The 70201-nt window shown below is 52.4% G+C and overlaps 2 protein-coding genes across 5 annotated transcripts; both read right to left on the bottom strand.

Moving 5' to 3' along the window:
- Positions 1–9568: 9568 nt before the first annotated feature.
- On the bottom strand, positions 9569–26422 carry RBM38 (RNA binding motif protein 38). 4 transcript variants are annotated; one of them, XM_021669109.2, is made up of 5 exons: positions 26000–26236; positions 25314–25409; positions 25045–25168; positions 24490–24544; positions 9569–11402 (listed from the first exon to the last, which is right to left on the bottom strand). In XM_021669109.2, exons 1-5 carry the CDS (start codon positions 26234–26236, stop codon positions 11099–11101), a joined length of 816 nt encoding a protein of 271 aa, XP_021524784.1. In that variant the 3' UTR covers positions 9569–11098. The 4 variants fall into 4 exon arrangements, with proteins under 4 accessions (XP_021524784.1, XP_021524782.1, XP_021524781.1 ...); XM_021669107.2 differs by lacking the exon at positions 25314–25409 and having other exon boundaries at positions 9602–11402; positions 26000–26422; XM_021669106.2 differs by lacking the exon at positions 25314–25409 and having other exon boundaries at positions 9602–11402; positions 25045–25198.
- An 18235-nt stretch (positions 26423–44657) lies between these two features.
- RAE1 (ribonucleic acid export 1) lies at positions 44658–68218 on the bottom strand. Its single transcript, XM_012467509.2, has 12 exons — positions 68034–68218; positions 64990–65086; positions 64289–64393; positions 62400–62492; positions 57732–57818; positions 56265–56351; positions 56080–56151; positions 54679–54786; positions 49928–50034; positions 49769–49844; positions 49005–49199; positions 44658–45812 (listed from the first exon to the last, which is right to left on the bottom strand). Exons 2-12 carry the CDS (start codon positions 65077–65079, stop codon positions 45726–45728), a joined length of 1107 nt encoding a protein of 368 aa, XP_012322932.1. The 5' UTR covers positions 65080–65086; positions 68034–68218; the 3' UTR covers positions 44658–45725.
- Positions 68219–70201: the final 1983 nt, after the last annotated feature.

Genomic DNA, 70201 nt, shown 5'->3' with positions numbered 1-70201 from the left:
AAAACAAATGTGAATTCTTCATCCAACTGCAGATAGCGGAGTCTGCTTTCACTGCCAAAGACACTAAAGAGAAAAGCGAAGAAAAAATAGAAACATTTAAGAAAGAAAGGAAACTAAACACAGAGCTTCTTTTATTCTAAGGCCAGGCTTCACCTTAGTATCAGTCAGAAGTGCTTCAGAAAAATACCCATGCCAGCCCCTTCTCCCAAAGACTGGGTTCCGGGCGGGGCCCAGGCGGCATTGCTCTCAGTAGCTCCTGGAGCTCGGTTCTCAGGGGCAGCCAGGGCTGGGAGCCCTGATAACAGGGATTGCTCGGGGGTGGGGCTGCCAGAACTCTTCTCACTCTCATGGTCACGAAGATGCGCTGTGGCTTTGGGTGTGGTCTGAGAGTCTGGGTGAGGTTGGAGGCCGTGAGCGAGGGGCTGCCATTGGGATTGACACAAGTCCAGCGAGATCCCAAGATCCTCAGAACTGGGGGTGGGGAGGCGGGGAACCCGTCGAGTCTCCCCAGCAATTAACCGGCTCAACACGAAGGGCCCGGAAGCAGGAGAGGGCACTTTCTCAGGGCAGGGGTGACAGGACCATAGCGGCAGCACTGATCCTAATAAAGCCTGTCCAACCTTCAGCTTCCCCCTCAAACCTAGCCCTGAGTGCTTCTTCTACTTCGAGTTCTAGGAGGCACTATAAGGTATTATTATTTCCTTTCTATTAATGAGGAAACAGGATCAGAGAAGGTGAATGACTTACCCAAGGTCACACAGCTTGTCAGGAAAGAAACTCAGATTCACATTGAGGTCTGTCTGATTCCAAACACTTGGATTATTAACCCTTGCACTAGACCATCCCCTGAGGCAAAGCTAACTCTGCTGGAGTAGGGACCAAGGCTGAAAATATCTCTATCCTTCCATTCATCCCTCCATCTATCCCTTCCTTTATCCATCTTTCCTCCCTCCCTCCCTCCATTTCCCCATTCATCTTCCATCAATCCTCCCATTCACCCTCCCTCCCTCCATCCATTCCCCCATCCATTTATCCATTCATCTGTCCATCAATCGCCCATTAACCTTCCTTCATCCATCCATTTCCCCATCCATTTCTCCATTTGTGTGTCCATCTATCTCCCATTCACCCTCCTCCATCCATTTCTCCATTCGTGTGTCCATCTATCTCCCATTCACCCTCCTCCATCCATTTCTCCATTCCTGTGTCCATCTATCTCCCATTCACCTTCCTCCATCCATTTCTCCATTCGTGTGTCCATCTATCTCTCATTCACCCTCCTCCATCCATTTCTCCATTCGTGTGTCCATCTATCTCCCATTCACCCTCCTCCATCCATTTCTCCATTCATGTGCCCATCTATCTCCCATTCACCCTCCTCCATCCATTTCTCCATTCGTGTGTCCATCTATCTCCCATTCACCCTCCTCCCCCATCCATTTCTCCATTCATGTGTCCATCTATCTCCCATTCACCCTCCTCCATCCATTTCTCCATTCGTGTGTCCATCTATCTCTCATTCACCCTCCTCCATCCATTTCTCCATTCGTGTGTCCATCTATCTCCCATTCACCCTCCTCCATCCATTTCTCCATTCGTGTGTCCATCTATCTCCCATTCACCCTCCTCCATCCATTTCTCCGTTCGTGTGTCCATCTATCTCTCATTCACCCTCCTCCATCCATCCATTTATGCACCTCCCTATCCATTCCTCCACCCATCCTTTTTCCCTTTCATCAATCCCTTCCTCCCTCTCTCCCTCCCTTCCTCCCTCCCTCCCTCTGTCACATAATTGTATAACTGTTCTCTAGAAAGATGTCGAGGGGGATAAAACACGCATGTATCTGACACGGTTGCTGCCTCCTCCCCTACTTGACTCTCCCATGACTCCTAACCGACAAATTAAAAGGCCTGCCAGGCCTCAGTGAGAGGCACAGTAAGGATTGGTGGGGACTGTAGCAGACTGGAGAGCACGGGTGTGACTGCCGCCGTGAGGAGCTCTGGGCCCAGCGCTGTTAGAGAAGCTTCTGTTCATGGTGCCTTTTTTCTTTCCTCCACACTCCGTGGCCATCCCTCCGTGTTGGTAGATAGACTTCCACAGCATCATTCTTCGTGGCTCCGTGGTCTTTCTCCCTGTGGCCACACCATAATCCAGGTCACTCTCTCCTCCCATGGAGACCCTAGCTGCACGTTAGAAGGGCAGCTTTGGCATCAGATCCCCTGGGGTTTGGACCCCAGCTCTGCTGGCTGCTCACTCTGTGACCCTGGGCAATCTCCCTCACTGGCCTGAGCCTCAGTGTCTGCATCTGTAAAGTGGGTTATTGTGTGGATTCGACGAGCCTATGCAGGTGGGTGGTGGGCTCAGGGCCTGGCACAAGCCTGGTGTGGACAACTGCAGGCCTCTCTGCCCTGCCCACCCTGAGGATGAGGACCACAACTCCCCACACCCCTGGTTACCTTGCAGGCTTTTGCTAAACCTCAGCTTGAGATGCAGGACTGTGGCCTTCACGGGCCACGCCCTCCACCTAGGCCTGCGGGAGCCAAGCGGCCTTTGGTGACGTTCTGCTCTCCCGTGGCTCAGGAGGGCTGTGCTTGCCCACTGAACAGAGACTGTCCGCACCTGCACAGGGTGAGCCATCCCAGGGCACGCTGGCCGCGGGGAGCAGGGTGCTGCCGCTGCGTGGGACGGTGGGAAGCCCGGGCTCAGCCCATCCTCCAGGAACGAGGTTGTCAGGCCCAGAGAGGAGGAAGAGGCAGCCCACACTCCTGCCTAGGACGCTCTGAGGCCAGGCCCTTATCCAGAGACAGTTGCTTAGAAAGAAAAAAAATGAGAGAACAAGCATGGGATAGAGGTGACAGCTTAGACAGGAGGCCCCGAGGCGGCTCCGAGGGCCACGCTGAGTTATTTGAGTTAGGATTAAGGAACAAGGAGAGAGTGCCTCTCCCTCTCTCTCCCTCTCCCTCTCTCCCTCTCTCTCTCTCTCTCTCTTCCTCTCTCTCTCCCTCTCTCTCTCTCTCCCCCCATCTCTCTCTCTCTCTCTCTCTCTCTCTCTCTCTCCCCCTCTGGATCAGACAGGTGGCAGGGCCAGTTTGCCCTGGCCATAGAGGTTGCAGCAAGGAAGTGGGATTTAGTGGCGAGCCACAGAGAGCTGGCACTGTGTGACTGTGTGCGCGTGCCGGGAAACTGTGTTCTGAGTCACACGGTTGACGATGGAGTGGATTCCCACAGACAAGCGCCTGGACCCCAGCCCTACCCTGCCGAAGGCTCAGGCCCCGCAGAGAAACCAGAAAGTCGACAGAAGAGAGGAGCACAGACACCGCCCCCCAGGCCCCCGGAGCGCCTGGAGTGTGCACACACACATCCAGAGCGAGAGACCAAATGCCCAGCCCCGTTCGCTGGCTTTTCTTCCTCAGCTGCGAAAAACAGAGGCCGTGTCAAGAAAAAACAAAAGCCGCCTGTCCTCCTACGACCGTTCACCCCTGGTATCCTTCCTGCCGCTTCTGTTTACATGCATATGTAGATTATTTTAATAAATTAAAGGAAATAGTTACATTTCCCCCGACAATGTTAATTTTATAATTTAGAAAAAAAATCTTTATTTTAATTTCTCTAAAAACGCCCCCATCCCTGGGGCAGGGAACCAGCGGGAGGCGCCTGGGAACCCTCTGAGTTGTTTCTGCGGCACCAGGTTCAGCCGGGCTGCAGGCAGAGGGCCGAGGGCGGGTCACTCCACCATGATCTCCAGGCCACCGTGCACCCCGATGTGTACACCAGGGCTTGAGGCGGGAGCAGGCAGGGCAACAGGGCTGATAAGCAGAGCCGGGCACTTATCAGCCCCTGCGGGAGGCCCAGGAGGTATCTGGAAAGCCAGGTGCCCAGCCTAGGCTGTGCCCTGCGCAACACCCAGCCTCAGGGCATGCTGGGCAGCTGCCCCTGTTATTCTGGCAGCATCTGGAGGCCTCCCAACCTCCTGCCCGGGGGGCTCCTGGTTGGGTGTTTATGTCTCTGGGGAACAAACACCAGTGTGACTCAGCAGCCAGGGCAGGGACGGGGAGGACACCCGGCTGGCTTTGGGTGAGGAAGGTGGAGGATGGGTGTGGCAGCCAGAACCCAGTCCTTGGGGTACAGTGGTGTGTAGCTCCAGGTTCAGGATGCACGGGTCCAACCCCTGGCTTTGCCACTGCTCAGCTCTCTGACTGTGGATGGGCAGCTAAAGCTTCTCGGCCTTGGTTTTCCCATCTGTGAACTGGGCACAGTCAACTTCCCACAGGCTGCTGGGAGGGTTTAGGGAAATGGCAGGTGTAAGCCACGGCAGGTCTCCTATAAATGCCAGTTTTCATGCGTCCGGGGCCTTGAGGACAGTTCCAGAGGCGGGAGACTGAGCCAGGAGGGGTTGTCTCGTTGGACTGGCAGCACGTGTCCGTCATCCTCAGGCAGCACCCCGAAAAACAGCAGGTGGCCTCCCAGGAATCAGGGGTCTTCTTGCACCCACCCTCCATCACTCGGCTTCCCCTGCGGGCAGTGGGGGCTGAGGGCTCCCTGGGGGCACCTGCTCCACACTAGGGTTGCAAGGGGCACCTTACCTAACTCATCCCCTGCAATCCTGGCCACAGCCCTGGGAGGCAGGACCTTGGTTATTGACCCATTTCTAAGTGACATAACGGTGGCTCAGTCCCTCCCCTGAGGTGGCCCGAGCATCCAGCCCCTCCCATCGCACCTTGTTGGCTCTGCCAGCAGCCGGCCCAGGCTGGGGGTCTGCAGCCCACAGGAGACATGGGTGGGGCTTAGGGGACAGGACTGAGCCCTGGTCAGGGTGTTCCACTCAAGCTCCAGGGGCCACATAGCCAAAGCCAACAACACAGGCCTCGGAGGCAGACTGGTCAGGGCCCGAAGCGTGGATGGGTCAGCTACTCCTCAGCAGGCCATCTCCCCGCTCTGAGCCCCAGTCTTCCCCTCTGTAAAATGGGACCATGACTCCACTCCTTGTGGGAGGATGCTAAGGAGAAGGAACGGAGCCAGCACACTGGAGCACATCAGAGGGCACCTTTTGGTGGCCCCAGCCCCAGCTCCCCGTCAAGGACCACGAATGCGAAGGCACTGTGGGCCTCTGGTCCTGCAGGAACGTGAGCAGCCACGTCCGATGAGACTGTCCGCCAAACTCCCCACACTCACTGAGGCAGAAGCTCGAGCTGTCCTCCTGGAACTGCCCCTAAGGAACCAGGCGACCTCGGCCATGCTCAGTGCGCACTCTGAGCCTCGATTTCCCCCTGGGTGGAATGAGCATGAGGATAGACCCAGCTCACCCCACTGGTGTGAAGGTAAAGAGGTAAGACAGGCTTGGTCAATACCAGTCTCCCTAAAGCGCCTTGTGAATGGGACATTACTCTCACGGACTCAAAGCCTTACTGCTGGAAGGATCTGAGGCAGAAACTGCACACTGTCTGCACAAAGACATTCCTCGTTAGCAGAAGGCTTTCTGTGTTCCAGGTAGCTATGTGACCAGCTAAACACCCACATTCCCCACCCTCCCTTGTAGGTAAGTACGGCCATGTGACTAAGTCTGGCCAATGAAATGGAAGAAGAAAGTCGCATACAACTTATGGGAAGGCTCCTGGAGAAGTCCCAACTTGAGATACTCCAGCCTTCCCCTTCCTTTCTTCTGCTGCCTGGACTTGAACATGATGACAGGCGCTCCAGCAGCCATCTTGGTCCCTGAGATGGTCTTAAGAAAGGAAGCCATGCTTTGAAATGGTTCACTGGGATGATGGAAGAGGCCTAAGCCCCTGATGACTGTGGAGCTGTCATCCCAGCCCTGGACTGCCTGCTTCAGACTTCCTTTACGTGAGAAAAACAAATCAATGATAGGTAGCTAAGAACCGCCCTAATTTTGGATTTTCTATTGCATGTCACTGAACCTAATTCTAAGTAATGCCAGCCCTTTGAGGTTGTATATGTCAAGAGTCTCAGTTGCAAAGGAAAAAATCAAATCAAATAGGCTTAAGTAAAAGGGGGAATGTATTAGCTCTCAAATAAAAAAAGTCCAGGGTCTAGCTTCAGGCATAGCTGGATCAAGGGGCCCCAAAGATGTCCCCAAGACCCTATCTCTGCTCCTGTCTCCTCCTTGGCTCTCCTTTCTCCTGGGCTGGCTTCCTTCTCAGGCAGTCTCTCCATAAGCACAAACTCCTCTCTGCCCCAAGCTGCTCCAGGCTTATCTGCTCCCAGCTTGGCTTCCTCAACAGAGAGACAGCTTTCCTGCCCTAGGAGTTCCAGTGGATGCGCAGGGACCTACACAGGGTCACACACCTATCCCTGAACCATTGACGGGGTCCAGGGGAGTAGAAGATGCTGACTGAGCTGCAGAGCCAGGGGTGAGGGTGGCTTCTTTGAACCACCCAGCCTGAGGGTGGTGCAGGGGCAGCTCCTTAAGGAAACCCAGGTGCTGTCCCAGGAAAGGAGTGGACGCTGGGCAGGCAGGACCGGCGGGGCTACCCAGGGGTCAGCTCAATGCATGCAGGAGAGAAAGTGAGGTTCAGAGGATGGCAACCAGGCAAGCCCCCCATCAGGGCAGAGCAGGCAGAGCAGAGCAAACCAGGGCTGACATGGAGGTGACCTCACCATGGTGTGGCTTCTTGTGGGCCGCAGTGGCTGTGGCTCTCACAGCTTGTCCTAGTCCAGTCCCTCTGCGATTACGCCCTCAGAAGGGAGTGACAGCCCAATCGTCTCGGAGATGCCCTTTTTCCTCTCTGGGCCTCAGTTTGCTCAACCAGAAAGTGGGGTGAAAATGGGGCTCTGATCACTAAGGGAAGCGCCTCTCACCCACCACTGCCCCTCCCCTGCAGAAGTCTGCAAACCAATGCCATGGGATGGGGTGGGGTCTCAGGACCCTCTGGATCCTGCCTGCCTCTCCCGGTCCCCAGCTGGCTTACACAGCAGCCACATGCCCCAGAAGTCCCGCTCGGCCTCTGCTCCCCGGGCCCGGTCCTGCCTGCTTGGAGGGTAACAGCTCGGAGATGGCCCGACCTGTGGGCAAAGCCGGCTGGTGGGGTGACCCCGGCCGCACTGCTGAGGCTCTCTGGGCCTCATCATCTCCTTGAAGCGGGGAAAGCAGGAACTTATCCAGGCCTTATAGGACTTGGGCACCCCACTCCTGGGGGCAGTGAGTGCCCGGCCCATGCTGCCATCACTGTGGTCCCTCGTGGCCATCCCAGCTTGGTGTGCAAACTCCAAAGGCAGCGGTTTCAGGAGGTGATCCCAGGAAGCACAGCAGGGGATGAAGGACGCGAGACAGCAAAGAGAAGGGGGAGCCATGGACTCAGGGCACCCCAGAGTGACCACCGAGGGCGGCGAGGGAGGGTCGTCTATCCCCTAACTCCCTTGCAGCCTGCTGAGGGCTGCCCCAGGGTGTCAGCACCCCGGCCTTCCTGCTTGCCTGTGCACTGGCAGGGCCCATGCCAATGTCCAGACAGAAAACCTCTCAGGCTGGAGGGCTGGCAGTGAGAAGCCTTCCCTTTTGCCGAAGGACACTGGCGGCCAGTATCTGCCACCAAGCCAGGTGAGCGGCCAGGCCTGGCACCTCCCTCACCTCCCATCCCTTCTCTCTCTGAGCCCTCGGGCCTGGACCTGCTCCACCTCCCTCTCCCCCAAGTCACTGAACCCTCAAAACCATGGCTGCTGCCCCGAGCCAAACGATGGGGGTGGCTCCTGTACTGTCACTCAACACGTGTGTGCGTGTCTGGGTACACATGTATGTATCTCTGTGTGGGTATATGGGGGTGTGCAGGTGTCTGTCTCCACATGTATATGTGTGTGTGCACATCTGTGTGAGCCTTGGAAGGGTAACTGTGTGCAAGCATGTTTCCGTGTGCACATGTGCATGTGCTGTGAGCCAGGGTGTGTACATGTGTAAGTGTGATGGTGTGTCTGAGAATGTCCGAGTGTGTCTCTCTGTGTGCGTGTATCCCTCAATACCACAGGAGTGTCTGTGTATGGCACATACATGTTTATCTGTGGATGCGTGTCTGTGTGTAGATGTATATGCAGTTGTATCAGTGTGTGTGTCTATGAGTGTGTATGGGGCAGAGATGTGTGTTAACGTGTATATATATACACAAACATACCTGTGCATGCATGTGTGTGTGCATATCTGGCCCTCTGGGCACCAGAGGAACACAGCGGGTAGGACAGAAGGTTCCTGCCTTGGGAGGACACGCATGACCCTCTTGCACAGTGAGGCTCAAGGCCGGGGCCGGTCTGGCTGGGCTGAGCCTGCATGTCTGGGCACACCCCGCCACCTCCATCAGGCCTGCACCCTTTAGCTCCAGGCAGGCCCCTCTCACCACATTTCCTGGCCGCCCAGGCGACGTGGGCTCCAGCCCTAAGCATCATGGTCCACCGGTGTGGGATACCTGGAGGGTAACTGACCATCCATGAAAGTGCATAGCACACCATGTGGCCCAGAGTCAGTGGCCACAGGGGCAGTGCTGGGGTTCATAGGACCCTCACGGCCAGGGCTGGTGGCCACGCTCTGCATCCCTGCTGCCCTCAGCCAGCCCCTGCTTCCCACTCAGCTCAGGTGACTTAGAATTTCTCTCTCCTGGCTTCATCACCATCCAGTCTTCAACCCTGGGATCCAGGAGATGTTTTCAAGGCCTGTCCCCAAGGCTGCCAGCAGCTGATAGTGACAGGAAGCAAGCAGGCCACCAGTGGCCTTTGCGATAACCCTGGCAGTACCCGCAGCCCCCCTCCACGGCCCCCCAAGTTCTTATCAGTTGCAGCAAGTCTCCTCCTCTGGGCTGGAAGCCCCATACTGACCTCCCTGAACCCTTAAGTGTTTGCAAACTGAGACAGCAGGAGGGAGGGGCCTGGGAAGAAGTGTAGCCCCTACAGGATCTCCATCTCCCTGCCCCGGAAACCTGTCAGTCTCCACCCCGTGACATTGTGGTGTCTCCCCCAGCAGATGATAAACCCCAAAGGGCAGCCCTGTCTGCTCTATCCCTAGCGCTTTGTGTGTGACCCAGCACACATTTCCTGGGATGACTCAATGAGTGAGCAATTGAAGGAAGGAGTTAATATCCTCACTAGCCCCCACACCTCCTTGGTGAAGGGGTGTGATTTCCCCAGTGCTGAGTCTAGATGCTGGGCCTCTCCAGCCCCAGATCAAGGCTTCCCTCCCTTCCTAACTCTACCCTAAGGGCAGCCGTACTTGACAGCTGCCATCGTCCCCTCAAGAGCCCATATTCATGGTCCTCTGGTGGCAACTCCCCTTCTCTTGGGGAACTGTCCTATTCCACAGGGATCTACCTGGTGAGGCTGCCAATCAATCCCACGTCCAGGCCCCTCCCCAGCCACAGCTCCAAGTAACCCAAGCGCAGTCCTCTCCGGGTCTGAGGCTGACAGTGGATGACGTGCGGTGGATGGGACGCCAGGCCTCCCCTGCATTAGCGGGTGGGAAGAGGAGCTGCGTCTGTTCTGCTGCGGAGGCTCAGCAGCTGGTGCAGGCCAGGCGCTCTGGCACAGCTGCCCATGAAATTCTGGGCTCCTGAGCCAGGAAGCAGGGCATGGGTGATACCCACAGGCACCAGGGGAGCTCTGTGTTTCGAGAGAAAAATTACAGACTGACTTTTTCTTTAAAGAAAACAAGTTTTATTTTTATCATCAGAACATTCTAATAAAAATATTATTATGAGATTAGCTACCTTTATTCTCTGGGCCTTGACTCTGTCCCAGGCCTGCCCTGGAGCGCCTGCACGCTCAGCTCCCTGAGGTAGGTCCGGAGGGAGACCCCCCCCTGCCCCGCTGCCCCCTGCCCTTGGCCAGGATACCTCTCACCTCACGCCCCTCCTTGGATCCTCACAGCCCTGGATGCCCCATAGCAGCCCTGCCATGGCTGGCAGAATGGCCTTCTCCCTCCACTAACCCAAAGACAGGCAGGAACGGTATTGGGCTGGCACACAGCAGTTGGTACGGGGGGAGAGGGAAGAGATGCCCCCTCCTGCATTCAACCACCCAGCAGGCTGAGCTCAGGGCCCTGCACCAAGCTGGCACCACCGTGGTCCAGACCCTGAGTAGCCTGAACCTGTGGGTCACTCCCTTTCCCTTCCATAGTGGTTGGGGAGCTGGTGGGGGGAGGAGCATCAGTGTTGCAGTGAGGGGGTCCTGAGACAACTCACTGTGCCCCCCAAGCAGGCGGCATCAGACTGGCCCGGGGGGGGGCCCACGGGGGGCCTGCAGGGCCCCTGTCTGCAGTGCCTGCCCCACCGAGAGGCTCCTGGCCCGCGAGCCGGCAGACACTTTATTACACAGAAACACTCCGTCGTCCCCGTGGGCGGAACCAACAAAAGCAAGTCTCTCCAAGTCAAAAATAGGTTTTGGATTCTTGGTGGTGGCAGGATCCGCTGAAAAAATAGACTGAACTTCTGAATTTATCTAAGTAGCAAAACAATTACAAGAAAAAAGTTGCGACTTCAGTGCTTTGACTGAAAGGGGCCTTTGGCCAGCAGCCCGACACCAGCGGCCCCTGCGCACCCGGGAGCTCCTCAGGCTTGAGGAAGCCGCCCACGCACCCTGATGGAGAAAATGGGACTCCAGCAGGAGGCTGTGTCCCCCACCTGGGGCCGCACTCACAGCTTGCGAGGATCAACTTACAATCAACAGTCCATTCACTTCTTGCTCTCAGGTCCCCTGGAGTCAGGCATCTCTGCAGGGTCCCGGGCAGCCAGGGGCTGCAGAGGGTCCGTGACACCCCGGCCAGGTACCACGGTGGAGACAAGCCTGAGGGCACCTGGAGTGTGAAGAGGCAGGAGAAGGTGCAAGGAGAGGCTGCCGTGGTGTGCAAGGAACGTCGGGTTGCGTCTTTAAATAGCTCTCGGTCATTCTTCTTCAAGTCCTCCCTCAAGACACCATGGGACCTAGATTTAAAGAGAAGCCGTCTCTCCGTGGTCCCAGGGGGCGGGCAGAGCGCCCGGGCGGTCTTCAGAGGCACAGGTACTGGTGGCACCTCACTGAAGCTCAGCCAGGCTGCCGCCGGCCCATCGTGACCTGGCAGCTCTGTCTGCTGTGAAGGTGACAATGCCACAGTCCTCGGGGCAGGAACGCCCCTCACTGCATCCTGTCAGGCTGCAGCTGTGGCGCCTGGTACTGCACGAAGGTGGTGCCCGCGGGGGCTGCAGCCGAGAGGGCCTGGGGCACAGCGGCCGGGTAGCTGTAGCCCATGAAGCTGGCAGCTGTAGCTGGCGAGGCGGCGTATGGGTACTGTTCGTAGGCAGCCGGTGGGTACTGGGCATAGGCCGGGCTGGCAGGCGTGTACTCAATGTAGGGCGAGGACAGTGACGGGACGGGGGCGGCCGGGATCACCACGCTGGGCTGCACAATGGCTGGCGGGTAGATGTAGTGCGGGGTCAGCCTGTGGGGCCAAGCAGAGTGGGTCACGGCCAGGAATGGGATCGGGGAATACAGCGGGGCGGACAGCTGGGCGGGGGGCGGGGTACACGACGCGTGCCGCCCCCCACCCTGAGCCTTAAGTGTCATCATTTCCGGGCTGATGCTGCAGCCTCAGGACCTTTGTGCTGGCTGTTCCCACTACCCACCAGGCTCCCTCCTCCCCTCCACGTCTCCTCTTCAGCAAGGCCCTTCCCAGAGTGCACTCCCCATCCCAGTCCTACCCCCCACACCCCCAGGGCTGATGCAGAAACAAAAACCTTGGAGGGTTGTTTTCAAATGATCTGAGGATTTGAAGACACGACAGCGGAGCATGAGATCAAGTGTGAGGCCCTGTGCAAAGGCCCAGGTTACACGTCTGGGAGTCCAGCCCTGTCCCCTTCCCTGATCATCTCCCTAACACCCAACACCCACCAAGTGACACTGCATGCTTTACTCCTGTACACACCTTCTCCCCCCACCAACACTCGCTCTCACGGGGCTTCTTTCTGTCCCTGCCAGCACAGACCGCGGCCTGCTGCAGAGCTCTGTGACGATGTGAGGCTGACCGCGTGAATGCTGGAGCAAAGGAGCGCAATGGCGGTGACCACAGAGATGATGGTGCCATAAGCAGCCCTCGGAAATGTCACACTCTGTACGGTGACTGAGCGCATCACCCCGTCGGCTTGCTCTTCCCATCGTGAGGCCCATTTCGCACACGGGGCCAGGTGACTTGGCCAAGGTCCCACAGCTGATGAGGTGGAGGGGCCAGGAGTCAGCCAGCCTCAGAGCTGTGCTTTTAACCCTACCCAGGCAGGCCATCGTGGAAACGCATCGAGACCACCACTTCCTGCCTGCTGTAGGCTAGCCATGCACACAGCATGCCCAGCCCTCAGCACGGGGGAAAACAGAGGCTAAAGGAGGCAGCTCTCCTGGCCTGGGCCTGCTCTGCCAACCAGCTGCTGGGTGGCCCGGGGCAAGCAGCTGAGCCTCAGTTTCCCATCTGAAATAGAACACCCACCTCAGCGGCATCAGAAGCTGCTGCAGAGCTCGAGGCATGGAGTGGCCCTGCCGGGGCACGGCACTGCGCCCCGGGCATCAGTATCTCCCCCGCCTTGCACAACTGCCTGAGTGATATAGGTCAGGCCCACAGGGAGCGACTTGGAACCTCAGCTTCCTTCCGCACCTGTAAGCGGGGCCCCCACTCAAGGGAAGCGGCTCCGGGGAAAGTACATCTGTCCCTGCATTTTCCTGCGCTCAGCAGGGAGGGAACTGGGCAGCTTTCTGGAGCACATTTTGGCAACACGTAGGCCACTGCAAACACAGGCTCCCTCCCCAGAGCCAGGGTCCCCTCAGGGTCAGAGAGGAGCCCTGGCTTCTGGCACAAAGGCAGGTGCGCTCAGTGGATCCTGTAGCCCTACAGAACAGCGGGAACCAGGAAAATCCAGATGACAGGGGTGCAGGGGCCCTGCTCTTCCCACACAACGGGCAGCCAACATCTGAGGGCCCCCAGGGCCTCTTGCTGCCCCATCCCGTCTGGGACGTGTCTGGGAAGTTCCTCCACCGCACCACCCTCTCCACTGCTGTTCGCTTTCCCAGGTGGGGCCACTGCAGCCCACACGGCCCGCCCTCCGCAGCACCTGTCCAGACGCCCCGCAGCGGCGCCTCCTCTCTCTCTCCCAGGTTCGAAGCCTCTGCTGTCCACCCTGCATCCTTCATGGGAACAAGAACCTTGCATGGAGCCAGGCCTGGGTTCAAATCCTGACTCTTGAGCTGTGACGCCCTTCTTACCTATCTGCCAGGATGTAGCAGGGATCTGACCACACAGCCCCTGCCCTCGAGGGGCTTAGCTTCTAGGATGGGGAGAGGTACCAAAACGCACCAACCCATAAACCAGAGTTGGGGGGACTCCAGAGAAATCAAGGCAGCAGAGGGCTGTGATGTGTGAACAGCAGATGGGGGAAGAGGCCAGGTGGCTTCCTGAAGGAGTGGATGCCTGCAGAGACCTAATGATGAGACAGAGCTGGCCGTGGGGGAGTGGCACTGCAGCTCGACAGTGGAGGCAGGGGCGTCTGAGGAGTGGACGAGGGCAGCCGGCACCCTCTCTGCACAACCCTCAAGTGGCAGCCCCACCACGGGGCGGCTGGCCCGCTGACCCCTGGCTTCCACCGCACACCCAGCTCCACACTGGCGCCAGCCCACACCCCGCAGCACCTCAATCCCTCGCATCCTCCCCACCTGGGCGCCTGGGACCTGCCAATGCCTCTGTCTGGAGCCCTTATCCTGGTGAGGCTCCCTGGACCCCACATGGAGGCCAGCCTGCCATCTCCCTGTGCTGCCCGACCCCCCCACTGGACAGCGTGCTCTGTCACAGGGAGGGCTCTGTCTCATCACCCAGCTCCCTGCCAGGGCCAGGCCTGTGGGAGGCACTGGGCACACGGTGCTGACAGAAAAAAGGCCCGGTGAGCGGCACAGACCCCACTGAGAAAGATGAGGAGCTCTGGCCAGTGGAGGAGGGGGGCCCCAGCTGGGTCTCAGAGGCCTCCCTCGGGAAGGGGGTGAGTGGAGACATAGCAAGGACTGTCTTGGGGCTGTGCCCAGCGGGCCGTCCCTGGATCACCAGTGGCCCCCCACCCAGCTCTCAGAACCTCAAAAATTCCTTAGTTGGAGGCCATGGAAGCTTTGAACCCACTTCTCCAAACATGGAAAGTGGTGCCCCTGCCTCAGACACCTCCCCCCAAGTATTTGCTAAAAAATGTGTATCCCATGCAGACTGCAAAGGCCGATGCAGCCCACGAACCGGCATGAACAGGCCCCGGGGCCCTGATCCACAGCTGCCTTCAAGAACTGCTGCCCAGACCAGGGACGCAGAACACAGGGTGTAGGGCCACGGGGCAGCTGGGTTCCGGCCACACTCAGTTCCAGGGCTGCTGTCACTTCTATCGGGTCCCTGATGCCCCATATCATTGGGGCCACAGCTCTGCCTTGGCCACCAGGGAGCTGCTCCACTCAGGGACACTCAAACACAAGCATGGATGAGCAATTTCTAGGCTGGGGAGGAAGAGGGCTCTCCGGTTTCCTGACCCTTAGGGACACTGCACGTCTGTATCTTTTTATCTTTCTGTATGTAAAGGGCCTGGGATAACTTACAAAGCATTTTCAAGGCCACAAAAAAGATGCTAGTGTTAGCCCATTTCCCAGAGAGGAAATCCGAGGCTCAGAGAAGCCGCAAGCAATTTGCCTCATCACAGAGCAAGGGAGTGGCACAGTAGGGTCTGCTGTTGGTAGCTGCGCCCTCGAGAACTGGCTAGGGCCCCAGGTTTGGCTCAAAATAAAAGGCAGGCATGGCAGGGGTCACACCTCCAGGTCCCAAGGGGGAGGGAAGAACACGGGGAAGTCGAGGCGGAAGGAGCCACGAAGCCCCCCAGGCAGGAGCTGTGCTCCAGCAGCTTCTCTCCCTCCTTGGGGTGCACCTCGCCCTGCACTCGTCTGAGTTACCAAACAGGTTTCAAAACTTCCAAGGCCCAGTTTCCTCATCTGCAAATTGGTCCCACAGAGGCTGACCTCCAGAGCTCACTGTGCGGCCCTAGAGGCACCACTAAAACAGCGATTCCCACCCAGGACAACTGTGCCCCCAGGGGTCGCTGGACAATGCCTAGGGACATTCCAGCTGTCACAACAGACAACCAGGAACATGGAGTGCGGGTGCTGCTGACATTAGGGGTGGAGGCCAGGGGTGCTGACTGCTTCCTACAATGCCCAGGGCGCCCCCACAACAAAGCGAAGCCGTGCTAAAGGTCCACAGTGCCGAGGATGAGACGCCCGACTGCAGAGCATCAGAAACGACGAGGGAGGGGTGAAGACAAGGAATCCTCACTGCTGCTCTGACCGCAATTGCCCATGCCGGGGGGCTGCAAAGGAGGCAGGTGGGGACTAAGAGAGGCAGAGGGGCACACACACCCGCGAAGCCACACACGCGTGGGGGAGCCTGCTGAGTGGTCAAGTGAGAAAGAAAAATGCAGCCAAACCACCGGCCCGTGCTGTCCAAGGGCAGCCCTGCCCCGGCCGCAGGCCCAAGACTCCACTTCCTGGCAATGCAGAGTGGGTGCATGCACCAGGCAGGTTCCTCAGCACCCCCACTCCCACTCCAGGCTCAGAAAGGTCAGGTGCCCAGCCTCTGCAAGCAAAGGCACGGCCTGGTAGCCCCACACCACCCCATCCACCAAGCCTCAGCAACACCGTGTCCCCGGCAGAGGCTCTCACCTGCCAGGGCACGTGCCAGTCTGGCCCTGGTGGGACTCGCCTGCCCTCCCCACCTCAGTGAAGAGCCCACCAGGCCACCCAGCACTGCCCTGCCCACTCACCCCTGCTGCAGCCCCTGCCCACACCATCTGACAGGGAACACCCCTGCTTCCATCCCTCAATTCTCCAATCCTCCTCCTCCATCACCAACCATCCAGGCCCAGTCTCCCTCTACCACCACCACGGTAGGGCCACGCCACTGCACCCGCCTCCCATCCCTGAATCCTTCACCCAGCGGCGGCCAGAGCTGCCTTAAAAACATCAAGCCCTGTCACCCCAGGACCAGAAACCCTCAGATGCCTCCCAGAAGAAAACACAAACTGCTCCCTCGTGGCTTCCTGCAGGATCAGGCCTCACCTACCTCTTCTAACTCATCTGTGCCCACCCTGGCCACACTCCCGCTGTCCGGGGCTCCTTCTGTTCCCAGATTCAACTCCTTCTTCGCACCACAGGGCCTTCCCACCTGCTGCTCTTGCTTGTTCCCACAGCTCAACGCTCAACCCTGGGGGGCCCACCTGAGCTGAGGCTTGATTTCCTTGTGATCGGAAGCCCCTGGGTCATCCACCTCAAACAATGTCTTCCCCAAAAGGGCAGGGTCTCGGCTGCATCCCCAGTGCCCCTGCACAGCACGTGCCCAGTGCTGAGCACCTGAGGCAGGCCCGGGCTGTGCAGGCAGCTGCAAAGACCCCCTCGGAGTGGCTGCTGCTTCCCAGGCCAAGTCCCTGCCCCAAGAAGGCAGAGAAAGCAGCTCAGCCTTGAGCAGCCAGGGCTGGGCAAGCTGGAGGGACAGGGGGGCATGGCTCCACCCAGCAAGTCACAGCTAGACAGGCACAGTCTGCCAGTCTCTGCTCCCACCAGGTGCCTGGTGCCCTGGGTGTCCTCATGGCTGCCTCTGGGGAACCACAGGCCCCAGGGGGCTGCTGTGAGGATGTAATGCTCTGTGCACCCCAGGGACCTCAGCAGCATAGGTGCCTCCGTGGGCTGATGGAACTCTGTTCCTCTCTGAGGAACAGAGGCCCTCCCTCTCCTAGGATTTTCAGCCCCAGGTCAGGAGGCTGCAGCCAAGGATCCTTGGTGAGCAAAACACACCAGCGGCTAAGGTGGTCAGGTAGGAACCTGAAGATTGGGGACCCAGTGCCCTTCAGGGCCCCTCCTGTCTGGCCAGGGCCCCCCAGCCTCTGCAGGGACGCAGCACTAGAGGCCACTCTGGAATCAGCCTCTGCAGGGCCACTGCTAGAGGCCCCTCCACACCCCACAGCCCGGCTGTTCCCTCACAGTAGAGGCAGGAGCCTCCTTTCCTTCCGGTTTTCCTACAGCTTCCGGCCCCAGAGTGACCAGGCGCCTGTGCCTCCTTATCCTCTGCAGAAAACTCTGTCCTCCCGCCAAGACCCCAGAGAAGGAAGGGCCTTGCACCAGTCAAAGGCGGATCTGATCCAGAGAATGAATCTCATCACCTGTGAAAAGTCCAGGTAGAGCAAAGGAAGAACCCACAGGAAGTGGTGGGACAGACCCCCCAACATGCCACCCAAGCCCCTTTGCGATGCTGGACACTGGGCGCAGGCACCTAGCTGGGGTCAGGGGTGTTTGCAGAAGGACGACTCGGGTTCTCTGCTTCCCTCCGGTGACAGAGCCTGGGCAACACTAAACCCCCAAATCATGGAGCCACTGAAACGGGCTACCATTAGGGCTGGAAAGACCAGGCCATCCCAGGAGAGCTGGGCACGCAGGAGCTGGCTCTGCCGCAGCCCAGAGGAGGACAGGGGGACCCGGAGCCTGGTCCAGACTGGAAATCTGAGGTGCCTGCCTCCCTTCCATTCACACGTGGCCCAGGCAGCATCTGCACCCCGACACACCCAGGGTCTGCAGGCAGCCAGGAGCACCCCCGCGGACTCGGTCCACCGAGACTCAGATCCTGGCCCCACCTGTCCAAGGCGCATGGACAGTCACTCAGCCTCTCCGGCCTGTTTCGCCCTCTGTAAACTAAGGATGCTGCAGAGTCCAACAGCCTGCCAGTGTGACAGAGGGCTTGGGCTTCCCGCACAGAGTCTGAGAAGCTCCTGGCCGGCTGGGTGAGGGGCGTGCAGATGGAGCCTGGGAGACACGTGCTGCCCCACAGGCAGAGCAGAACTCTCAGTGAAAATAACTGAACACGGCCCAGGAGGACTCATTTTCTGAACATAAAGTCGCCTCTGAAAATAAAAACGAAAAAGGCAAATGAGCCCATTTCACTTTCCCTGCTCCCCGGGGGCCTTGCCCCACCACGGCAAAGACGGACCGCAGCTCTCTGGGCTCTGACTGCTGCCTGGCTGGGTGTGGAACGACCCTGAGGCACCAGGCAGGCAAGAAGCCAGGCCACGGCCCTGCCCCCGGGAATCCCCAGTGACTTGCTCAGGGGAGGGCCGGGAGGTCTGGGGACATTCAGGATCTCTGGGGCATTGTGTGGGGCACCAGCACAGGATGCAGGTCAAATGCCCTCTCTGTGGGGCAACGCCAGGCCAGAGCAGCGTCTCCACCTGAACCTGTCCAATCTCTAACTTCTGACCTTCTCCCCAAAACTGTACTCCACAGCAGCCTCCACCCCAGTCAGGGCCAAGCCCACCTCCCGTCTCCTAGGCCCAAAGCTCCAGAATCTTCTTGGACTCCTCTTTCTTTCCCAGGTTCTCTAAAATACGTACCCAGAATCTCCCAATGCCGCACCCTCATCTCATGCCGGGATTACTGGGCATCCCCGAAGGGCCTCCAACCACCACCCAAGCCCTCAGCAGTCCAGGCTCAACCCAGCAGCCAGAAACAAAAACTCTGAAAACAAAAATGCAGACTGACCCATCCCTCCTCTGCTGTGAGTCTACGTGGCCCAGTGTCACTTGGGGAAAGGTCACAGCGCCTCCCTGGGTCACCAGGGTCCTCAAGGAGCTGAGGACACCCTGCTGGGCCCTGAGCCTTCCCAGCTCCTGTCACCTTCTGAGGCATGCTGACCTCCTCTGTCTCTGGCCCCCTCCCACCACCTCGGTGCAGGAGGCACTGTGGTTAAGAGCTGGAATCAGGTCTCCTCTACCCCCTCGGCAGGTGTCCCCAGCTCCCTACTCCACCCACACGAGGTCAGCAGGAAGCCCCTGATGTCCCCAGCATACTGCGGAGCTCTCAGCCTGTCCACCCTGGACACAAGGGGAAACTGAGGCTAAACAAGGACAGCTCAAGCTCAGGCCTCCACCTCGGTCTGTGATCAGGCCTCTGCCCCGAAACAAAGCTCTGGCCCCTTGGCCTAAGCTTCCAGAAGAGGCTCCCCAGGTGAGCAGGGAGCCGGGGTGAGAACTCATGCTCGGAGAGGAGCCCCGGCTGCCTAAAGGCTGCTTTCTGTTCCAGCAGACAGGACAAACAACAGGTGCGGCACGGGCACCCGCCCTGGAGGGCCACGGCGCAGCCCACGCCTGGCTCCAGATGAGCTGCCAAACAGGAAGCCTCGGTGGGGGCGGCAGGGCCACCACGAGACACCCTCAGAGTGAAAACGTGACGACACAATGGGGGGGGAGTCACTTCCTCCCAACCCCCATGCTGCCTGGCTCTGACCGCAGCTGCTGCCCTGGCCCCGTGGCTCTCACCCCATGCCCGCCACAGCGACCTAAGGCTCACCTGTTGCCCTAAGCCTGGGCCACTCGCTCTTCCCCGGGTGCCAGTAGGGTGCACTTTCCTACTCGCCTCATCCTCAGGGGGCCTTCCCCAGCACATGTGTGTGCGCATGCACACACACACACACACACACACATATATATACACACCACTCCCCTCATCCTCAGGGGGCCTTCCCCAGCGCACGTGTGCACACACACACACACACATATACACACCACTCCCCTCATCCTCAGGGGGCCTTCCCCAGCACACATGTGCACACACACACACACACACACACATATATATACACACCACTCCCCTCATCCTCAGGGGGCCTTCCCCAGCGCACATGTGCACACACACACACACATATACACACCACTCCCCTCATCCTCAGGGGGCCTTCCCCAGCACACGTGTGCACACACACACACACTCACACCATCACCTGCAAACCCCTCCTATGGCTTTGTTTCACTTTGTATTATAAAACACTCCCAAGAAGTTGCAAAAACAGTACAGAGAGGTCCTGTGTACCCTGCCTCCTCCATCCCCCAAGGGCGCAACCAAGTAACTAAGGACACTGGCAAAACCAGGAAACTACCATGGGCACAGTCTGAGAACTGGACTGCAGGCCTGCGTCACCCCGCACGGTTCTCTGCATGCACTAACTTCCGTTATGTCACGTGTAGTTACACACCAAGTGTGAAGCTGTATCACACACAGACACAACTCCCCACCACTGCACTCAGGACCTGGGACTGTTCGGTCCCCACACAGGCACTCCCTCCGCCAGCTTCCTGTTTGGCTGCATGCATCACCATGCGGGCCCATGAGTGCACAGAGTGTGAGCACCCTGAGATCGGGGACTGGGTCATTCTTATTCAAAGGATTCCTGGCACCAGGCCCCGTATACAGCAGGCACTCAATAAACACCTGACAAATCAATGATGCTGGGAGCAGCTGTTTACATTCTCCCCAGCTTGTGCGTCCCAGCCTCTAGGAGACACACATCTTCCCATCACCACCTCCCTAGTCCCTCCTCTTGCCCTGGAGACCCAGGTGCTCTGCCCAGGCCCCGTGGCATGCACACACCAAGGCCCTGTGACGGCAAGGGCAGCCATAAACTACACGGTCAACGTGTGCACCAGAGAGTCACACGAAGGATGCAGGGGTCCCTGAAACTATACATGCAGAGGGGCAGACACAGGCCTGGGAGAGGGTCTCCCGGCCACTGTCAGTGTCGGGGCCTTGTGCTCTGATTCATCCAAGAGCTGCCACCTAGCCAGAGGGAGGCGCTGAGTCCTTGTGGGAGGGACACGAGCCTTGCAGCCCTGGCTCAGCTCCCACAGTCTGGGGATGTGTGAACCCAGCAAGTCTCTCAATTGCTCTGAGCCTCGGTTTTGCACAGACCCTAGAGCAGGGCCGGCAAGAGACGTGTCACTGACAAACTGTGAGACTTATCATGGCCAGGCCCTCATCTACAGGAGCTGTACACACAGTCAAGTTAGTCCTGTAGGGGAGGGAGTGTTACTGTTCCCACTCACAGATGGGGAGTAGTCCACAGAGACCGGCTGGGCCTGGCCTTGAGCCCAGGCAGACCCCAGGGCCCTCGCTCCTAGACATGGCCTGTACTTGACACCCTGGAGTCCCAGGAGCCAGTCTTTTCTCAAATCCCCTGGTGGCCATGTCCTGTCACCCAGTTGTGGCCAGTGAGATTTAAGTGGAAACCTGTTGAGGCCTGTGAAAGCCTCCACTTTTCTGCTAAAAGGGACAGAGGCAGTTCATACTGTCCCTTATTGTTCTTTCTGCCCTGAACATGGGTGGGATGTCTGGAGCTGTGGCAGTCTTCTTGTGACCATGAGGCAAGGTCCAAGGGACTCACAGACACACTGGTCCTCAGACCACTAAACCCAGGGGACATTTGGCAATGTTTGGAGACATTTTTGGTAGTCATTACTTGGGGGAGGGAATGCTACTGGCTTCTAGGGGGTAGAAGCTAGGGATGCTCCACTCCCTTCAGATGTTCCATAGGCACAGCAGGGACCCTTAATAGGCAGGAAGACCTGCACCCAGGGAAGCAGCTAGCCCTTCAAAAATAACCCAAGGAGAGGCTCTGGGTGCAGCCAGGCCCAGGACAAACCTCAGTTCCCGGTGCCCTCAGCCCAGGAGTAGACAGACACCCCTTGACATCAGGGGGCTCTTCTGGACCAGACCAAACTCTGACTGGACACAGACCCTCTCCAGACCACTGCACACCACCCCTCACCACCAGCAGGTGACAGACACCCTCAGCAGGCCACAGCCACCGGCTCCTGCTGTGACTATCATGCACTTGCCACCACTGAGGAAGGCTCCTCCAACCCCGGACCCACAGTTAGGTCAGAAACGAACAGGTGACTTAGGTCTCCCGAGAGCCAGTTCAACTGAAGAAAGAAGACACAGCGGCAAGGAAAGCCAGGCAAATGGCAGAAGGTGTAAAAGCTCCCTGGCAAATCTTTCTAAACTAACGTCTGAGGCCCAGCCAGGAGAAGATTCTGCAGGGTCTTGCCTGAAAGCAGAGCTGTGGGATCTTCAGAGTTGCCCAGGGCAAGGTGTAAAAGGTGGGGCCGGAAAGTCAAGGGAGAGTTCAGCCAGCCGCGGAAGGGGTTAACGGGTAGACAGCCCTCAGCTGCCTGAGCTCCTGGCTCCCACCTCCCTCCATGCCCTCAGCCAACAGCAGGGCAGGCCTCGATGCCAGCCCAAGGCCAACAAAACTGGCCGCTGAGTCAGGCCGGCTGTGCTCCCGGGGTCTGATTGTTCACAAAGACAAAAGGGACGCTGATGGCCTAGCTCTCCAGCTTGGCTGGCGAGCGGGGGCCGGGGGCAGACAGCTGACCCAGGCAGCCCGGCCCACTACCTCCCTGGAGCTGCACCCGAGGCCTCCCACCACCCACCTCAGCAAGACCCAGGCAGGGGCGGGAGGCAGCGAGACTCTGAGGCTTGAGTTCAGCGCTCCCAGGAAAGCAAGAGCGGATGGTCCCTCTGACACGTCCCTGTTTGGGTCTCCACCCCTTGGCAACTAACAAACAGAGTCTGTGGCCTCTTCATCGTCATAGGTATTAAATGGCCAGCCAGCAGATATGGTTACAAAACACTGTCGCCTGAAGTCGAGTGCACACAGTGACAGAATCTGTGACCCATCCCAGCTGCTTCTGGACCGGTGGTGTTCACAGGACTCCAGAACAGCAAGGGAGAGGTTGGCCGGGGCCCTTCCCGCTCTCCCCTGCAAGAAAGCCTTTGTTCAGGCACCCATCACCTGTGTTCCAATCTCCTCCCAGACACCTATTACCTCGCCTCCTGGACAGGTGGTTAGCCTTTCTCTGCCTCAGTTTCCCCATCCATAAAGTGAGAGTAGTTTCAGTCCTATCCTCAGAGGCCCACTGTGAGGACAGGAGCGGACTTCGGGGGGAGGCCAGATCAGCCAGCCCACCTGCCTGCACACTGTTCTAAGTGGTTAACGTTCCTGCTTTCTGGATGAGGAGGACGCCACCTGCCAAGATAAACCCAGGTGGTAAGGGGCAAAGTCAGGATTTGAACCCATGTCTGCAGGCCCCAGAGGTCAAGCACTGACAGAGACGGAGTCCCAGAAGCAGCTGCGTGGACCAGAGCAAGCGGAGACGCAGGTGGGAAGTCCTGTTAGCAGAGAGCCGCCGGCGCTGGAAGTGCACATCCTCACCTCTGGGCAGCAGCTCTTGCCCAGCCCGTGCCCTCAGGTGCCTGTAGTGGGCCTGGGGAACGGAGCCAAGGGTCCGGAAAACAAGGAACACCCTCCTCATGTGGGCTGAACCCCAGAGAAAGAATCTTAGTGAAGGCATGAAGCCTGGCATGCTCCCAAACACCTTCTAAGATGACTCTAGACATCTACAAAACAGATGCCAGGACGAGAAGCACAGGGCCGCCTGCTCCCACCACCCCACACGCTCCCTTCTCAGGAGGACAGAAGCACGCCAGCAGGAAGCCGAGCTGCCCGGCCACTCCAGCACCCTCCAGCCAGCGGCTCCTCCCACTGTTACACTCACACAAACCCACCAATGCACAGGGAAGCTGGTGGGGAGCCCCCGAGGCACCCCTCAGGGCAAGCACCTCCAAAAAGTAGGCACAGCAACTTCTGCTGAGGCCGCTGACCCACTCGGCTAGGAGCCGGGCCCAGCCTGGTTCCACAGGAGCCTTGTCCACACTGCCCCAGAGAGGCAGGGCCCTCCTCAAGCTGTGCACCTCTCCATGGAATCCGCATGGTGTGGGTGTACACCCACACACACACACACGATCAACTGGCATGAGGGATCTGGATTCAGAAAGTTCATGAAGTGCCAGTGGCCTAAAAGCGGTGGTGGTCTCTGAGCTGCCTTCCCCTCCAACTCCAACCGCACCCCATCAACATGCTGTGCTGAAGCAGACAGCTCACACGTTGGGGCTGGGGAGGCAGGCCCCACGGCAGGCCCCGTTGTATCCCTGTGTGTGTCCTTCCCCAAGCAGCTGCCAGGCCTTATTAGATGTTTTAAAAAGGGCAGGGAGGTGGGAGTCGTTTTAGGATGGGGGAGAGTGGGATGTGCTGCTTCTATATGAGTCAGACTAGGATCCCACAGACCAGGCCGCACAGGCAGGCGGCCTCCGCCCCAAACCCGAACGCATACTATCTGCAGCAGCGTTCACAAACATCAGACCTCGATGGCAATGACCTACTGCCACCATCTGCCCCAGCACAGAGCAGGTGAGAGAGCGCCTAGGGAAGAGCCCAGCCTGCCAGTCCCTAAGAATCATCAGCAAACACTTCCAGGGGGCGTCACCCCACCAGGCCCACCCTAGGCCCTCCATTCAGATACCTCAGACGTGCTGTGACCACCCCCATTTCACAGGTGAGGAAAGTGAGGCCACACACCTACTGAGGGAAGCTGGGGTGTGCACCAAGGCAGGCAGGCTCCAAGGCTCACACTCCCCTGGGCAGCGTGGCCTCTGCCCAGGATAGAGAAACGCAATCTGCCTTCTCTCCACTCCCTTGGCATCAACGCAATCACATGTCTGAAAACTGTCAGTTCACCAGCCTTCCAGACCCAGGAAGCTCAAGGCCCTCTCCACCTCAACAGCCTGCCCACCCCAAGCCAACCATGTCCACTCACCCGTAAGTCCGCTGGATCAAGGTGGGGTGCAGCTGCTGCACCCCAATGGCAAAGCCTAAAACGAGAGAACAGTCAGGGGCTTGGCCTTACTGTAGGGGCGACGTCTTGGGGCTGCCCACAGGGTGGCAGAACCCCACAAGTCACACACCTCTAGTCAAAAGGGATTATCAGCTTCCTCTCCCCTCCCAGGCCCCCCCTCGGGAGCCCCAAAGCACCCCAATGAAGTGTGGCAGCGAGTGACGCAGGTACCAGCAGCCACTGGTGTCGGCACTCCAACCTCCAGGCCCCACGGTCACTTCCTCCCTCCCGAGAGGACAGCTGGCAACTGGGGTGCAGTACCCTCCCTGCTCCCTGGCCCCTGCCGTGGGCCATACGGTGTGAGAAGGGGTCTAGATCCTCGAGGGGGGGATGGCTGCCCTGGGCTGGCTCTGCAGGCACATGATAGCTGACTGCCACCGCTGGGGCGGGGGGTGGGGGGGCCTCTTTCCACCCGACAGATACCGACACCCAATATAGAAACCGAGAAGAGCCAGGCAGGAAAACAGAAGCTCTCACCCGTCTGGAGGCTCCGCGGCTTGGCGCCCAGATACGCCAGGTTCACGTTGGCCTTACGGCCGTCGATGATGGGGTTGGGGTCTTTGCAAGCCCTCTCAGCTGCCGCCCGGTCGGCCATGGTCACCTGGAGGAGCACGGACACCTCAGGGGCTGCCTTGGGGAAAACCAGGGGCGAAAGGGGCAGAGGGCTCTGCTCTGGCACCGGATGCTGCCACCTCCCCCTTCCCTTCCACTGAGGGGGCTGTAGCCCAGGGTCCTTGGACCCCTACCCGGGGCCCTCCCACAAAGATGCCCCCTGGATTGCAGCACCTCCCTTCAAAGTTCAAGTCCTGGGAAATGTGGGCTTCAAGGACAAAAACAATCCCCTGCGGGGACAGGGCAAAAATGAACCCTAAAGGGAGGGGGGGGGCCGCCTGCACTGCCCACCAGCGCGGGCCGAGAATTTCCCCTGGGAAGGAGTTTGGACGCTGGGCTTGGAAGGGAAGTAGGAAACATGTCTTCAAGTCGTTTTTACTTAAGTTGATGTTTATTTGGAGTCGCTGAGGGGGCTGTTGAAAATAGAGGGAGGCCGAAGGGCTCCAAACATCCCAGAGAGGAGCCGTGGCTCCTCACCTGCCGCTGCTCCAGGAAATCCCGAGTGCCCATGTGGCTCCAAAACCTCCCCAACAACTTAGGAGTCCTAATTGAACACAGCGGCTCTTCCTTTTAAACCGGGGGTGGGGATGGAAGTGGAGGTGGGGGTGGGGGTGAGGGTGGGGGCGGGAGCCGGGGCCCCGGCCCGGGGTGGTGGGGGTGGGAGCGCGCCCAGAAGAGGCGGCAGGTGCGAGAGCGGCGGGAGGCGCCAGAGGCGGGGGCGGCCGCGGGCGGGCTGGGCGTGTGCCCCCGAGTGGAATCGGCGCCCGGGACGTGATAAGGTGTGCGGCGGGGTGCGGGCCCGGGCGCGGGGGCCACTTACGAAGCCGTAGCCGCGGGACTTGCCCGTCTGGCGGTCGGTGATGACCACGGCCTCCTCGATGTCGCCAAAGCCCTCGAAGTACTTCCTGAGCGAGGCGTCTGTGGTGTGGTACGGCAGGCCGCCCACGAAGATCTTGGTGAACGTGGTGTCCTTCTGGGAGCCGTGCATGGCGCCGGGGGCGGCCGGGGGCCGCGGGAAGCCCGCGCTCGGGGCGCACGGCGCGGGCTGCAACAGCATGGGGGGCGCCCCGCCACCTACGGACCCGGGCCGTGCGGGGCTGCGCTCATGGGGGGCGGTGGAGAGCGCGCGGGGCGGCGAGGGGCGCCCGTCCAGCCGCCAGGCCCGATCACTCGCGCGCCGCTCCCGCTCAGCGGGCCGAGCTGCGCCGCGCTATGCTCCCGACCGGCGCTGCAGGAACTCTGCGCCCCGGCGCCGCCCCTGGGCTTTGTAGCCAGCCCCGCCCCCAGCCCGCTTGGCCCCGCCCCCATCCGACCCCGCCCGCCCGGGCGCGCGGGGACCGCCGGGAAGCGTAGTCCCAGCCCCGCCCAGCCGCGCCCGGGCGCGCGGGGATAGGGGGGAATAGGCGAAAAGGGGAGGGGCGCGCACGCGGGCCGGGGGCGGATCCGGACCTGGGGGCGCTGGCCGCGCTTATCTCTCCTGGCAGCCACCGCGGGCCCGCCTGGTGGCAAGCACTAACCACCAGGCCCTTGCCCTCGTGGAGTGCACCGTCTGGAGAATTAAATGTAAACGCTTTTTAGCATCCTGTTTATTGAGTCGGTATTTAACCCAGGGCGACTTAGGGAACAGCCACGTGTCATATTAAGAAAGTGGAATGATTTCTGTTTTATATATAAGATGAGTTCATCCGACCTACCAGGGAGCCCCGCGTCATTCCGGGCGCGAGGCTGCAGCGGAGCACAGATCACACTCCCTGGCCCCACGGAGCGTCTAGGACTGAGAAACAGTTCGGCCAGTAAGCATACAGCAAACGACCCCCGAGGGAGCTACACCAAGGTGCAGCGGTAGAAGTAGGTCCCGGAGGCCCCGCGGGAGAGGAGGTGTGCAGAGGAAGCAGCTGTGGGCTCTTTCCAGCTCCACCCCATTCTGGGCTGGTGTAGGGATCCTTGGGGCAAGCAGAGAGCCGCCCCCGGCGCCTCCTCCTGGCCCCCAGCCGTAGAAAGGCTGCCCCTGCTGCGGCTCCTGTGAGCTTCACACCAGGCAGGGCCAGCCACAGAATTTTCGGGGCCCAGTGCAAAATGCAGACGCGAGCCCCTGATTCAAAAGCTAGGAATTTCAAGCTGGCAGCGGTCGAGCATGAAACCCAGCCCCGGGCTTTTCTGAGCGAAGGGAAGGGCCGTGTGACTGCACAGGCCCTGGAGCCCCGACCTGCGGGTCACACTCTCCACCTCTGAAGCCGGGACTGGGGGCCTCAAACCCGCCTCATCTCCGGACCCTGCGGTTGGGACCTGTGCCGCTGGGAAACCGCAGCTCTAAGCGGGGTCACTCCCCGCCCCAGCCCTGCGGCCTCCTCTCAGCACAAGGCGACGCTGGTGGGGTCTGTGGGGACTGGGAGTGGCACCCTGTGGGCTGCGGGGGAGAGCAAGGCCGGCGAGGGGTTCCCCGCGCTTCCTCCAGCACCCTCTGCCCTGGCAAAGGGCGGAGTTTTCCCGGCCCACGCTCCACGCGGCAGCCTTGACCTCTGACCTCTCCCTCCCCCAGGCTCCGCTCTATCCCCCTACACAGTGGGGATGGGACCCAGAGTCTTCCGGAAGCCTCGGCCTCCTTTCTTCCCTTCCCCCTTCGTTCCCCGTTCCTGGTGCTCCTGCCCCCGCCCGCGGCCCCCCTTGCCCTTCATCCCGCGTGGTTTCCTCTCCTTCTTTCGCGGGGCTTCCCACCTCGCCTGCCTGGAGTCCCCTCCCCCGCTATTTGGGCGCCGCGAGAACAGGAACCTGGGATGTTTCGCCCAAGCTGGAGGGCCTGGCAAGCAGCGGGCCCTGTGACATGTTTGTTGAGTGAATCCACGATGGAACAAGGTGGGGTGCGGAAAGCTCCCGACCAGCCGGAGGCCCTTCGAAGCGCCTTTGAAAACTTTGATTAAAGTGTGACCTTCACTTGCCCCCGAGAGGCCGGGGGAGACGGCCACTGCCCGGCCGCGTGCTCTTGGGCCAGCTGGGTCCCTTCACCAGGCCTCAGTTTCCCCGAGGCTGTCCCCAGCCGTCGTGTCGCCTGGGCGGGCTGGAGCCGGGTCAGCGGCGCGGCCACGCGCTTCAGCCCCGAGGCGCTTGGGCTCCCGGCCTACAAGTCCCAGCGCCGCCCGGGCCCGCCCCGCCCGCGCCCCTCCCGGCGCGACAGCGCTGCCGCCGGGCCTATGCCCAGGGGAAAGCGCCGGCCCTGGCAGCGGGGGAGCCCGGGGTCTTCCACCGGCTCGGAAGGGGGCGGGACAGGGGCGTGGAGGCTGGAGACGCGGCTCCCCGGGTGCAGGTCCCGTCGCACTCCTTTCTGGCCCCCTTGGGTTTCTGGGTCACCAATCGCTCTGCCCCTCCGGCGGCCCACGTCCCCACGTGTCACCAACTCCTGCCGGACAGTCATTCACCCCCTTTTTTTTTTTGATACAAGGTCTCACTCTGTTGCCCAGGCTGGAGTGCAGTGATCATAGTTCATTGCAGCCTCGACCTCTCGGCTCCAAGCCATCCTCCTGCCTCAGCCTCCCGAATAACTGGGACTACCGGTGCCCACCACCATGCCGGGATAATTTTATATTTTATGTAGAGCTTGGTCTCCAACTCTTGTGCTTAGGCAATCCTCCTGCCTTGGCTGCCCAAATTGCTGGGATTACAGGCTGAGCCACTGCACCCAGCCTCCAATACACATTTATGAATGACCCCAAACACTTAGGAATAGCCCATCACATGCGGCCCAGGTTCTAGGCCTCAGGGACACAGCAAATGGGAGACCAACATCCCTCTGGAGCTTGCATTTTAGGAGGGGTTGAGAGACCATCATGAATGAAAACGTTCAGTATCAGCTTTCTAGGGAAAATATCCTAGGCAAGTGCTGAGTAGGGCACAAGAGGAGGGGCTGGGGGGGCCGAGAGGGCTGGTGTCCCCAGGGAAGGCCTCTGGGAGCTACAAGAAAGACAGCCATTTGCACAGAGGGAACAGTGAAGGGAACAAAGAATGCAAAGGCTCAGAAGTGAGGCGTACAGCTCCTGCCATTTAATGAGGACTTTCTGAGTACTGGGTGGTTAATTCCTCACAAATCACTAATAATGATCAAGGCCAGTTGCCTTGGAATGCCTGTTTTAGGCTAGTCCTGTACTGGGTGTCTTACATACATTAAGTAATAATCTGGAAATGGCCTTTGTCATACGTAGGTGCTCTTGCCGCAGTTTTAAGAGGGAGAGGACTCAGGCTCAGCATGGCTTCTCTAATGCCACCAAGGGTAATTCATGGCAAGCTGGATCCCTGATCTCATTTTGTTCCCTCCCAGCATTCAGAAAAAGACCTTGTCTCCCTGCTTTGAGGGCAGAGCAGGTGCACCCTCAGAGAGGTTAAGCCAAGTGCCCAAGACCACACAGCCAAGTGGGGCAAGGTCAAGTCAGGATTAGAACTTCAGGCAGGAAATGACTCCATTCACCCCAGCTGTCACCTGAGCTGGAATGGGGTGTTGGTCTGATTCATGAACTGGTCTGATTCACAAACCAATAAGGGCAGTTAGTCCAAACCCCTGTTTCCATAGATGGGCAAGCTCAGGACAGAGCAGGGTCAAGGGTGGACCAGCCCCAGGCTCTCTGAGCTTATGCTGCCTGCAGTCTTGACCAAGGGAGCAAGAGCCATTGATCAGACAACCCTCAGAGCCACAGCCCACCCACGCTGATGTGATCCTGGGTGGTGTGGCCATGAACAGGCTGCCCCAAGGCTGAACGGAGAAGGGACGAGGAGCAGGGTGGGAGCCAGGGGGCCTAGGTTCCCGGCCCCACGCTCACTAGCAGTGTGGCCCTGGGCACCATCCTTGACAAGCCTTCTGTAGACAGGGATGATTATAGCGCTTGTCGCATGGCTGGTGGGAGGATCCTGTGATTCCATGGGCAGAGCACAGGGCCTGGCACCGGTCACCAGATCTGGTCACCCCTGCAGTGCTGCCACCAGGACACTGGCTCGGGTTTCCATCCCTGGAAAGGCTAGCCAAGGCTTCCCTAATTCCTCAATCTGTGGGAAATCCTGTCCCAGGAACCCGGGCAAGGCTGGGAAAGTGTTTGTGAATAAATGAGCGAGGGGAGAAGTGAAGAGGTCATTGAAACCACGGAGGAAGCTGGAGGCAGGCCTGAGATGTGGACATGGAATTTCCAGACAAGTCATATTTCAAAAGGCATTCATTCCCAGGTCCCAGAAGTCACCGATTTTTAAAACCTTCAGCTCAGCCCCAGTAAAGCGACACAGACTTGACGTTCAATACTGGTGGAGACAGGTGCCCTTGGCTAAAAGTCCCAGGCCGGTGGTGGGCGCTATGAGCAGCCACTCCCACCCTCTTCTTCCTCGCCCATTACGGCTAAACAGGTTAGAAAAAGAAATCGTTGTTTTTTCAGCCTTCCTTGCAGCAGAGGGTGGCCCTGTCATGTCACCCAGTTGTAGCCAGTGAGACCTAAGTGGAAGCCTGTTGAGATCTCTGTGAAAGCTTCCACTTTTCTGCTAAGAGACAGAGGCAGTTGGTACCTTTGTTCTTTCTGCCCTGAATGTGGGTGGGATGTCTGGAGCTGTGGCAGTCATATTGTGACCATGAGGCAAGGTCCAGGAGACTCACAGACACTGTTCTTCATACCGCTAAACCCAGAGGACATTTGGCAATGTCTGCAAACATTTTTGGTAATCATGACTTGGAGGAGAACACTACTGGCTTCTAGGCAGTGGAAGCCAGGGATGCCGTTAAACGTTCAAATGCACAGGACAGCCCCCACAACAAAGACTAATCTAGCCCAAAATGTCCGCAGTAAGACAGAGAAATCCTGTGCTAACCAGAGCCGACAAACAGACTCCTCGTTAATAAGAAAAGTCAGTCGTGAAGTGTTTCAGCTACTGTTCATCGGGTTTTCGCTGGTGACAACCAAAAGCGTTCCCAAATGATGGAGATGCCATTGGTGACTGCCAGTGACGGGCCAGCATGGCCTGGAAACGGATCTTCTCCCCCGCTGCCCTCAGTCCCTGTGGCTCAGTGGGTTGGGGGTCAGCCTGGAGTGTGACCTTGGCTCCATGGGTTTGTGAACGTGAGCTGGTGTAGCTCCCTCTAAAGCTTCAGCCCCTTCATCGGCAGGACACAACAGCAAGCTGTCGGCCCTGGGCGGTTGGGAGGCAGCTGTGAAGGCATACAGGGGTGGTGGCCTGGCTAGGCCTGCAGGGTACGCACCCTCCACCCCTGCTGTCCCCTCCACCCTCGATGTCCACTCCACCTCCGCTGCCCCCTCCACCCCCGCTGCCCCCTCCATGGTTCCCGGGATTCAAAGGAGCCAGGCTGCAGGGTGGCGGTGTGCAGACCACCTGCACTGAGCTCGGCCCAAAGCTGAGTCTCCGAAGAGCCTAGAAATAAACACAACACAACAAACAGAAAGAGGAAGCCCGAGAGCGCCAGCCTGAAGATCAACCAGAGCCCCGCCCGGACGCGCCGTGCTGTTTGTGCTGTGCGCCTGGCCTCACGTCTCTGTTCATCCTTCTCAGGGTAAACTCGCTCTCCCTCCGCTGCAGGGCAGCTCGAGCCACAGCTGGGAGCAGAGAGCAGGCCCAGGCCAGACAGTTCTGCGTTTGTGGCCTGCACACATCACACATTTGCAAGGGAGGCAGGAGAGGACCTCTCTGACCTCTCTCAGTTTTCTCAGCTATATAATGGGCATAAATCGTAGTAATCGCTTCCTAGAGCTTTTGTGGATGAACTAAGATAACACACCGAAGGTGCTGGGCTCGTCCTCACACTGAGCAGGAACTCTGTGTTCCAAGCTCCTGCGATTTCTATTTTCTCACCCAGCACACACAGTGGCCAGTCCTCCCTCCCGCTCCCCAATGAGGCCTAAGAGACCCAAGTCACCTCTGCACAGCCTGGCTCCCAGCCCAGTGCCACGAAACCATATTCCCCCGCCGGGGCCCTTTGTGGGCCATGGAGCCCTTGGCAGTCAGCTGATACATAAGGTTTTATTGTTTTTTTAATTTTTTAATTTTTTTTATTATTTTATTTTATTTTTAAGTTTTAAACACTTAAAAATAAAATGCTTACCAGCCAGGTGCAGTGGCTCTCACCCGTAATCCCAGTGCTTTGGGAGGTGGAGGTGGGAGGATGGCTTGAGGCCAGCCTGGGCAATAAAGGGAGAACTTGACTCTACAAAAAATAAAAAAATGAGCTGGGTACGTGCCTGTGGTTCCAGCTACTTGGGAGGCTGAGGCTGGAGGATCGCTTGAGCTCAGGAGGCTGAGGCTACAGGGAGCTGCTATGATCACACCACTGCACTTCAGCCTGGAAAACAGAGCAAGACCCTATCTTTATAAGAAAATAGTAATAGCAAATAAAATAAAATGTTTAGATTGGCAAAGGCAAACAATCACATTAAAATATAGGCTGGGTGTGGTGGCATGCACCTGAAGTCCCAGCTACTCAGGAGGCTAAGGCCAGAGGATCAGTTGAGCCCAGGAGTTCTGGATCAGCCTGGACAACATAGAGAGACCCCCATCTCCAACTAAAACAAACAAAAACGGCTATGAAAATATTTAAAAAACAAATGTGTGATGTAGCAATGTAGACAAGCAATGTCTTCCTCATCCATGTGTTCCACAAGGTTGAGTAGTGGTGCTGATGAGACAGTAGTTTTGAAGGATCGATGAGCAAATCCGCAATTTCGAGACATCAGCAACAACTGTGTATGTGAGGGTGCAGGACCTCTGTGAGTTCTTTTTTTTTCTCTTTTGAGACAGAGTCTCGCTACGTTGCCCAGGCTGGAATACAGTGGCGGGATCTCCGCTCACTGCAACCTCTACCTCCTGGGTTCAAGTGGTTCTCATGCCTCAGCCTCCTGAGTAGCTGAGATTACAGGCACGCACCACCACGCCTGGCTAATGTTTGTTTTTTTTTAGTAGAGACAGGGCTTCGCCATGTTGGCCAGGCTGGTCTCGAACTACCTTGGCCTCCCAAAGTGCTGGGATTACAGGTGTGAGCCACCTCGTCCTGCCCCTGTGTGACTTCTTGTGGCTTCAGCGCGGCGGGTGCTGCTGACGGTGCCAGAGGCTGGCTGCAGCCTGTGCTCGCAGGGGCCTCACTTCAGTCGAGCTGTGCTTGATGAAGACAAAGATCTTTGTTCTCCATCAGGCTCACACACCCTGAATTCTAGCCCTACGCACTACAGGGTCTGTGGACCCCAGGTCAGCACACCGATGTATTGGTTTCCTGAGTTTACTATGACAAATTTCTACACGTTTAGCAGCTTCAAACACTACATAAATTTCTCCTCTTCTAGTTCTAGAGGTCAGAGTGTGAAATGGGTCTCACGGGGCTGAAATCAAGGTGTTGGCAGGGCTGAGTCTCTTCTGGTGGTTCTACAGGAGAAGCCCTCATTTCCTGGCTTTTTCCAGTGTAGACACCACCCATGTTCCTTGGCTGGTGGCCTCATCCTCTGTCTCCAAAGCCAGCAGTGACGGTGACGGATGGAGTCCTCCTCGGTCTGCCCCGCTCTTCCACCTTCAAGAACCGTGTGATTCCACGGGGCCCACCAGAGAATGCCAGGACCATCGTCCCGTCTCGGGGCCCCCAACCACACCTGCACAGCCTTTGATCACGGAATGTCGCGTGTCCCTGGGTGGCCATCTCTGGGGGTGGGGATTCTTTCTTGAATGAAAGAATTCTTTCTTGAAGCTCACTTCATTCTTCTTTCTCCGCTTGTCTCTTTCCTGCACTTTTGGGGTGTTTTTCACCCCCTGGGCTTGACGTGTGCCAGAGTCACATGTGAGCTGAAATTATTTTCTATTTCTCAACCTATTAAAAGAGCTCTTTTTATAACAGAATTAAAATGGCTGAGATCGGGACCTCTGGTCGCTCGCACAATCCAAGCTGAAGGTAAAGCCTGCCTGTCTCCAGCTCCTCCAGCCAGGCAGGGCTGTGGTCTGGCTGCACCCACCTCCCTGGCAGAGCCCACCTGCCTTTGCCCATTGGTCTCGTCTGAGCTCCTGTCTCTTCTTGGGGGTCCAGTCCCCACCCCTCACCGCTGCCAATCCCTGCCCCCACCAACTACCTGATAACCTTCCTTGGCAAAGACCATCACCCCATCTCCAAGGCCAAGAGATGGTCCTTCCCTCCAGGGCGCCGCAGTGTCTATGGTGATCTGTCCGCTTTTTCCCAGGGATTCTAGGTTGGCTCTGATTCCAACAGGAGACGCTTCTGTGGAGGCTTGGTGGCTGTTTCCACCATTTCGTACTTCTCAACCTTGGGGAAAAGGGTGAAACCTCTCAAGAACTGCTGGCACACCTGAATCTGGGGCTCTGGCAGCCTCCCAGCCCAGCTTGGCAGCCTTGCACACTGGAAGCAAGAGCGGAAACATAGCAGGTCCCAGAGAAAGGCTCCCAGATGAGACCAGGCAGTCCTTCTACGGCTCTGCGGGCCAAGACCTGGCCCGGCGTGCACCTGCGTGGAGGGCAGCAGAGAGGCAGGGCTTCATCCAGGAGTGTCGCTCGGTTCAGGGCTCTGAGCAGAGTGTCCGTGACGCCCACACACCTTCCTGCACTGCCCTCAAGTTTCCCCATATTGGCCGGGTGTGGTGGCTCACGCCTGTAATCCCAGCACTTTAGGAGGCTGAGGCAGGTGGATCACCTGAGGTCAGGAGTCCGAGATTCGCCTGGCCAACGTGGTGAAACCCCATCTCTACTAAAAATGCAAAATTATCTGAGTGCGGTGGTGCGCGCCTGTAATCCCAGTTACTTGGGAGGCTGAGGCAGGAGAATCACTTGAACCAGGGAGGTGGAGGTTGTTACAGTGAGCCAAGATCACACCACTGCACTCTAGCCTGGGCAATAGAGTGAGACTCCATCTCAAAAAAAAAAAAAAGTAGTTTCCCCATACTACTGGGAACAGAGGCCAAAATGCACCAGCAGGCACTGGTACTTGGGGAGGAAAGGCTGAGCCCCTCTCCAGGGGACACTGACAGGCTCAGTCTATGCTGTCACAGGCCCCCAGCAGCATCAGTGTACAGCTCCTGGAGCAGCAGGGTGCACACACCTCAGTCTCAGCTGCAAAGACAGAAAGACACTGGCCCGTGTGCACGGCTGAATCCTGGCCTCCACATCCTAATCCCTGGAACCTGTAACATGGCACCTTACCTAGCGACAGGGACTCTGCAGATGTGACTAAGGTAAGGATCTGGAAGTGAGGAGAGTCTCCAGGGTCATCCAGATGAATCCATCAAAATCACAGGAGTCTCCATCTGAGGACAGCTCCAAGAGATTCGACTAAGGAACAGGAATAGGAGATGTGAGCCTGGAAGCAGAAAGCTGGAGTGATGCGGCCACAAGCCAAGGGTTCCTGGCAGCCACCAAAGGCCAGGAAAAGCAAGAAATGGGTCCTCCCTGCCGGGCATGGTGGCTCACACCTATAGTCCCAGCACTTTGGGAGGCTGAGGCAGGCAGATCACCAGGTCAAGAGATCAAGACCATCCTGGCCAACATGGTGAAACCTTGTCTCTACTAAAAATACAAAAATTAGCTGGGCATGGTGATGCGCACCTGTAGTCCCAGCTACTTGGGAGGCTGAGGCAGAAGAATCTCTTGAACCTGGGAGGCAGAGGTTGCAGTGAGCCGAGATCCAGCCTGGCAACAGAGAGAGACTCTGTATTTAAAAAAAAAAAAAAAAAAAAAAAAAAAGCGTCCTCCCTTCAGGCCTCCAGAGGGAATCAGCCTTGTCACCACCTTGTTAGTCCACCAACAGTCATTTTGGACGTCAGGCTTCCAGAACTGTAAGAGGATTTACTGCTGTGGTTCTGAGCCGCTAAGTGTGTGGCCATTGGTTACTGCAGCCCCAGGAAACTAACACAGCTCACATGGAAAGCTGTGCTCTCATCCCCTAGGCTGCAGCCCAAGTGGTAAATTGGGGGTGCAGCAGAATGCGAAAGTGGGGAAGAGCCTGCTACTCCCTGTCAATAACCAAATGACCTGATTGGTCTCCTGTGCCGGGATCTTTCCTATGAAGAGGGTGGTGGCCTTGCTATGCAGCATGGACGGGTATGTCTGTGAGGGCAGGGACTGCATAGGGGCCCGGGCAGGTGTTGACACCAGCTTGCATGATGGCATTTGCCCCAGGCTCAGTGTCCCCTCATCCTCTGGCTTCAAGATAGTGATGAGAGGCTGGGTGCTGGTGGTAATCCCAGCACTTTGGGAAGCTGAGGTGGGCGGATCACTTGCGGTCAGGAGTTCAAGACCAGCCTGGCCCCCATCTCTACTGAAAATACAAAAATTAGCTGGGGGTGGTGGCAGGTGCCTGTAATCCCAGCTACTCAGGAGGCTGAGACAGGAGAATTGCTTGAACCTGGGAGGTGGAGGTTGCAGTGAGCCAAGATCACACCACTGAGATCATGAGATCATGCCACTGCACTCTAGCCTGAGTGACACAGGGAGACTCCATCACAAAAAAAAAAAAAAAAAAAAAAAAGTCTGGGCGCGGTGGCTCACATCTGCAATCCCTGCACTTTGGGAGGCCGAGGCAAGCAGATCACGAGGTCAGGAGATCGAGACCATCCTGGCCAACATGGTGAAACTCCGTCTCTAGTAAAAATACATAAATTAGCTGAGTGTGGTGGCGCCTGCCCTCGATCCAGGTGTTCAGGAGGCTGAGGCAAGAGAAATGGCTTGAACCTGAGAGGCGGAGACTGCAGTGAGCCGAGATTGCGCCACTGCACTCCAGCCTGGAGACAGAGCCAGACTGTCTCAAAAAAAAAAAAAAAAGTTGGTGATGAAAGCTCTAGGAGACAGAAGCACCATGAAGAACAAGGATTCTCTCGAGCTGAGCTGGGTCGCCGAGAAGTCCGGTAAGAAGCTGGACAGCCGCAGGCAGAGCCTTGGTCAAGCCGAGGAAAGCAGCCCCTGCGGGCTGGAAACGTGGGGCGCGTACACCGCGAGTCTCGGGGAGGCTACTCACTTCCGGCTGTCGGGCACCTTGCGCGTTAGCCGGCTAAGGGATGCCTGCAGCGAATCCCCGAGCTGTAAGCTGCACGTGGTGCTGGGGAAGGCTGGTTTGTTTCTGCAGTGGCTGCGAGGGTCGTGCAGGCCTGTCCCCGCCAGCGCTGCTACAGGACGCTCAGCACTGCCCGCTCTGGGAGCCCGCGTGCTGTGGCCGGTGCTGTGGATCCTGCAGACACCAGGTCACGCAGCCCAAATGCAAGTGGCTGCTGTGGTCACCTTGAGCTGCTGTGACAAACTACCACAGACCAGGTGGCCGAGCGACAGGTTTATTCTCTTATAGTTCTGAAGACGCAAGTCTGAGATCCGGTGTCCGCGGGGCTGGCCTCCTGCAAGGCCCCTCTCCCTGCGTCTTCATGTGGCCCTTCCTCTGTCCTTGCCTATGTCCAGATTTCCTGGTCTAGGATATCAGACCTACTGGATTAGGGCCCAGCCTAGTGATCTCGTTTTATCTGAATTCCCTGTTTAAAGACCATGTTTCCAAAATACAGTCATAATCTAATGTACTGGGAGTCAGGACTTCCAGATGGGAATCTGGGGGACGACAGCTCAGCCTGTAACAAATATTAGCACGGATTTGGCTTTTGAAGGCAGCCGTCAGGTGCTAAGCAGAACCGTGCCTGGGCTTTCCACAGCACTCAACGTGTCCTCACAGCAAAGCCCCACCGAAGGGGCGCGCAGGGTGGACTCAAGGTACATGACGTCCCAAGAGATGACTCGAATTTCCAGATGGAAGCCCTGGGCTCCCCAGAACCAGGGGGAACCTGCCCCCTCACCGAAGACAGTGGCAAGTCCCATGCTTCAAGTAACGCAAGGAGGAGCCTCCATTGCACCTGCTTTAGACGCCAGCCCTGGAGGCAAAAAGATTTACCAGGGAGCGGAAAGGCTGGCAAGTACTGGACACAGGGAGAAGCCCAAAGTCAGTGTGGGGAGGGGGCAGGGCTCAACCTGGAAATTCAGTCTTCTCCGCTGAGGAAAGTAGTGAGTCCTGGCCGGGAATCTGGTCCGCAGAGGACACCGGCGCAGCCCCTGCCTCGTCCCCAGCTCACCTCGTGAAAGCTGATGAATGACCAATGCCTGCAGATGGGGCTGGAGTAATGGCGGCATGGAATTAAGGGGCGATCAGGCTGCATCTTGGTACTGGAACTCATAAGTGGAGGAAGAAACTCATCCTGCTGACCGGTAGAGAAGAAGAGAAATGAAAGACACAGAAGGCCAGGCGCAGTGGCTCACACCTGTAATCCCAGCTACCCGGGAGGCTGAGATAGGAGAATCACTTAAACCCGGGAGGTGGAGGGTGCAGTGAATGGAGATCATGCCACTGCACTGCAGCCTGGGCAATAGAGTGAGACTCTGTCTCAAAAAAAAAAGACACCTGAGAGTGCCACCGCCAATGGGTGTGCTGATGGAACCTGCAGTGTGGATTCCGCATGCAGGATGCCGGGGCTGTCGGTTCCTCCCGCACCACCTCCCCTGCCCCACACTCAGGAGGGAAAAAGAGTAAAAGAATAAGAATGCAGGTCAGTTACTTTTTGGGAGCTGATTTACATTTTAGGCAAGTATGCAACGGGTGTTTCTCGTCTGCTTTGGAAACAGCCCTCACCTTAAAGAATATTTCTCGATAGATTGATGCAGAATTCACAACAGACTCTTAGATTGTGGTGATGGTTTCATGGCTGTGTATTTATGTCCAAACTCTTCAAGTTGTATACATTAAGTAAGTAAAGCCTTTTGCATGTCAGCCACACCGCAGTAAAGTGACATAAAAACTCAGTCGGCTACGAAACCATTTCCACTGCCCATTGGACCTTACAGTGACCTAACGCCTGTCATGATAAAACCCTCAAAGTTGCAGCCACAGCCTCTCCTGACTTCTCCCATCTCCATGCGATAAATGTGAGCCGTGAAATGGGGGAACCGCGGTCAGCAGGAAGACCTCGCAGAGCTGTGAAACTTGCCAGCCTCTGATTATCAAGCCAGTACCTTGCAAAGACTATAATGCTATGTTGAAACTGCCTTTTTCCTAAATGCTATGGCCAGGCCCTGTTGTCTGGGGCTTACACAGCTTTTCAAGCATGCACAAAAATGTTGAGGAGGAGAGAGGTAGAAAGAGACAGAGAGAGAAAGAGAGAATTGGCTTTAAGATATTTAAAAACAACCACCCCAGGCTGGGTGCTGATATTACAGGCCGAGGGGGGAGGATTGCCTGAGCCTAGGAGTTTGAGACCAGCCTGGGCACACATGGCAAAACCCTGTCTCTACCAAAAATACAACAACAACAACAAAAATTAGCCTGGTGTGGTGGCACACACTTATAGTCTCAGCTACTCAGGAGGCTGAGGAGGGAGGATCGCTTGAGCCTGGGAGATGGAGGTTGCAGTGAGCCAAGATTGCACCACTGCACTCCAGCCCGGGTAATAGAGTAACATGCTGTCTGAAGAAAAGTCCCAAAACAAACAAGAAAAGTCCCCAAATTAAACAGTTTAATTAAAGGCCTACAAATGTAAGACTGGAGACCTCATGAACTGTTCCGTGTTCCAACATCCAGCGTATCTGAAAACAATTCGTAACTTCGTAGGAAACGCTGCACTTTGTGAGACATTCCCTAGTATTCGAGACAATGATTAAGAAATCGGCATGGAGTGGACATTCACTTACTGCCAAATCATTTCAGAAGTAAAATACAAATTTTTTTCAAAGAATTTGTCTTTACGACAATGTGTAGTTAAAGCAGGATGTGGGTGCATTTTAACAATTTGCTGCAGAGTGGTGGGTGATGCCTCCACAAGTCAGAGGACCTAGTGCAGTGATGTCCCCGAGAAAGCTTAATACCACATAAGCCACGAATGTAACTTACAATTTTCCAGTAGCCACATTTTAACAAATACAAGCTGGGGAAAGTTAAGTTCATTATCCAAAATAGCATCATCTGAATGTGTAATTGGTATAAAAATTAATGGTATTTACATTAATTATATTATTTATAGTAATTCATTGATTAATTTCAAGAGCATGTGTTTAGTTAATTTTTTGGTGCTAAGCCTTTGAAATCTGCTGTTTTATGCTTTATTTTGTTTTTTCTGTTTTTTGGGTTTTTTGTTTTTTTTTTTGAAACAGAGCCTTGCTCTGTCACCCAGGCTAGAGTGCAGTGGCACAATCTCGGCTCACTGCAACCTCTGCCTCCCAGGTTCAAGCGATTCTCCTGCATCCAGGTAGCTGGGATTACAGGCACCTGCCACCATGCCCGGGTTTTTTGTTTTGTTTTGTTTTGTTTGTATTTTTAGTAGAGACGGGTTTTCACCATCTTGGCCAGGCTGGTCTGGAACTCCCGACCTTGTGATCCACCCGCCTGGGCCTCCCAAAGTGCTGGGATTACAGGCGTAAGCCACTGCACCTGGCCTGTTTTATGTTTACATCTCAATTCCAACGGGCCACAGAGCCTTCAAAGTAACTAACACGAGTCTTAAAGGGACCTGTTTGCCACCACCAGGGATTCGTGTTTCCCAATCTTTCCTTCCCAAATCAGGGCAGGGATGATGCTATGGGGCAAGGGAGTGCTCAGAGGCTTTATGCCACAGGTGCCAAGGCTTTTGTGTTCTACGAGGAAAAATCATTGCAGACGTTAAGTTTGAAATGAAAAATCAGGGTCTGACCTCTGACAAATTATCTCCTTTAGCATTTTCCAAGGAGGCCTTCAATCTTCCTACGAAGTGTTTTTCTTTCTTTCTTTTCTTTCCTTCTTTTTTCTTTCTTCTTTCTTTCTTTTCTTGTTTTCCTTTCTCTTTCTTCTTTCTTTCTTTCTTTCTTTCTTTCTTTCTTTCTTTCTTTCTCTCTCTCTCTTTCTTTTCTTTCTTTCTTTCTTTCTTTCTTTCTTTCTTTCTGTCTGTCTGTCTGTCTGTCTCTCTCTCTCTCTTTTTTCTTTGGATAGAATCTGGCTCTTGTTGCCCAGGCTAGAGTGCAATGACACGATCTCAGCTCACTGCAAGCTCCACTCCCCGGTTCAAGTGATTCTCCTGCATCAGCCTCCCAAGTAACTAGGATTACAGGTATGCGCCATCACGACCAGCTAATTTTGTATTTTCAGTAGAGACAGGGTCAGGCTGGTCTTAAACTCCCAACCTCAGGTGATCTGCCTGCCTCGGCCTCCCAAAATGCTGGGATTATAGGCATGAGTGTATTTTTAAGACATGTTTTTAAGACGATTATTCTAACAACATAAGCAATGTTTTGATTCTACTTCCCAAATATCTTAAAAGCTTAGTAACAACAGCAAATGGAGCAGGGTGGCCAACACTTCTTTTGTGTCTTTTTTTAAATTGTACTTCAGATTCTGGGGTACATGTGCAGATCATGCCGAATTGTTGCATAGGTACATACACGGCAACGTGACTTGCTGCCTCCATCCCCCGTCACCTATATCTGGCATTTCTCCCCATGTTATCCCTCCCCAACCTCCCCAACTTTCCCAGCCTCCCCAACCCCCGCTGTCCCTCCCCTCGCCCAGAACTCAAGTCTGTGAAATTGAACACAGAACACTTGCTCCAATGTTGGAATTGGGACCATTAGCGCCGTCTGCTGGCCGAATGTAAGCACAACACCCGCCTCCCGGGGAAAGAATCTTAGAGATAAGCAAGATCTCCAGTCATCTTGGTCTCTGGACCTTTTTGTCCCGCCTGAATACCAACAGCACAGCCCCACTGAGCAGGAGACTTCTCATGGACGCCATCCTCACTGGCACTTATAGTAGCAGCTACATTTAAACTCTTCATCACAGGCCAGCCATGGGGGCTCTTTTATGCTTTAACTCTTTGACTATTCACACAACCATTCTGATAGCTACTTTTAATGTCTCCCGTTTTACAGATGAGGTCACTGAGGCTCAAAGGTTTAAATCACAGACTTAAACAAAGGTTAACTCACACGTTTGCAAAGTTGGTGACAGAGTTGGAATTGAAGGTGGGCAGTCCAATTCCAAGCACGTTTTTTTGTTGTTTGTTTTTTGAGACAGGGTCTCACTCTGCCGCAATCTGGGTTCACTGCAACCTCTGCCTCCCGGGCTCAAGCAATTCTCATGCCTCAGCCTCCCCAGTAGCTGGGATTACAGGCATGTGCCACCATGCACAGTGAATTTTTCTATTTTTAGTACAGATGGAGTTTTGCCTTGTTGGCTAGGCTGGCCTGGAACTCCCAGCCTCAAGTCGTCCACCTGCCTCAGCCTCCCAAAATGCTGGGATTACAGGCATGAGCCACCGTGCTCAGCCCCATGTTATTAATTGCAATGTTATATGGTTATTTCAAATATAATTAATATAATCACCCTTCCCATTTTGGGGAGACCTCAAGTGCAGTTATGGTTAGTAATTGAGGTCACTGCAGCTAAGAACTCATCCTAAACCATATAGAAAGTGACGGGAACAGAGAAGAATCCCACCCTAGGAGATTACAATGTCATACATACATATATTCTGTAATTTTGTGGCTCCACTAAAAGAAATGCTTATTGCAACAACTACATTCATTTCACAACCTGTGAATGGGTCATGAGTTAATCTGGAGAAGGCTGGTGTTCAAGAGCATGTGTTTAGTTCATGTTTTACAGAACCCCTCCTTCAAAAAACTAACATTTTGGTTGACTAAGAAAAAATAATTTTCCTACATGACTCAGAGATATAGGTGATGGGGAGGAAGGCAGCAAATCACACTGCCATGTGTGTACCTACGCAACAATCTTGCATGTTCTTCACATGTACCCCAAAACCTAAAATGCAATAAAAAAATAAAATTAATAAAAATTAATTTAAAAAAATTTTTATTTTTGAGACAGGGTCTTTCTTTGTTGCCCAGGCTGGGCTGAACTCCTGGCCTCAAGTGATCCTCCCGCCTTGGCCTCCCAAAGTGCTGGGATTCCAGGTGTGAGCCACCATGCCTGGCCCTTGCTGTTTACCTTCTCTTGGTGGTGTTCTGGTGAAAGCCAGTGAGCTCACTGCCAGCAAGCTGGGCACTTGCCGCATCCTGTTCTTCCTCCACCAGAGGATCCTCTGGTGTGAAGCTAACCCGAAAATGGGGTGAGGCAGGCGGGTTCAGTTGGCCCCTTTGCCTCAGAGGGTTTTCACAGGCAGGCTCACATGCACACATGCACACACGAGCACAGGCTCGCAGACAGGTGCCCCACACAAACCCATAGCATCTCCACGCTGCTTGCAATATCCTGTCCTCAGGTACGCGGGGGCAGACCAAATATGACGGGAACAGAGTGCACTGTCCTGCACACACCCCGAAATCCCGGCCACCTTGGTTCCGCAGCATCTTTACACCGAGTTCTTCCCACCAGGCCCTGTTCCCACAGTGAGTAACAAAGGAAGCGATGTTACAACAGACTGGGAGGAAAGCGTGGCAAAATCAAGGGCAAGGTCAGTGTTCGCAGTGGCATACTGGTGGCAGGCAGATGACAGGTGTATTTTCACTGTAAAAACCCTTTCCACTTCTTTGTACATTTTATATTTTCATAATATATTGAAAAAAATTAAGTGAAAGAACACATTCGTCTTCTCCATGCTTTACATACTTAACTTTCAACAAAAGCAGCTGTTTCTAACAGGGTGCGCAGTACATCTTTAATGGCGGAATGACATTATTAAAACAAAGAGCCAAGATTACACTAGTATCTTTTTGAACTAGAAGATGCCATCAAACTTATGAATACTTAATGAGCGCCTACTGCATGCAACTTACAGGTGCCGGCGGAGATGAAGTTTAAAATAAGAGTTCCTCTAAAACTTCATACACATTTTAGGGAACATGAAAATAAATATTTTAAGCAGCTTAATGATCTCAGTGAATATTTCCTGGATCCTCATTAGCACACATGCAGTGTGCTTTTACACTTTAAGTCTTGGGCAGCAGAGAAAGGAGCCGTGGCCTCGTCTAGGACTCACATCCTGGTGGCAGCAAGACCTCCCTGACTTCTGGGTTCTGACAGCCCAAGTCCAACCCTGGATTTATGCAAATGTTTTAAATTTGCCAATTACAGAAACTATCCCCCTGGGGAGGTGGCAAGGTCCCATCCTGGGAAAGCCTGCTCTAAAAGGCCTGCAGTTTAGACTTATTTCCAGCCTGGCCCATCACTAGGGCTGGTAAAAACAATGAAACTGGGGCTAAGCTAAAGCTGACAAGCCTATTCCCCCTCATATGAAAGTTGGCTACTGAGATAATCATGCCCGAATCTCCCCTCGCAGCAATCTTCTGCTTGCTAGATCTTCCCCACGTTAAGACCACACGTCTGATTCATAAAGGGAAGAGAAAAATGAGCTGGAAATGGTTAACCTGAAAATTCAGCTATTTTTCTAGTGCACCTGCCTTTTTATCTCTAAAAAATAAGTTTTCAGGCTAAAAAACAGGGCTGGAGAGTGAGTGGGTCTGAATTCACTTGTGGCCTACAAAAGAATTTAAACCACTGAGTGCAGGTGGTCTATTCCAGTAGAAAATTTTATTTTCACTGTTTTTTATGAGTAGGCAAACACATCTTACAACATTATCAATACTAGAATTTTACACTCAGCAAGTCAGATTTCACACATTAGTCCCAAACAGTAAGGCCCAAAAAGCATTTGAGATCACAGGTAAAAAATACAGTGACAAACTCAAAAGTCAAACAGTAAGTGGAATTTCATTTTGAATACTTACCCATCAGGAATTTTAAATTACACAAAATAAAAAAGCAACAGCTGAACAACCACTACTGAGGGCATGAGTTCAGAGCAATTCCCATGCAGGGGACCTGCATTCTAACTTGAATGTCACACAAGTGTCACCCACTTGGGCCTTAAGAGGCTAGCTCACAAATGGCCTGTCACCCAGCACAAGTAGCAGTCCCCATTTGAGTCACTCGGAAATCTGAGCAGCAGAGCTAGAAAGCACTGGGGATTCTGAAGATGAGAATGAAGGAAGCAAGGAAAAACACATTCAAACTCTGCCCAGCACAGCTCGCAGAGGCTGCCGTTCCTCGTGGCAGAAGTGGGCACAGCTTGGGATTCCCTTTCCCCTAAGGTTTCTGTGTTTCCCAAAGGGTGTCTGAAATCTCAACTCAAAACCCCACACTGATGCTGAGCAGGATGCACGTTCCTGAGGTTACAGGGTGGGCAAGGGGAGAGAAGGACAAAGGAAACTCGGAAAGCAATCTGCAAAAGACTTTATTACAAAATATAGCACAGGGCTCACAGACAGTTTTCCAATATTCTCTAACACATAAACTGCTGAATGGAGCACTGCAAAATACCTGGCAGTGCCCACAACCTAATGTCTATAATAATTTCAACCCCCTTAGAGTTACAGAAAAACTCTGCACGCGGCAGTGGAGCAGAGACGGCAAGGCGCCGTGGACAGCTGGGCTCTCAGTGCCGAACAAGGATAGCCTTTTCTCCAGGGGTTGAAATCCATGTCTGTGGCTGACAACCCAACAAGGCTGGGACCCAAACTGGTACAGAGGTGAGGCAGAGTGGACAGAAACAACTCTGGCTGAGCCAGAGTCTCGGCCACTACTTCTTATTCCGGGGCTTTAGCTCTTCGGCTGCATTACGCAGGAAAATGTAATTTTTCTTCTGGGGATTATAAAATTCATGTCCCTAAAAAGAACAAAAAACACCAATGATCTTATTATTCAAAGGAAAGTTAGCAGTTTGTGCTTCTTCTATGTGAAGTCCTGTGCTACAATTCTGGAAGCATCATCTCTTAGAGAAAGAAAACAAACATAAAGTCAAATGTTAAGCAGAAGTTCAGTCCTCAGAGAGAGGGCTGAGGGCGTGGCTGGTACCAGTCTGTCGTCAGTGTCCTGCTGCGAGTCTTCACAGGTTTGTGTTGTGGACACTGAGCCCCCTTTTAACACTCCAGGACTGTAGTCAAGATGACTGCTTTGGGCCCCTTTGTCAGAATTAACCCGAGAAGGTTTCATGGAAGAGAGGACAATCTGACCTTCGAGGTATCTTGGGGATGAAGGGGACGCCCCGCTCCACATGGAAGGAGCCACAGACATGGAGCGCCAGAGAGGCATGCATAGTGGTGATCAAGCCAGAGGCGGGTAGAGAGGTGCGCGCATCTCCCCAGGATCACACTGGAGGGGATGCAGGGCTACACAGCATCGACAGACCCCTGAAATCAGGATAAGGCCAGACTACAGGGCAGTGAACGGCAGACAGGGGCCTTTCAACGTTATTCCCCAGGGAAAAGGAAGCTGTAGGCAGGTCAGTGACGTGATTAGATTTGAGTTTTAGGAAGAGAAGCGAGTGGGGTGGGCAAAGCAGACAATCCAGGAGAGACAGCAGGCAGCAGCCGCAGGTGGGCCAAAGACCTGGAGGAGGGCGGTGGGGCATGGCACCGGGTGCACTGTCACCTATACTGTGACGACAGGTTTTTATTCTCTTCCCAACAGGCACGCCAAGAAAGTTCTAGAAGTTTTGATCAACAGTGACCACTAATTCTCATAATATACAAAATGTAGCTTTCTGAACAGTTACTCAAGCAGCAAGCTAGTAACATCAATCACATGTGATCATGACTTTGCACTGGAGAAAACTGTCCTTGAACTAAGAACAATGAAAAACCCCTGAAGCAAGTTTCTCTTTTAAACTAAAAAGATTCTGATTTATGTAACCCCCAGTATAAGCTGACATTATTGCTTGGATGAATTAGATTACTTCAATTTTTAAACAGCGCTCAAAGCAATTAGCTCTCTCACCGCTTTCAATTTACTACTATGTTTTTTAATGCTTATAATAGAGTCCCTCGTGTCATTTAAGTTAAAATGCAGAATTTTGATGCAGCTGCCAGGATGAGTATGCAAAGAGGAAATTCAGTAAAGGGCCCTATGGGGGAGCTGAGGCCTCGGGCTCCACACAGGCCACAGCCTGTCCAACCTCAGCCAGGAAGAACCAAAAAAGGACACTCTTGTCACAAAACTGAGTGCACAGCTTACACAGGTGAATGGATACACAAATGGCACACCCTCCCAGGGAATACTATGCAGCACTGAAGAGGAATGGATGAGCGATTCACTCAATAGCATGGGTGAATTTCAAAATCCTTATGCTGAGGGGAAGAAGCCAGGGTGAGGGGAAAATGCAGCGTAGGACAACGTTTATATAAAATTCTAGAAATGCAGACCAGCCCATAATGCCAGAAAACAGTTCCATGGTTTTGTGTGTGCCCGTGGGAAGATCACAGTAATACACACAAAAACCTCTCAGGGAGATGACTGTAGTGATGGTTTCATGGATATTTACAGATGTTGAAATTGATCAAACTACTCTTTAAACATATTGACTGCATTTCAATTGTACCTCAATAAAGTTGCTTTAAAAAAAAGAACAAAGCTGCATGGCTCACAGAGTAAACCCTCAAAGAGGGAAACACAGAAGCAGCAGCAGGCCTGGAGGGTTAGAAGGCTAGGAGGGAATCAGCTGGACTTCTGCGTCTAAGTTCAGGGCCTCTGGGAGACTCAGGTGCGGCCACGCTCCTGACACTGGGAAATACTAAGGGCCAGAATCAAGGGATGTCTCCAGTCATTGGCTTGGTGGCAGCAGGTGTCTTGGGAAGGCAAAGCGCCTGTCAGAGCCCTGTGGTGGCCCCCGAGGCTGAGACGGCGGGAGGCCAACAAGGCAAGAGAGTCCCAAAGACAGGAGCTGGCAGGAGGACAGGAGCTGGCAGGAGGACAGGAACCACAGCCCAAAACAGAATAAACCAGGACACAGCTCGGCAGCAGGGAGGAGAGCTGTGTGGAAGAGGAAGGGATGGGCAAGGGCCCAGCACAGAAAGAAAGAAAGCTTCTGGATTGGATGAGGAGGACATTGCCACAGGGACTCTGAGTACAGCTCCAGGAGGCCAGAAAGTACCTGGCAGTGGACTGAGAAGGGGACAGAGCATAGGGAACCAAGAGGGCAGGTGCCGACACCACTCTCTGGACAGCCTTAACACAGAGGGAAATGGGCTCCTTGAGGCTTCTGTGCTTAGACAGAGGGGAGGAGCTGGTGGATAGACACAGATGACAGCGGGAGAAGGCCCAGTAAAGAGCCGTGAGCGTAGGAGGCGGGGTCAGCAAAGACAGACATCAGGTGAGTGGGAAAGACACTGTGGGTAACCAGAAGCCCCTCCTATGTGAAGCGGGCAGCCTCCCCATCGGAAGCCAGGGCAGGGTAGGGAAAAGTCTAGAAGGCTGCTGTGGAGCAAAGGGCAGAGGGGAGTGGGAAGAGAATGATGAAAACCACAAACACAATGATGATGCCCCTTCCAGAAGAGCTGAGCAGTGGAGAAACACGCAGGCTGGTTGAAAGCCAACACACTTCCCACGGGGTTGGGCACCGAGTATCTGAGTCTACACATTTCACCATCATTCCCAAAGGCCTCAAAAATGCAGCCACACTCCTGCCAGCTCCTAATGCCCCCTACCCAAACCACCCAGCCAACCAAGCAACCAACACCTCCCAGGCAAAAGCTCCATGGCCTACCCTGCCACCCTCTCCCCTCTATTCCCTTCACAAAGTGCAGCCCCCAGCTTGCCTGTGCTTCTTTACCCAGCAACACAGCAGCCCATAATGGCCACTGGCCGAGTGCTTCCTGTGTTCTGGGTTCTGGCCAAAGGCTGTACTGAATCCCCAGAACCACTGGAGGAAGCCCTGCAATTTCCTGTTACAGGCAGGGGATGGTGACCTGCCCAAGGACACTTGTGCGCCCTGAGAAGAGTCACAACTCAGGCCTAGGCCTTCTGAACCCAGAGCCCGGCTCTGCCGCCTTGGGTCATACAGAGCAGGCCCGGGAGTTCTCACCTTTGACCAGTCGTAACTGGAAGCGTACGCAAATATGTTTCCATTGTGATTGAAGCAGCAAGCTGAGATGGGCTGATCTAACTGTTCGGAAGTTTTTAGTTTTGTTCTGGCATCTTTGTCCCAGAAGCTGAATCTACCATCAGATCCCACAGTTGCAAGGGTGCCATGAACAGGATGGAACGCGATTCCATTTACCTGCAAGGATCGACACACTCAATGAGAACCAGACAGAGGGGGCGGAGGTTCCACCCACGCACGGTTCCTGCTAGAGTTAGGAAACAAAGCGCACAGTCACATTTCATTCGAGCTGCTGCCCGCTCATCACAGGAGAAGCTACCCAGGCTTCCTCCATAAATGCCAGCCCAGAACCCAATCTTGCTTCCTGTGAGGACTGCACACCAGTGGAGTGATAGTGTGGGCAGCAAGAACAAGGAGCAGACCTCAGGAAAATGCCATTTCTTTTTTAGCAAACAGAGTTCTTAGTCTGAGCTCTGTGTGTGAGCTGTCTACCAGCACTCATAAGGGAGGGAGAAGACTCTCCGCAAAACATCGTTAAGCTTGCCTTCAGAAACAAATACACAACACTGCTAGTAAGGGGTAGGTTAACCCCGAAAACCGAAGCCTATGGCACAAGCCACTTATCTCAGGACACGAACACACACAGGCTCTTCAACAATGAGTCTTTTCTGATCCCACAATTACTCAACCACCTCCAAGTCTAGTTTCCAGATGTGTTGCTAAGTTTCAAGTGTCTAAAAACATACCGCGTAGATGTCTTGAGGAGCTGAAGTGTTGGTTCCATTAGATCGATGACATTTAAAGGTAAAGTTATCTTTGGCACTGAAAAACAAAGGTTCATGTAAGTCTTCCTTTATTAAAAAGAGTCTCAAGTGAAATCTGCAAGCTGACAGAGTCACACTTACGGGTTCGGGGGGTTGATATAGTGAATAGCAACTCTCCCCTCGATACTTCCCAGGGCAAAACCAGTAGGCTTGTTCTGTTTGTCTTTAAAAATAGCCACACACCGATGCTACAGTTAAAATAAAACAGAGACATAATCACAGCGTAATGTAAGATTTCATGGCTAACATGAAGGTAAATCATTTACCCCATGTTTGAGTTTCAGAAGAACCAGAAAAACATCACTTGAATATGATACAACAACGATTCTCATTTCCCTGTGTGGTAAGCATTGCTTTTTAACTCCTTAGCAGCTCCGTCTAAGCAATGAGTTTATGACGGCACACCCCGTGCTGCTCCCCCTGCAGCTGCTCACTCTCCCTCTGCCACCCAGCAAGGCTGCATTCACTCCAGCAGAGCCCCATGGGCTGCGATGCAGGCACTGGCCCAGCCTATGGGGAACAGGAGACGTCCTTAGCTAGGCAGGTGCCCCTCGGGAGGTCACCTGATGTTTCTGCGCCTCTGTCTCCACAGCTGGAGGGAAGCAGGCTCTGCCATACCCGTCTCACAGGGTGAAGGGGACAGTGGATGCAGTCAGTGGCCATGCTCCACACAAGCGAGACGCTGCACTTCACCCAGTGTTGAGCTTGAGGGCCCAAGGGCGGGTCTCCACTCTACAGAACACCACACAGAGATTCCACTACCCGGCCTCCTGGGCAGAGGAGCCGACCACCCAGAGGAGAAGCCAACTTCAGAGTTATCACTTCTTTCTTCCAGTCGTGGCAACCTGGCCAAAGCCTGGGAGCCACCCCACCCCCCGACCTGAGCTGGCCATCTTAGCTTCTGTGTGAGTTTAGGGGGAACCCAGCAGGACCCAAGCAGGGGCTAGGCAAGACAGAAGGAGAAGCAGCCCCTGGCACTGCAGCAGATGCCAGAGATGCACATTTCCTAAGTACGAAGGAAAATGGCCTGCTGTTTTATTCCTGTGCTGTTTGCTCCCCTGCCTTTTAAAAAATAGCCAGACCATTACTTTTGTGAGTACAAAGAAAAAAAGTAAAGCAGAGAGACAAACATCTGTAAGCTCCTGGACGACAGAAAAGGCCATGGCTGGTCCTCAGCACAGGGTCTACTACATGGCACACACACCAGGACCTGCACAACACCAGGGGTGTCACTCACACCAAGAGCCACACGCAGTAGCCCTGTGTAAAGGCCAATGACAATGAATCCTAAACAACAGAAAGGCCAGGGCGCTAGCACCGGGTGGCAGGAAGTTCATGAAGCCAGACGAGACCAGGTTTTTTTGGGATTCATCCAAAAGGAAATGGGGAGGCAGGGAAGGGCTTAGGCCAGGGTCTGGCAAGGCCAGTGGTGCCACTTACAAGAAAGAGCCCCTGCCTCACCTCCGGAGGATGCCTTAAATGAGGGCCAAGGTCTAAGTGCTTATTTTGTTGTATTGCGGTAAGAACATTTGAGATCCCCCGCTTCACACATTTCTAAGTCGACATCATTGCCGACTCTAGGTACTGTGTTGTACAGCATATCCCTAGAGCGTTCGTATCCTGCTTAATGACACTTCATCCCACTGATTAAGCAGCTCCCCATTTCCCTCTCCCCCAGGCCCCTGACGACCACCATTCTACCCTTTACTTCTGAGTCTGACTGTGCTGGATGTCGCATTTCAGTGGAACCATGCTGTTTCTTTCTGTGTCTGGCTTATTTCACTTTGCATAATCTCCTTCATAGTCACCCACACTGTCACGAGTGGCAAGATTTTCCACCCTAAGGCTGCACAGCATCCTACTGCACGTATACACCTCATTTTATCTGCTCACTTGGCTGTTGTGAATAGCGCTGGAAGGAACACAGGAGTACAGGTCTCTCTTCAAAATCTCCATTTCAATTCTTTTGAATCAAGGCACATAAGTGGAACTGCTGGATCACACAGTGACTGTTTTTCATGTTTTGAAGCCTCCAGTTTTCTGTAACAGCTGCGGCATTTTGCATCCTCCCAACAGTGCGTGAGGGTTCCAGGTTCCCCACACCCTCTCCAACACTTGTTCTCTTCGGGCTTTCTGATAACAGTGGTCCTGGCAGATAGGAGATGGTATCTCATTGTGGTTTTTATACACCTGCTGGATATTTGTATGTCTTCTTTGGAAACATGTCTATTCAAGTCTTTAGTCCATTTTTCATGTCACCAGTTTTCTTGCTATTGAGTTGTAGGGTTCCTTATGTATTCTGGAATTAATCCCTTGTCAGAAACAGTCTCCAAATATTTTCTCCCATTCCACAGGCTGCCTCTTCACTCTAGTGGCTCCCGCTGCTGTGCAGGAGCTGTCGGTTTAACACAGGCCCACTGGGCCAGTTTTGCTTTTGTTGCCTGTGCTTTTGGTGTCATAGCCAAGGATTTACTGCCAAGACCAATGTCATAGAGTTTTGATCTAAGTGCTTTCCAAGATTTGAATTAGATGTGGCAGAAGGGAGGAAGAAAAATGAACAGATTCCAAAATAATTTCAGGGTGGAGGGGAGCAGACTGAGGATGAATGAGGCAGGAGAGGGAGAGGTGAATCAGGGGTGACTTCAAGATTTCTGGCTATCACAAAGAAGACGGAGGTCCCATTGAATGGGCTGTGAAGCACATCAGGAGGAACAGGACAGAGGTGGCTGGGAGGGGCAGGTTCAGATCAAATGTTCACTCTGCAAACATTTACAGAGGGCCTTCTACACATGAGGTCCTGCTCCAAGTGCTTGGAAGTAGCAACAAATACAAACCAAAATCTCTGCTCTCAAGAAGTTTACATTCTAGTAGGCAAAACAAGGGAAATATTTGGTATGTATATGATATCCACACATACGTATAAAATAGATGGTACTGGGGGCAGTGGCCAGGGAGGATCCTGAGGCAAGAGTGTGAATAAAGAGCTGCAGAATGTAGTCTTGGGTTTGGCATGGGATACTGCAGGCTTAGACGCCTGGGAGACACATTAAGGAGCTGTTCAACTGGGTGTCCACGTCAGGAGCACAGAAGTGAGGTCTGCTGGGGATCCAAGTCTCCATCCACAGGGCGTGACTTGGGAGATCAGGTTGTGCTTGGGTGGAGGAGGCAGAGGCTTAGGGAGACGTCTGAGGAACCTCCACTTCAGCTAAGAGCCAGCAAGGACAGAGTAGCAGCTACAGAGGTTGTGGGTAAGAGGCTGTGGGACAGCAGCCAGGGGAAATGCTTCATGTAAGAACAGTGAATGGGGCTCTGTTCCAGAAAGAGGATGGTTGTCCAGTGTCCCCTGGAATTACCAATGAGGATGTCATTGGTGGTCATGCCAAGAGCAGTTCTGGTGGAACAACGGGGGCAAAGGTCTCACAGAGCAGAGTGAGAAATGAGTGGGAGGTAAGGGAACAAAGACATTTCATGCAAGACGTCCCACTTGCATGAAGGGAAGGAGGGAAAAGGGACCCAGTCAGTACTGGAGGAGGATGTGGGGGTCAAGGGAGATATGTTTTCTAGGATCGACTAGACTTGAGCAAGTTTCAGTGCTATTGGAGAAGTACTAAGAGGCAGGAGACTGGAGAGACTGGGGTATGGGAAAGGGATGATACTTGCATACAGTTCCTGAGAAGGCTGGAGGGCATGGGGTCCCACTACAAAACTGGCCTTGGAGGACAGTTTCCACCTCACACGGGGGAAAAGGCAGGGGAGGAGGCACATATAGGCAGATTTCTAGGTCTGGCAGGAGGAAGAGGAGGAAGTTCCCACCATTAGCTTCTTTTTTCTCTAAGCAAGAGCTGATCTGATTGGTGGAGACAAAGACTAAAGGAAGGAGAAGCTGACAAGAGTGCACGCCCAGCAGCTCTGTGGCAAGTGGAAGACTGAGCTCAGGAGAAAAACCCAGCAACCGTCTAAGCGTGATGCAGGCAGGTGATGTCGGAAGCTAGGAATTTACAATGGAACCAGTCTATCCAGATGTGTACTTTTATTCTCAAGGAAACCAAAATATTTTGCCCCTAAATAGACTTCTCTGACATGTTTCAAGATGGCTATTCAGAAGGGCTGGATATAATAGCTAAAAAGCTAACTTTTGTGGGCAGATTTGCATCTGCAGAGAAAATCGGCATTGACGCAGCCAGGCTTTCTCCAAGGCCCTTCCCTTGTCCTGATTTAGGGAAGATTCACTGAAGTCTGATGCTCTGAAAGGTCTCAATTCTCTCCGAGGGTGCTACCTGTGGGGTTTCCTCCACATTAACAAGACCACCTTTGCTACGCAGACCTCTTCTCTCCCTCCCATAACCTGTCTCACCAAGAGAACCTGACTTACCATGAGCTGTTTTGGGCCATGCTCCGAGTCCCCCACTTTCCATGACCGTAAGATGGTATGAAAGCATCAACCATACTGCCTTTCTTTTAAGATACTTGTAAGACTCTGTGCATGTCAATAAATCTGTATGCCATTTCTCCTATTAATCTGCCTTGTTTCTTCTGGTTTTCAGTGACCCACCTTCAGAAGGCAAAGGAGCAACTTTCCCTTGGCCCCTACAATTCAGGAGCACTCAGCCATCTAGGGGTGTGTCTGGAGAAGACATAGGTTCAGTTCATCTGGGATACCTCAGTGTTACTTAGTATTTACCCACTAAGTATTTGTGTTTATATCCTGAAATTCACCCTCCTTTGAAAATACTTATAAGGTTTTTCAAAGTACAATTGTATTCCAGATGTGAGCACAACCTTGCACACAACAGGTGCTAAATACGTGCTTCTTGGTTTGACTAATGATGCACCTGATGTTTCAGTGGAGATTCTATCCTCCTGAATTCAGAAGGTTGGTTCTCTAGTTGATAGACAATCAGGCCCCTCTCTGCAGTTGCCACCACGGCCATGGGGTATATCTAGGGAATAAAGGAAAACAGAGATGTGCTTCAGGTGAAGGAGTGCGCTGTTTTTACACTAATGTATTTCATCAATTAAGTCTGAATTTTAATAATCCTGTGATTATGTTTCACTAAAACTTACAGAAATAGTATTTGAAAGTAGACCATTCATATATTTTTAAAAGCCTCATGTTTTGAAACTAACTATACTCAGGAACTAAGAATAAATAAAAATCCCCTATACCACCCCTTCAGTTGGCTGTCACTAACTGGCTAACATTATAGAATATTTTACTCCAGTCTTTGTTCTCAGCATTATACTTGGTATGTAGCATATTTCTGTACAATTCATATCCTTTACTCAAAACATGTTTCATAAGGCCCATGTCACACACTTTTTTAAGTACTAGCACTGGCTAACATCCCCTCAAATGAACCCACCACAGGGTTCATTTATCTTTGTCTTGGTGGCCCCTTAGGCCACTTCCAATGTTTCACTGTATTATGTAAAACAAAAAAACATTTGTATCTTTTATTATTTTCCTGTGATAAATTCCTAAAAGTGGAATTATGGGACTGTTGTTACAATACCTTAAGACATGACTAAACAGATAAAGAAAGTTCAATTTTTTTTTTTTTTTTTTTGAGACAGAGTCTCACTCGGTCACCAAGGCCGAAGTGTAATGGTGCAATCTCAGCTACCTGCAACCTCCAGCCCCAGGGTTCAAGCAATTCTCATGCCTCGGCCTCCCGAATAGCTGGGATTACAGATGCACACCACCATGCCCGGCTAATTTCTGTGTTTTTAGTAGAGACAGGGTTTTACCAAGTTGACCAGACTGTGCTTGAACTCCTGACCTCAGGCAGTCTGCCCTCCTCGGCCTCCCAAAGTGCTGGGATTATAGGCATAAGCCACAGTGTCTGGCTGAGAAAGTTCAATTTCTATCCCACTCAGAGACAGTCCCTAAAGACCTGGTATCACCCCACAAAGTTACTGCAAGTTTTCCTACTGCCATGGAGAGGATATGATATATATCACACTAGAAATGGCATGTAGCTAGCTGCATATGTTCAAACGAGTGGCAGGAAAATTTGACATCTAGCATTTAGTACTTCTAGAAGAAATGCAGCACAAAAGCCTCCTAACTGAAGACAACTGAAGCAATGTGAACTCTATCCTTTATCCTTTATATCTATTATTAAAGTTGGCAGGATTTTTACATTACCTGCTAACTCCAAGATGCCACAAGGTGAGAAATACCTATTTTGTTTTTTTTAGAAGTAAAAACATACTGAATTGAAATCCCTTACCACGTCAGCACAGTAGCACCTTTCGGGGAGTTGCAAAACCATCATAGGATTTGACGATCGAGTATCCCAAAACTAAAAGCAAAAAGAGAAGCCAGCATGTGACCATTCAGGGCAGAGGTCCAAATGGTGCAAGAATAAACGTCAATCCTGACGGAGCCAAACAACGCCTCCATCGCACGTTATACCTTTAAAGTCTTATCCCAGCTCCCAGTCATCACACAGCTGTAGTTTGGAGCTTTGATCCAATGGATGGTTTTAACAGGAGCATCATGCTTTCAACAAGACAAAAACAAAACAGGTCAAGGTAAATGTAACAACGTGCTGAACAGTCTTACTTGTAGCAATTCAAAGGGAAGGAACCAATTTAAATACTGAGGTCATACCAAACATAAATCAAAAGATATTTAGCATTTTACCAATGCTTCCTCACTGACAGTTTGCATGGGTCTCTTGCCAAATCCCATGTTGAGATGTAATCCCCACTGCGGAAGGTGGGGCCTGGTGGGAGATGTTTGGGTCATGGGGGCTGATCCCTCCTGTCTTAGTGCAGTCCTGACGATAGTGAGCGAGCTCTCACGAGATCTGGTTGTTGTAAAGTGTGGCATCTCCTTTCTCCCACAGCTCTCCCTCCTGCTTTTGCCATGTTATGTGCCTGCTCCTGCTTCACCTTCCGCCGTGAGTAAAAGCTCCCTTGGGAGTCCCTAGAAGCCGAGCAGATGCCGGCGCCATGCTCATACAGCCTGCAGAACATGAGCAAACTAAATCTCTTTTCTCTATAAATTACCCAGTCTCAGGTATTTCTTTATAGCAATGCAGGAAGGGACTAATACACCCATGATCAAAATAGTCAATTTAACACAAAAACATGTATCTACCTTCCATTCTAGCAAACTTTAATTTTTTTTACCCATAATTAAGACATATGTGCGAGTGAAAGTAAGCTCCTCCTTAGGGAGATACTCAGAAATAGCAAGTAGGGGATTCCACCACAGCTTTACCCACTAAGGTAACACGAATTAAGAGATCAAGATGTTTCTAGTACACAGTACTGTGATCTGAGTATGCGGTGCCTTCCTGAAAATGTTTTAGCATTGTGCTCTTCCTGAAGCCCCCTTAGCAGGCAGGACCCTCTGGTTCTAGGTTCTTTTATCTTCATTACTTCTGCCCTTGGCATTCTTCACACAGTTCCTGCCAGCGGTCCCCAAGTAACGATAAAAGCTCCACACGTGTGGGGAAGTGTCCCTTTTACTCGCTGCTGTATTACTAGCTCTTGGACAGAGCACTTGCTGAATGAGTGACCAAATGCAGTTGGTAAAAGGCCAGCCATGCACAAGTGTCAAAACGTCAAACCTGTGAATGTAAAGGACCACTGATGATGACCTGTCTTTCACAGATTTTAATGTCACCAACTCCTTATGACTTCATCCACACATATAACAAGACCCATGACAAAACAATCTGGACACTAGTTAAGAATGAGAATGGTTATAAAATTGTTTCTTTGCTCAAGAGGCTTCTGCTATATTGTCTAATTGATCTGAGAGCCTAACTGCATGTTTTCTTATTATAATCATAATAATTATTTCACTTAAAGAGACATCGCAATCCTGGGTACCAGCTGTGCCCAGTCTTTCCACAGAGGCTTCTGTTACCTGTGCAATTTGTATTGCTTGGTTACTGCTGAGGTCCCACATTTTAGCAGTCTTATCACAAGATGCCGTAAATACTTTGCTCCCGTCCTAAAATAAAATGGAGAACATTTTGCCTTTTAAGAAAAACTAAACCTCTAACTACATATACATTTAGATACTACGTTGAACATATTGAGGCAAACTTTGGCAATCTTTATTTTTCCAAAAGTTTGGGGACCAGTGTATTGCAAACTACAGTGTCATACAAAAAACTCACATTCAGCTATTTTGTTATTGATTTAGTTTTCTAAGAGAGAACATATAAACAGGATTTTAAAAATCAGAAGTCACAAACTAATGAAAACAAACTCTTTCTCTTGTCCCTGATCCCAGTTCTCCTCTCAGTAGCAACCATGGGCCAACCTAAACTTTTTTCTTATTTTGATAAACTTTAAGCCTTCAGAAAAGTTGCAAAAATAATACAAAAATATACCCATAAGCACTTCATATAGATTCACCAATTATAAACATTTTGCTACATGTATCTTTCTCTCTCTATATATAAAAAAGGTAAATCTGTAATCTCTATTACCTTTGTACAGTCCTATCGAATAACACTTCGAAATACATGCAATTAAGCTATGCCAATTTACAACCATCATGGGTCCCATCTAAACTGTCAAATCGATTTAAAAATTAGTAGTCACTGTGTGATGGTTTTTACAATATTCACACGGAGAACTCAAAGTAGGTCTTCTCTGTCGCTGTAGCTTGAAAGTTGCTAGACATATTACGTCAATGAATGAGTGTGGCTGCATTCCAACAAATCTTTATTTACAAAAATAGACAATGGGTCAGATTTGGCTCAGGGGCCATAGTTTGCTGAACCTTGGCCCAGTCTATTTATTACATTTTTGGTTCCAGAGCTCAAAAATTTATCACCATTCTCCTCTAGCAAAAACTTGTTCTACTGAAGTGACTTCATATGAAAGAAGAGATGAAACCTGCTCAACATCTAACTAACTTAAATTCTAACCACTCTACTGAACTCCTAACATCACACTGGATTAATCTATTAGTTAATGGAAGCCATAATGTTAAGACATTCTCCATTGCATAAGCTTACATCAGACTGGAGTAACCCACTGACAATTCACAGTCCAATATTAATAAATGATATAATAAACACCCTATTATTTTCACTGTTAACCCAATACGGGCATGCTCCAAGGAAAGATTACAAAAAGTGAAAAAAAAACTCGGCAAATCTTACCCTGCCTGTTTACCAAAAACATCACCTCCAGCATGACCAGTATTAGAGGCACTTCCCACAGTGATACATGTTCCATGGCCACGGAATCCTGACCATGCAAAGGCAGCATCATCACTTTTCCCTAAATAGGGACTGTATGAATGGCCCAATGAAGGTTCACCTGTCTCTTACTTTCAGTCAGTGAAAGTAAGAGACCTATCCATCCTTCATGGACCTATCCATGAAGAGGCGTCATATATAAACAAGTAAGAGAAGAAGATCCTATAGAGCTTTAATTCATTAATGCAATTAAAAACTCAAACAAGCCTACAGGCCCTAGCCTACTATCCCTGCATTAAAAATTTTGATAGGGGCGACCTCGAAGCATAATTCAACCTCCAAACAACCTAAACTAAGACCATACTAGTCTAATTGAGTTTTTACACATTGACCCAGTATTTTGATCAACAGAATAAGTTACCCTAGAGATAACAGCACAATCCCATTCTAGAGTCCATGTCGACAACAGGGTTTACAACTTCAATGTTGGATTAGGACATTCTAATGATGTAGCTGCTATTAAGGGTTCGTTTGTTCAACGATTAAAGTCCCACATCATCTGAGTTCAGACCGGAGTAATCCAGGCCAGTCTCTAACTATTTAACATTTCTCCTAAGACAAAAGATCAAGATAAACAGGGTCCACTTCATAAAGCACCCTCACTCCATACATGATGCTATCTCCAGCTAACAAATTATCACACACCCTACCCAAGAACAGGATTTGTTAAGAATGCAGAGCCCAGCAATTGCATAAAACTTAAAACTTTATAATCAGAGGTTCGACTCCTCTTTTTAACAACATGCCTATAATTAACCTTCTCCTGCTCATTATCCCTATTCTTATTGTTATAGCATTCCTTACACTCATTGAACAAAAAAGTCTTAGGCTATATACATCTAGGCAAAAGACCCAACATTATAAGTCCCTATGTACTGCTTCAACAATTTGCTGATGCAATAAAACATTTCACCAAAGAACCCTTGAGGCGTTCTACTATTACCCTTTAAATTACTGCTCCAACCCTAGCCCTCTCTATCGCTCTCCTCTTAGGAACTCCCCTCCCTACATGGAATCCTCTAATTAATTTTAATATAAGCCTCCTATTTATACTAGCCACATCAAGCCTAGCCGTCTACTCTATTCTATGATCAGGATGAGCATCTAATTCAAAATACACACTAATCAGCACATTACAAGCTGTGGTCCAGATAATTTCATATGAAGTCATCCTAGCCATTATCCTGCTATCAGTTCTACTGATAAGCAGCTCATTCAACTTATATGTACTCATCACAAAGCAAGAATTCCTCTGACTGCTCCTGCCATCATGGTCCCTAGACATAATATGATTTATCTCCATACTAGCAGAAACTAACAGAGCCCCTTTTGATGTAACAGAAGTAGAGTCAGAGTTAGTCTCAGGCTTCAACATCAAATATGCCACAGGCTCATTTGCCCTCTGCTTGATAGCAGAATACATGAATATTATCACAAATGCTCTAACTACTACTATTTTCCTAGGAGCACCACACACTATATATTCACTAGAACTCTATACCACAAATTTCATTACCAAGACCCTTCTTTTAACCACTCTATTCTTATGAATTTGAATGGCATACCCCCGATTCCGCTACGACTAACTCATACATCTTTTATGAAAACACTTCCTACCACTTACACTAGCATTTTCCATATATCTCAATGCTTGTCCTAATTTCCAGCATCCCACCCCAAACATAGGAAATGTGTCTGACAAAAGAATCACCATACGTTAACGCAACATGCTGAGTGCAATGGTTGCACCCTACAGGATTTCATTTAGATGACACTCTTGTGAAGGCAAAACTATAGGGACAAAAAACCCTATCAGTGGTTTCCAGGGGCTGGGAGCTGGGAAGGATTTGATGACAAAAGGAAGGAGGAGAATTTGGAGGCCGATGGATCTGTTCTGTATCTTGAACACAACTCTATGCATTTCTTAACACTCACAGAACTGTATACCAAAAAGGTTCAATGTTACAGCAGGGAAATCAGACTCAATAAACCTGACTAAAGGAACAGGTACAAGGCCTCAGAAGGGGCCTCAAGTCTTAGCTCTTCAGCATTGCAGTGTGTCTGCCTGTCACCAGGCCCCTTTACATTCTTGCTACTGTTAGGTTCAGCCACGAGCAGCAATGGCAGGAGAAAGGAGGAGAGGCTGGGGTGTTTACCCCTGGCTCCCCTCGCCAGGCCGAGGCCCCTCTGCAGCTGTTCACCCCTGGCTCCCATCACCAGGCCGAGGCCCCTCTACAGCTGTTCATCCCCTGGCTCCCATCACCAGGCCGAGGCTCCTCTACAGCTGTTCATCCCCTGGCTCCCCTCACCAGGCCGAGGGTCCTCTACAGCTGTTCATCCCCTGGTTCCCCTCACCAGGCTGAGGCTCCTATACAGCTGTTCATCCCCTGGCTCCCATCACCAGGCCGAGGCCCCTCTACAGCTGTTCATCCCCTGGATCCCATCACCAGGCCGAGGCTCCTCTACAGCTGTTCATCCCCTGGTTCCCCTCACCAGGCTGAGGCTCCTATACAGCTCTTCATCCCCTGGCTCCCATCACCAGGCCGAGGCCCCTCTACAGCTGTTCATCCCCTGGCTCCCCATCACCAGGCCGAAGCTCCTCTGCAGCTGTTCATCCCCTGGCTCCCATCACCAGGCCGAGGCTCCTCTACAGCTGTTCACCCCCTGGCTCCCCTCGCCAGGCCGAGGCCCCTCTACAGCTCTTCATTCTCTGGCTCCCATTGCCAGGCCGAGGCCCCTCTACAGCTCTTCATTCCCTGGCTCCCATCGCCAGGCCGAGGCCCCTCTACAGCTCTTCATCCCCTGGCTCCCATCGCCAGGCCGAGGCCCCTCTACAGCTCTTCATCCCCTGGCTCCCCTCGCCAGGCTGAGGCACCTCTGCAGCTGTTCATCCTCTGGCTCCCCTCACCAGGCCGAGGCTCCTCTGCAGCTGTTCATCCCCTGGCTCCCCATCACCAGGCCGAGGCCCCTCTACAGCTGCAGCTCATGCTGTGCTCCAGTAACCCCACCCACTGTAGCTTGCCACAGGTGTTTCACCTTCCCGCTGGCTTCCTTGTAAATTGTCCCTTCATCATTAACTCTCCTTAATCACACACAAAAAATTTAATACAAGAAAAGCTTTCAAAGAGAGTGGCTAACTAAAGCCAACATTAAGAACATCAATAAATTACTATATTTATGTTTGGAAACTTAGAACTCTTACAATGTGAACATGTACATGCTATTTGTGTTTGGATTATTAAATATTCTAAATTATACTGTACTTTATTATACTGTACTTTAAGTAAAAGAAACATTAGAAATAGAATGGAACATACGTCACTCCAGCAGACATCTAGCACAGGCCCAGTGTGCATCTGCTGGGCTTTTGGAATGGTCTGTCCACTGTCTTGAACTTCCCAGCAGCGAACCTGTAATAACAAAGACGATTCAATGCAAACAAAGCAATTCACCATGTATTGCCTGCAGTTAACACGTAATAACTAATGGATACAACTTAACCATACACAGGCTTCTCATAGCAACCTAATCACCGAACTTCAAGAACAAAGGAATTAAAATATCCATGCAAGCAGCTGTTTTCTTACTCCTAAGCTATTAAATAAATTCTATTGCTTACACATAAAATTGCAGAGAATTTTCTCACTGCATCTATGAGATATGTCTTCTAAAGCAGAGTATCACTTACCCATTACCATTCAGAGAATGAAGACCAAAGGAGAAATTTACCTCTTTTCTGAATACTTTTTTATGTTATCTCCCCTCAGTTAAAAAAGTAATACATTTTAGAGATTTGTAAATAGGGCAAAAAAATAAAAATCACCCCACAGCCAACCACAGCTAATGGTTCTGTGTGTTCCGTCTTCTTTCCATGCACATATACTTTCTGGAAGACACTAGATTACACAGTATCTTCACATTTGCAGCTACAGCTTTCCCCACCTGCATCGCCATTCCTGTTCATCTTTAAACATTCTAACATTTTTTAAAAGCAGCAAATCAACTGAAATCTTTCTAGAAATTCTACGTAGAAAGCAAGCTTGCTCCATCTTGACTACCCTCTTCCCTCCTGTTCCCCTAACCCCTGATGCCCCTGTGCTGTAGGCCACAGTTCCAAAGCTTTTCTAAAAACTTCAAACGGTATTCCATCATACAAACATACCATAAATTGCCATTACTATTGGATATTACAATTTTCAAAATTTTCACTAGCATTATGGTTTTTTGAGAGGCAGTACCAGGCCTTGGCTAACTAGAAGTGTGGGCCAGAGCCTGATTGTGGGTGTGTGCAGCCTCTGGCTTTGCCACTCAGATCTGTGACCCCAGGCCAGTTATTCTACTTCCCTTAGCCCCATCATCCTGATCCACAAAATAGAGACCAAGTTCACAATGCTTTGGCTGTTATAAATGTTAATTTAGATAATGCAGATGAAGTACATTATCAGATTTCTTCCTCAAGTCCCAGAAGGGGTATCAATGAGATAAGGGGTATAAGCCTAAGGATTTTTGGTAACTATTGCCAATTATCCTGGGGAAAAGCGCTGCCAACTTACACACCTACCAGCCGTACAGGTAGGGTTTCCTTGATGGCACTGTTATTCTCTTAAACTTCTAATTTTGTTAATTTAATAGAAAAAAAGAGTCTTAGATTTGCATTTATCTGATTACAAGTATGGTGGAATGGTTCAAGTTTATTCTTATTTTTGTGAAGTCTCTCTTTACACTCCCCTTTGCTTATTTTTCTATAAGAGTTTTCTTTTAGTAAATTATAATTTTTTTGTCTTTCTTTTTGTATATGATGGGTGAATATTTAGGCAGATCTGTGCTATTATTTAATGTTGAAAAAGTCTCACACATGCCTGAGGAACACTGTCAGGATGCCAAGAAGGGAATTTGTTGGTGTGTGCCACTGAGGGTAACGTTCACTCTGGAGGAATATTACATTTGATTTGAGAACAAGCTTCAAGAGACTAAACTAAAGTAGAAAGTTTAAAGCAACACATGATCGTGCTTTCCTAACAAAAACCAGTGTAAGAACAAATAATGTCTGCCATTCACAAGGGTTCACATCCTCTAAATTGATTTCTTTGAAAAGGCCATAAATAAGTCTAACTGATTCATTTACCTGGGAAACAATGGAGCTAAAGCTAACCTTGCCCAGACAAAGAGAGATGCTTTATAGAATATCTATTTAAGGAGCACTTACATCATTAGCCCACGATCCTGCAATAAGAAAGTTCCCCGGCAAGGTCGGTGGGCTAAAGGACAGACAACCAATGCTATCATCAGGAGATGATGTCACTTCAATATCCTGGGGGGAAAAAGTCAATGTTAAAACGTATGCATAATCACAACTTAATTCAAAACTGTTTTCTTTCTCACTAATTACCTTACGGTGGCCTTTTCTTGTGCTCAAGAACTAACTGAATTAGATCTTTCCTTACTTTGATCAAACAGAGGAATAAAAAACAAGCTAAAGCATCAGCACCACCAGGACTAGCAGCAGCTGCTAATGAAATGCCCATGGCCTCGTTTTCTACGTGACCAGTCCACTCTGGCCGCACAGTGCTTGATCACAATTCTCACCTGCCCGCCCCTCTCCCCAGTCATGGGAATTCTGAGTCAACAGTCCTGGGCCTGGCCCTGGGAATCCACGCTGTAATCTGCACCTTGGGTGATTCTGGAGACCCAAAAGGACACTAGGACAGGGGACACATATTTTCTGGGCTCCAGTGTTTGAGAAAGATGAGTTAGACAAAGTTTCAAAGCTTTCACCCCAAAGGAGGCTCCCAAGTCATCTCGGATTCTGCCCCAAAGGAGGCTCCCAAGTCACCTCTGGTTCTATCCTTGATCCGAGTAACTCTGCCCAAACTCTTCCTACAGACCCTGGGAAGCTTTACGTGGTACCTTCATAGGGTTGTGATTATCTGTGGTTGTGCTGCCAAACATGCTGGTCCCACTGGTTCCAAAACCTGACGTTGTTCCAAACAGACTCATTTTGACCCTAAAAAGTAATGAAAAATGTTAAGGATGGGTTCTTTCTTAAGTAACATCACTGAGAGGCAATGTAAGAGAATTAAGTTGCAGAAAGGAAACACTCAAAGTGGCCTGAGGCCAGGCCTCACTCTTCAGACAAGATCTATATATGCAATGAGCAGACTGTTTTTAAGAAATAACCTTCTATTTTAGAGTAGTTTCAGGTTTTCAGAAATTGTAAAGACAGAATTCCCATACGCTCCATATCCAGTTTCCCCTATTATCTCATATTAGTATGGTCCATTTGTCACCATTAATAAATCAGTATGGACCCACTGCAGATTATTTTGTAGTCATCAGCTAGAAAATAAATGCAGTCATTTTTTACATAGAGACACTGAGCTGCACACGAGGAATACAACAGTGACCAAGATCGCAGGTCCCCGTGCTTTCAGGTTTCTACCTAGTGGGCATTCACTTTCTTACTCATTTTTGCATTCTGGTTTAGGTCAGTATCTATTTTTTTTTTATTTTTTGAGACAGAGTCTTGCACTGTCACCCAGGCTGGAGTGCAGTGGCTTGATCTTGGCTCACTGCTACCTCTGCCTCCCAGGTTCAAGTGATTCTCCTGCCTCAGCCTCCTGGGTAGCTGGGATTACACGTGCACACCACTGCGCCTAGCTAGTTTTTGTATTTTTAGTAGAGACAGGGTTTCACCATGTTGGTCAGGCTGGTCTCAAATTCCTGACCTCGTGATCAGCCCACGTCAGCCTCCCAAAGTGCTGGGATTACAGGCATGAGCCACCACGCCTGGCTGGTTTAGGTCAGTATCTGCATGAAATTACCTAGAACAACCAGTCCAGGCAGCAAATCAGCAATTCTTTGTAGAAGTTTTAAAAAGGTCTGGCATTGTGTTTTGGACATTTACCCAGCAAGAACCTCTCCCACCTTGGGTTTTTTCCAGGGGATCATAGTCTAACAGGCCCACCAGGGTTTGGATAGGGCCTCTGCCACTCAGGAGTTGGGACTCTAATCTCACCAGGCTTCATTTTCCTGCTCTGCAAACATAGGGAACATTAACACCTTCTCCAGGGCTGCTCTGAGGATCAAAGCAGATTACGTAGGAAATAAATGCTCAGTGTCTAGTGCATAGTGGGTAAAATAAATGACTTTTCCCTGCTTTCTTCCAACTCCCCGAGGAGTTACATACACTGAAGCTACATTTCACTTCTGTTATCCGTTACACTGAGAAGTCCCCCATACCAGTCCCCTCTCCAAAGGGAGCCAAACGGCTGAGTGACATCCTTGCTAACAAGACAACACAGAACAGAGAAACTGCAAGGAATTTTGGGAAGGCATTTGAGCTTCCCCAGCTTCAAGAAAAGTAAGTGCAGAACAAAAGGTCAGAGCAACAGCTACAAGCACATGTATATGTTAGTGAATGAGAGAGGATGTGGCGCTTGCCAACCACATCTCTGCTCTCACACGTAGAGGTACTTGCAACACCAGTTAACTGCGTGAATGAACAAAGGAATGGCAAGGCTTCTGCAATCACAGTCCAGGTGCTGGCTACGTGGCTTTGGACAGGTCAACCTTGATTTTCTCATCTGTAAAACGGAGACACTAATATCTACTTCACAGAGTTACAAGAACTAAGGAAAGCCACACACACACATACAGCTCCTAAAACACTACAGGCTCTTAGTAAATGTTACTTTCACCCTATCCCTTTTCCTCAGCCTTCAGGATGGGATAGAACATTTCTGCCGTTAGGGATGAACTTAAGGAAAAGAACATGGTAGGTGAGAGTCGCTGGTGTTAATCAGTCAGCATGGACCGCATGTTATGCTGAGCACTGGGAAGCTTCCAAGCTTCAGAAGGCACAGGCACCTGTGGGACCCACCTAATCTCTTCCCGCTCTATCCCTCCGTGCTGCCCTCCAGCTCTCCTAGCTTCCTTTCTCTCCTCAACACAGCAAGCTTATCCCTGCTTTGGGGCAAATCCAGTGCTGCTGTTCCCTCAACCAGGGATGAGTCGCTTCCCTCTCCCCATAGCTGCCTCCGTTTGAATCTTCAGATCCCAGTTCAAAAGTTGCCTCCTCAGAACTTTTTGGGGTGATGGAAATGTCCCAAACCTGCACTGTTGTGGTGTTTATGCAACTGCATTAAATTTCCAAACTCACAATGTACACTTGATATGGCTCAAATGTACGTGATGTAAGTTACACTCCAATAACGCGGTCACAAGTGTTCTTTTTTAAAGTCACCTCCTCAGAGGCTTCTCTGCCAACTTTAACATATATAACCTTCCATCACATCCCCTAGCTTTCTTCACAGCACCAGTCATGACCTGGAATTTCTCGTTTACACTCAATCTTTTCCCCACCAGAATGCTGGCTCCAAGAGGGCAGGGACTTGCCTGGATTCTTCCCTTAATGCACACTCGGTCCCACAGTACAGTACCTAGCCCAGGGCGGCTGGTATCTAATAACACTTGCCTGGAGAAGTACTGCCTGCACAGTTGCACATATATGCGTATCCAATAAACACTTGGCGGGGTAAGACAGAAACAGACTGTTTCCGAGAGTGAAGTGCTACGAAAGAAATGAAGCAGGTTGACGTGGAAGAGGCTAACAAGGGGATGCCCTTAGGGAAAGCGTCTCCGAGGAGCTGACAGGTATCTGACGAGACGCCAGACGTCTAAGGGGGAGGACAGAGGCGACAGACACTGCATTAACGCGATGTGACCCTTCCTGAGATCTGCTTCCCCAAAAGAAAAACGATGGATTAGACCCCAGGTGACCCCTAAGGCCACTGCCAGCTCTGCTCTCGCTTCCAGAAGCCACTAACGAAGCTCAGTCAACAGTCCCGCTCGCGCCCCAGAATCCCGCAGAAGCGCGCTCCTCAGAGGCAACCCGGCCTCTGCGGGCGCCATGACGGCGGGTAACGAAGGGACTCGCGCGGCACGGGGCCTACCTGGGGGTCTCGCCCCGGCGAAAAACGGCGGCCGGGAGCAAGAGGGTCTGAGGAGTTTGCGAACGGGCTCTGGCGCGGAGGACTAGCGCGAGGAGCGCGGGCAGCAATCCCAGGACCCCGAAGTCTTTCTAAGCCGGCGGTATAAACTGCCTTGACTACCGCTGAAGAACCGCGCGTGCGCCCTGGAACAACTTCCTGTATCGCCCGGAAATCGTCGAAGAAAAAAGTCTCAGGGCGACAGCGCATGCGCAAAAACGCTTTATACCGGCAGTTTGCGAATTGGTCCAAAGTTGATGCAGCCGCTGCAAGTTGCTAAGCCCCTGGTTTTATAAATCCTCGACTGGTTTTATAAGTCCTCAACTGGTCGGGCGCGGTGGCTCACACCTGTAATCCCAGCACTTTGGGACACTGAGGCGGGAGTATCATCTGGGGTCAGGAGTTCGTAGACCAGCCTGGCCAACATCGTGAAACCCCGCCTCTACTAAAAATATAAAAATTAGTCGGGCATGATGGCGGGGGTGCCTGTAATCCCAGCTTCTTGGGAGGCTGAGGCAGGAGAATCGCTTGAACGCGGGAGGCGGAGGTTGCAGTGAGCCGAGACCACGCCATTGCACTCCAGCCTGGGCAACGAGCAAAATTCCCTGTCAGTCAATCATTCCGCTACTAGGGCTAGTGCAGGGTAGTTGCTGTTTTCTCTTGTGAATTAATTATTGCATGTATCGTGTATAAACGTCTAAAAGATTCTAATTGCTGCCAATTCAAGTCCAAGGCCATCCTCTGAGAAGCTGCTCTAACGCTGCCTCCGAATGAGGCGAGGTCGGTTGCGAGTTTCCTGCTCTGGACTCCTCGTTTGCCCACTGGGGTACCCCGAGTCCACCTCGGGGCTCTTCGGGCCTCAGTTTCCTGCTGCATGGTGGGAATGATGATGCCAGGGCTGTTCCTAATTAGGGTCAAGTGAAATCACACGTGAACTACTCTTATTAATAGAACATTCCATAGAAATGTTACGGGATTCTTATGACTCACACACATGGCCACTCCGAATATTTCGGCTGGTTGGTTCCTCCCAACCCCGACTTTTAGGAGTGTCTGAAGAAGGAAGAGAAGGAAAAGACAAACCACAAGGAAGGGATTTCATGAGGTTATGTAGGATCCTCTCCTTCACTACTTAGTGTGGTCTTCGTGCCTTGTCCTCCCTAGGGAGCTTTGGGATCTGGGGTATCTTTTTATAAAATGAAGATTTGGTAGGTCTAGGATGGACCTGAGAATTCACATTTCTACCAAGCTCCCAGCTGAGATTGCTGGCCACGAACCACAGTTAAGTACCAAGGCTGTAGAACAGACATTTAGAATCCTGGGCAGCATTTAAAAAACTGTGATGCTTAGATTGCACCCTCAGAAATTCTGATTTAGTAGGTCTGGGCTAGAACAGAGGGAGTTAATATTTTTTAAAAGCTCTCCAGGTGATTCTAAGACGCAGTCAAGATTGAGAACCTCTAGTCTAGACGATGATGTAATAATAGCTCTTTTGAGCACTAGATGCACCACCCTATGCTAAGCGCTTTAGATGTTCCATCTTCTGTCGTTTCCAGAACAGCCCTAAAAGATAGGTATTGCAATCATCTCCATTTTTTAGATATGAGAAGTGAAGCTAACAGAGGTGATGTGACTTACTAGAGCCTGTGCAGCTGATACGCAGTAGGACAAATGAGGTCTATCCTGTGCCTAACCCTCCCACCAGCAAAGCCTCGGAATCATCTCTGATAAGTGCTTCTTCAACTACCTTTTTTCATCCTTTCTCAATGGAGCCCCTCTCACTATCTTTCCTTTAAACTCTCAAAAGCCCTCCCAAAGCTCTCTCAGGGTTTCAAGGCATATTCTGCCTTAGATACTGCATTTGTGTTGTCTAGATTCCAAGATTTAAAACTTGTGTCTACTCGCATGTATACACTTCGCAGCACCAAGCAGAGTATCTTACATGTGTTTGGTATTAATATGTGTTGCGTTATATGGTTCCATGCCCAAGGTATTTTCCAGAAGCCTCTATTATGATACAGATTCCTCTATAATACTGGTTACTCAGCAGGCTCTATTCAACTATATAGCCCACTGTTTAGGGCCATATAGTTGACAGACTTCTTTTGCATATACCATCAGTGGAACCACTG

Source organism: Aotus nancymaae, unplaced genomic scaffold (assembly GCF_030222135.1).
Source record: "Aotus nancymaae isolate 86718 unplaced genomic scaffold, 86718_ANA_hifiasm-v0.15.2.pri h1tg000029l, whole genome shotgun sequence".
In the NCBI taxonomy this organism is placed as follows: Eukaryota; Metazoa; Chordata; class Mammalia; order Primates; family Aotidae; genus Aotus; species Aotus nancymaae.
Note: the sequence above shows the minus strand (reverse complement) of the source record. Positions and strands in the feature narration are given on the sequence as shown.

Coding starts and splice junctions, on each gene's coding strand:
- RBM38 (XM_021669109.2), bottom strand. CDS start 26,236: ATGCTGTTGCAGCCCGCGCCGTGCGCCCCGAGCGCGGGCTTCCCGCGG. Junction 25,169..25,313: donor TCTTTGTGGGAGGGCCCCGG/GTAGGGGTCCAA, acceptor GTGCTCCTCCAG/GTGACCATGGCCGACCGGGC. Junction 11,403..24,489: donor TTGATCCAGCGGACTTACGG/GTGAGTGGACAT, acceptor TTGGCCCCACAG/GCTGACCCCGCACTACATCT.
- RAE1 (XM_012467509.2), bottom strand. CDS start 65,079: ATGAGTCTGTTTGGAACAACGTCAGGTTTTGGAACCAGTGGGACCAGC. Junction 62,493..64,288: donor CAGGATCGTGGGCTAATGAT/GTAAGTGCTCCT, acceptor TTGTTATTACAG/GTTCGCTGCTGGGAAGTTCA. Junction 56,152..56,264: donor GCTGGGATAAGACTTTAAAG/GTATAACGTGCG, acceptor TTTTGCTTTTAG/TTTTGGGATACTCGATCGTC.